Here is a 72,089-nt window from a genome sequence, read left to right as displayed (position 1 = left end):
TGGAGCTACCCCAGAGTTCACCCAAAGGAGAGAAGGCGCTCCTGCCATCCATCCAATGGCGGACTTGGGGACGCCCACCGGAGGCCAGTTAGGAGACGCGCGGGATAAGCGCGGAAGAAGTCATGGACATTCACGGAGTCCAGACGGTCACCGGCGGAGGAGAGACTCACACGCCAGACGTCTGGAAAATAAGTTGAGGGATCAAGACGCTGTCATCCGGCGAATGGCGGCGGAGATGGAGGATCTGAAGCGGCATGTCAAAGGGAAGGGAGTAGCTGGAGTGGGAGACCACAGTGAGCGCACCCCATCCCGTCGTTCAGGCGGCCAGAGTCAGCGACGTACTCAGTCCATATCTATTACTAGAAGTTACCAGGTTGGTGATTCCGACGCGCATGTAGAAAAGTCTAGCGCGCAAGACAACACCTACAAACCTTCACGTCCGGCGACGACGTCAAGGAACTCTTACTCCGCTCAGTCAGAGGATTTACGGGTGGTCTTAAATAAGCGGGCTCGTCGGCGCGAAGCCCAGAGAATACCTGCTTTCCAGCGGCTATCCTACGAGGTTCACACCAACAGGAGGTCGGAATGCCTCCACCCCGCCAAGCAGTGCCACTCTTTGAAGATACGGACTTGGCTAGGCTGAGTGCCACCCTTTTTTCCCTGGAAATAGAAACAACACCGCTTCTGACAGGCTTCCACCAGCCTAAGTTCACACTTTACGACGGAAAAACCGATCCACATATGCATGTGAGCCACTTCCGACAGGTTATGGCCGGACATAGGCGCAATGACGGACTTATGTGCCTAATCTTCCCGTCAAGTTTGGGCGAGCTGGGCTTAAAGTGGTTCGAGAGGTTGCCGGAAGGGAGCATACAAAGGTGGCATCAGCTGGCCGAGGCGTTTGTTACACGCTTCAAAACCAACACAAAGACACCAAAGGAAGTCGATCATTTGTTGAGTGTCAAGATGGAACCGAGCGACACACTGAAGGTATACAACTCAAGGTACTGGGAAACCTTCAACGAGATCTTGGACTGCCCGGTCAACCTTGCAATCACGCAATACAAGCGTGGTCTCCCGGTCGGACATAGACTGCGGGACTCACTTACTATGCACCAGCCGACCTCCATGGGCCAGCTCATGCAGCGCATCAATGAACACATCCAAGTAGAGGATGACGCGTCAGCTTCAACCGTGAAGGCCACTCCGGTAGCAACAAACAAGAAGACAGCAGGCAAAGTGCACGCAGTTGGGCAAGAGTCCAGCCGCTCAAGTGACCAAGTAGAGGAATCGGACCGTGGCTCGAACCGTAAAAACTGGGGTAGAGGACGTCGGAATGACTGGGATGACTCCCCCCGAGATGACGTAGCGGACGCAAACAGAAGGATGAAGGCAAGGACTGGCATAACCACGGTCTTCAAGATTCCAATCTATCGCATACTTAGTGAAATCCGAGACGAGGAGTATGTCCGGTTTCCTGCTAAGTTGGGCGATGGACAAAAGGGATACAATCCGCGGTATCGTTGCACGTTCCACCGGGAGAGAGGCCACCGGACTGAGGATTGTTTGTCTTTGCGGCAACATTTAGAAGAGCTGGTTGCGGCCGGGCATCTAGACCTTTACATTGATGGCGGCGTGAAGCCGAATCAGGCTCCGGTTGATCCCAGGGGACAGGATGACCGAGACGCACCACCACAGGGAGTTGTTAATGTCATCCACGGCATCGTGGAACCGGAGCGTGTTTGCGAACTCCGAGGCATGATAAAAAAGGCAGAGCATATGAGGGAAGTTTTGTCGGTACAACCTGCCATCAAAAGGGGGAAGACTGAAGAAAAAGACGTGATTAGTTTCACCTCAAGGGATCTAGAGCGTATCCAGACGCCGCACAACGATGCCCTAGTAGTAACACTACGGGTCAAGGACTTTGATGTTAAGCGGATCTTGATCGATCAGGGAAGCTCGGTCGAGATCATGTACTATAATGCGTTCAAGCAGCTTAAACTCCGGGAGACAGACTTGGCTCCGGCAACTTCGCCACTGGTCGGGTTCAACTCACAACCAGAGTGGCCTTTGGAAAAGATTATCCTGCCGGTCAAAGCGGGATCCGTGGTCAAACAAGTTGAGTTTTGGGTGCTACAAGTGCCTTCGACGTACAACCTTTTCCTTGGAAGGGGGTGGCTACACGCCATGCAAGCTGTAGCATCGACTTATCACCAGGTGATGAGATTCCCCTCGGCTATGGGGGCAATCGAGGAGATTTGGGGCGATCAGGTCATGTCCAAGCAGTGCTTCGTGGCGGTCAACGGAAGCCGGGCTGCCAAAGGATTCGTTCAAATGATTGAGGGACCGAAGGACCAGGGTGTCTTGGATGATGTGGGCACCAAGGCCGAAGACAAGGCTGTTGAGGAATTGGTTGAGGTGCGAATTGATACAGAACAGCCGGACAAGTTCTTCTTGCTCGGCTCCAGTCTCACGGCCATAGAGAGGACCGAGATGGTTGAGTTTTTAATGGCCAACATCGAAGTCTTCGCGTGGTCGCCCTACGACATGCCTGGCCTCGATCCAAGTTTTATCAGCCACCACCTCAACGTCTTCCCTGGAGCAAAGCCAGTCATCTAGTGAACAAGGAGATCGGCACTGCATCACGCCGAGGTAGTTGCAGAGGAGGTTAAGAACCTGCTTGAGGCACGAGCAATTCAGGAAGTGCACTACCCTCGGTGGATTTCCAACACAGTAGTGGTGCCCAAGAAGAATGGAAAGTGGCGAGTTTATGTCAACTATAAGACAGTCAACCGAGCTTGTCCCAAAGACAGCTTCCCTTTGCCGCGCATTGACCAGCTAGTGGACTTGACGGCTGGACACAATAGGCTCAGTTTCTTGGATGCCTACCGCGGCTACCATCAGATTGCCATGCACGGGCCTGACCGAGAGATCACCTCTTTCACGACTCCAAGGGGACTCTTCTGCTACCGAGTTATGCCTTTTGGTTTAAAGAACGCCGGGGCAACCTTTCAAAGGATGGTGACCAAAATGTTTGCTCCTTTGCTTGGCCAAACAATGGAGGCCTACATCGATGATATGGTGATAAAGAGCCGACATGAAGCAAACCATTTATCCGACTTAGCCGCGATGTTTGCCATCCTAAAGAAGCACAAGCTGCGCTTGAATGTGTCAAAGTGTGCCTTTGGCGTGGGATCCGGAAAATTTTTGGGATTCTTAGTCATAAACCGAGGCATCGAAACAGACCCTACTCAGATCAGAGCCGTGCAAGAATTGAAACAGCCTAGCTCGGCTAAGGACGTGTAGCATCTGGCCGGGATGGCCGCCGCGCTTAATCGGTTTATAAGCCGGTCATCAGATCGCTGCCGCCCTTTCTTTCAAGCATTGAAGTTAAAGTTCTCGTGGGACGCAGAGTGTAACCAAGCTTTGGCCGAGCTCAAGAAATATCTGTCTACTCCGTCACTGTTGGTTACACCAAAGCCGGGAGAGGAACTTTACCTTTACCTTACCGTTTCCCAGCACGCGGTCAGTGCGGTGCTAGTCCGCGCTGAAGGAATCAAGCACTTCCCAATTTTTTATGTCAGCAAGACCTTGCTGCCAGCTGAGACGAGATATTTGCCGCTGGAAAAGCTTGCGTTGGCATTGATGATGGCATCAAGGAAGTTGGCGCATTATTTTCATGCCCATACCGTCATCGTCTTGACCGAGTTCCCCCTCAAAGCCTTATTCGAACGGGCAGACTTCTCCGGTCGGATTCTTAAGTGGGCGGTCGAGTTGGGCCAGCTTGATGTAAAGTTCCAGCCGCGCATTGCTATCAAAGTGTAACAACCCTCATGCTGTTTACTGATTAATGACTGATTGATTACCGATAATCACCGATTACTGCTAAACGGAACTGATAATGACTGATAACTGACTAATAATTGAACTGATTAAAGTACTGAACTGACTGACCGAAATTTAAACTGAATTAAATGAATACATCTGTTTGAATTGCATTCTATCTGTTTTACTGTATGATTATCTGTTCATGCTTATATGTTTAAACTGCTAATTGAAGGCCTTATCGGCGACCGAATCCGGAATTGGTCAGTGTTTTATGATCCTCATAATTAATGTAATTTTATGGTATAATTATCTGAAAACCGATTAGGTATGATTAAATTAGATTAAAATAAGCCAATTAAAGAGTTTGACGTAATTACACATTTGCCATCTAGTGGGGCCTTTGTTTACTCATATTTGAGCCTTGTGTATGCTTTATCAAAACATTTCTTCAGCCATATTTTGAGCACACCACCGAACTAGAGAGAGAGGAAGTGAGAGAGTGGAATTGTTCTAGAGAATTGGCTTGAAAGGCTTGAAGAGATCATAGGAGATTTGCCTAATTGGACTCCTAAACCTTGAATACAAGCTCTAGGTAAGGATTTTATCTTCTCATTCTTGTGTTTGAACTGGTTCTTGCATGGTTCATGTCTAGTTGTAGAGCTAAGTCATGAATTGGTCCATTAATGGTGAATTGAAGCTCATTTCATGCATGCATGTTTGAATTAATGAGTTTTGAGTTGAATTCACGGTATAATGGTGCATGCATGTTCATAATTTTGTCATACTCCATGAGTTCATCTTGTTTTTGAAGGTTTGAGCTCTTTTGAAACAACATTAAAGCTTTGAAAATGATTTGAGATCATGCATGTTGCATGTTCATATTATTCTTGAAATTGGGTTTGAATAAAACACCCTTGGGCTTTGATTTCTCAAATTGAGTTTTGAATCATGTTTAACTATGAGTTTACATGTGTTTTCTGGAAATTTAGCCCAAGAGGTCGAGTTTTGATGCTTTTGAACTTGGTTTTGAGCTTGGAGGTGCAATTTGGGTTTTCCAGATTTCGCACTTCCGCTCGAGCGGAGGAAATGCCGCTCGAGCGTGGAATCCGAGCATCCAGCATCTCTCTGCACTGTTTTACAGTCCGCTCGAGCGGAGGATTGGGCGCTCGAGCGGAGTCTTGTCTCAAGCTCGAGCGGGCGTCGAGCGGAGATTTCACCCATCCAGTACTTTTACAGTACGCTCGAGCGGGTAAGTTTACGCTCGAGCGTGTACCTTTGTTGCATGACCGCTCGAGCGGGACTCTGTTTTTCTGAAAATACTTTTAATGTACATCTTTGCATCCTCATCCCATTCTAGGCATTCTTAGGCCTAGTTTAAGGCATCTTGATGAGGATATCATTGTAGAACACACCAAGGCAAATTAGGGATTAAGTTATGATATTTCCCAACTGTGTAGCTTAGTGTGTTCAACCTGTGAACTGTGTAGGGTTGGCGACTGGGGAGACACGCTCTAGCATACCGTAGCCCAAACTCTGTGAGTAACAATTGTGTAAAGATATGTTCAACTGATATCTTTTGAATACTGAACTGAACTGTTTACTGAACTGGTATTACTGAATGAATGTATGTCCTTTATTTCTGAACTGTACTGTGGCATCCTTAGTACCTACTGTTTACTGTTACTGTTACTGTTACAGAGATCTCTATCGGTTCCCTCGTGGAGCCACTACTGTTTACTGACTGATGGCCATCATTACTGTTCGGTCTTTCAAGACCTACTGTTACTGTTATGCTAATGGATGTACCACATATGACTGTTTACTGTACTGAACAACTGAAATACTAATTGAATTGAACTGTTTTCATTACTGTAAGGACATTCATTCTAAACCCCTTTACGCTTTATGTTATTCACTGGGCTTTAGCTCACTGCTCATATATATATGTAGGTGTACAGGCACCAGATCGGAGCTAGGAGCGTCAGGGTAACTCCAGTTTTGTCAAGCCAGCCTTTGTGCCTCACTGCGAGGTTCCGAGTTGCCATGCTATGGCTTGGGGGTGTTTTGTTTGTTTTCCCCCGCCTGTCTTCATACTGTCTAACTGTTCTGTATAGACTGAATGTTTACCGTACTGTTATCAAGGGATTAGGTCCCTGTACTGTGTGATTGTAAATTCTGTATAGACTGTACTGTTTGTGTATGTATGAATACATGAAAAATCTTTTTGGCATACAGACTGTCACAGCTCATTGGACATTGTTTAATTACTGTATTGGCTTCCGCCAGGCCCTGTACTCTGTTTTACTGTATTACTGTTAAGCAGGCCTTCGGTAATCTCGGATTACTGGCCGGTTACGGTGCTAAACCCATAGGGCCGGGTTTGGGTCGTGACACAAAGCTCATACTTTGGCCGACTTCGTCGCCGAGTTCTCACCTGGCACTCATCCGGTGTGCCCGGTCGATATTACCGTGGCAGATGATGAGGTGCACGCAAGACCATCCAAGATACAACGAGTTGGTAGGAGTAGCGACGCGGAGTTTGCGCACACCAGTGAAGCACCCTCAGTTTGCACGGTTATACCACCCGGTGATGCGATGACAGAGTTGAGTATCACCGACCCATCCACTCTGTCCGGTCCCGCATCACCAAGGGGGGAAGAAATTGAACCACACAGCTCAGGACCTACGGCCGGCGTAACACCGCAACCTGATGATTAGCCTACGGACTTGAGCATTACAGATCGACTTGCTGAGTCCGGTGCCGAATCATCAAGGGGGGAAGGAATGGACCCACACAGTTCAGAACCTGCGGCCGGCTTAACACCGCCACCTGATGATTCGCCCACGGACTTGAGCATTATAGAACAACTTGCTGAGTCCGCTGCCGAATCACCAAGGGGGACTGAATTGGAACCGGTCAACACAGAACTTGAAACCGCACAGCCGAGCAGTGGTGATCCCACTGCCTTTCGCAACTCTCAGGACCCATCAGACTGCTGGAAGCTTTTTGTGGGAGAAATGTGGAAATTTTTTGTTGATGGAGCGTCCAACCGTCATGGTGCCGGCCTAGGTATCGTTCTTATCTCCCCGGATGGCCTAACCATTGAACATTCTATCACGCTTGGCTTCCCATCATCTAACAACGAGGCTGAGTACGAGGCACTTCTCGCCGGGCTCAAGAGCACAATCCAAATGAAGGCTGCCGAGCTCCTGGTGTACAGTGATTCCCAGCTTGTGGTTAACCAAGTCTCTGGGATTTATGAAGCAAAGGACGACAGGATGGCGAAGTACCAAGCTCTGGTCAGGCAACATATCAAGCAGTTTGAGGCAATCAGAGTCCAACAGATTGGCCGGGAAGAAAACAGCCGAGCTGATGAACTGGCCGGTCTCGCTTTCATGGTAGATAGTACGTCTCCAAACCCCCTGTTAATTGACTTTCTTCTGCGGCCAAGCATTGAAGACGCCGGGCAGACGGATGTACTCTGCGCCGCGCTAGGTCCTTCCTGGATGGACCCCTTGATCTTGTTCCTCAGAGACCGGACTCTTCCAACTGACAAGAAAGACGCACACAAAATTCGGGTGAAGTCAGAGCGGCTTTGGCTCTCTCCATCTGGCGCGTTGTATAAGAAGTCCTTCACTGGTCCTTATCTAAAGTGCGTGCACCCGAATAGTGTGAAGGCCTTCTTGTACGAAATTCATGAAGGCATTTGTGGCAGCCACATAGGAAGCAGGTCCTTGGCCTACCGAGCTATCTCGCAGGGATACTGGTGGCCATGCATGCAGGCAGACGCACAAAAGTACGTCCGCAGGTGCGAAAAATGCCAAAAATTTGCCCATCAGATCCATCAGCCTGCTAGGGAACTTCTTCCCCTCACCAGTCCTTAGGCCTTCGCCATGTGGGGGCTAGATATAGTAGGACCACTGCCAACAGCACCGGGAAACCGGAAATTCTTCATCGCAGCCACAGATTACTTCACGAAATGGGTTGAAGCTGAGCCCTTGGCAACCATCAAAGAGAAAGACATGAAGCGGTTTGTCTGGCAGAACGTAGTCACGCGGTTTGGCGTCCCCAAGATCTTGATCTCTGACAACGGCACCCAGTTTGATGGTCGCCTATTCAGAGGATTTTGCGAAGATTTGAAGATAGAATTCTACAACTCCACCCCGGCTTACCCGCAGTCCAATGGTCAAGCCGAGGCATCAAACAAGACTATACTGGATGGGTTGAAGAAACGGCTGGAGAAGGCAAAGGGAAAATGGGCTGAGGAATTACCCAGCGTCCTTTGGGCATACCAAACAACCCCGCGACGTTCTACCGGGGAAACTCCATATGCTTTGGCTTATGGCATGGAGGCGGTCATACCCCTGGAAGTTGGCATGCCCACCCTAAGAAGCGAGAGTTTCGAGCCCGAACTGAATGCCGAGGCTATTGCCTTGGAATTGGACCTAGTGGAAGAGCGTCGGGAGAAGGCCCTCATCCATGTGGCCGCCTACCAACAAGAGCTCTCCAAGAAATACAACAAGACGGTGCACCCCAGACCATTCAAGGTTGGTGATTGGGTTTTGAGGAAGGTTATGGACAACACCCTGGTGCCAGGAGAAGGCAAACTAGGGGCAAATTGGGAAGGACCCTACAAGATCACCGGTCTGGCGGGCAAGGGGGCTTACCACTTGGAGGATTTAGAGGGAAGAGCAATACCCCGGCCATGGAATGCGGCCAACTTGAAACTGTATTATTTTTAAGCTTTTGCTTTCTTTTCTTGTGCAAAGAAATTTTTTGGCTTGCACTGCAGCATGTAATTCTTTTTGTCAATTTATAGAAGTAATTGCTTTAGCACTTGGACTGTTGTTTTAATGTTAAGGACCGGAATGATTTACTCCGGTTGGAAGAGTTGGTGTTTTGTCCATCTTCGGATTCCCAACCGAGATGATTTACTTCGGTTGGAAGAGTTGGTGTTTTGTCCAACTTCGGATTCCCAACCGGGATGATTTACTCCGGTTGGATGAGTTGGTGTTTTGTCCAACTTCGGATTCCCAACCGGGATGATTTACTCCGGTTGGATGAGTTGGTGTTTTGTCCAACTTCGGATTCCCAACCGAGATGATTTACTCCGGTTGGATGAGTTGGTGTTCTGTCCAACTTCGGATTCCCAACCGAGATGATTTACTCCGGTTGGAAGAGTTGGTGTTTTGTCCAACTTCGGATTCCCAACCGAGACGATCTAATCCGGTTGGAAGTGTTGATGATTTGTTCAACTTTGTTATTACCAACCGAGATGGTTATTTCGGTTTATGAATTTGATGTTTGTTCTGCTTAAGTACTTCAACCGAGTTATGAATTCTGGTTGATGAGGTGTTTTGTTCAAACAATGATTTATACCGAGATGTTTTGCTGAAGATGGAATTGATGACAACCGTGCAAACACTTGGCAAAATTTGAATTTTTCTTTGACAAGAAAATCAATACAAAAGGTGGGGACAGAGCCCGGTTACATCAGAAGCGTTGAAAGCAAAAATATAAAAAAAAAAATAAAAGAAAACTAAACTAAGGGGGAGAGATTGGTAAACTCGTCCTCGCCGGCATCAAGGTTGATGGTTGGACTTATGTCTTGGGCACCGGGCTCGTCATTGCCGGGCTGCTCTTGCACCTCGGCCTCTTCTACCTCAGATTCTGTCTCACCGTCTCCCTCTTCATGCCCTTCATCGGCCTCAGCTTGCAAAGCGCTGAAGACGTCGTTTGCATAAGGCACGAGGTAGACCGGTAGCGAAGCTGGAGGAGGGTTGGCAAATACGTCGGTGTCAGAGCCCTGGCCGAGGTGTTCGCAGGCGGACTTCCAGCCAGCCTTGAAGTAGATGTCTTGTGTTGCAAAGACTTGCTTCTTGTAGCTCTGCTCGGCTTCGTTAAAGCCGGCGTTGTTAGCAGCCCGGCAAGCTTTCTTCTTCGACTTTTTGAGCGCGTCTACCTCGGTCTGGAGCTCATCCCATTTTTTCTCAGCCGCATCAAGCTGACCGAGCAGTCTGTTGTTGTCGGCGTTGGCCATCTCAAGTGAAGACTTTGCCCGGCCGAGCTCGGCTTGGAGGCTCTCGACCTGGCTGGCGGTGTCATTGGCCTTTTGCCGAAGTCTATGGATGCGCTCCAAAATCAGATGTTGTTTTTGAATGGCCTGCAAGAAGCAAAGTTGATTAGAAATGGAACCGGGCAAACACTTGTGAAATTTTCAGAGGAACATTGACTTACCCTAGCCCTAGACTTCACTGATGATTTGACCAACCGAGTGTCAGGGACGTGGTCGCTGCCGACCACGTCGCTCGGTAGTAGAAGAGCTTTGGAAAGATCGAAGGCGAGCAGATGCTCTTTGTCGCCCTTCATCGAAGCCGTTGCCGGGATGTCTTGACCCCGGTGCTTCAACTGTGGACGCCAGGCCGGCACTGGGACGGGGGCATCAGATGGATGCTCGGTAGTCAGCTCGGTGACTAACTTGGCGGATGGGTCTGCCCGAGCTCTTTTGCCGGCACGTCGTGCAGCGGGTTCTCGGCTGGATTGCCCGGTTGGTTGAGAGGCAAGGGTGACCACAGCGCCACTGGATTGACCGGCGGCTGGCGAGCGAGTTACAACGCTCAGCATCTCGGCGGATGTGGCGGTGAGCAGGTTCTTAATTCTGCTGCGCTTGGCCATTTCTTGTTCCTCTGTCAGGCGAATGAGGGGAACGTCTGGCAGAGTTGGGTCTGGTGGAGGTGTTGGAGCTCGGAGGAAGTCAGTAACCTTACTCCGGCGGGGAGCGGAGTATCTGTATGTGGGACTGTAGCCGAGCAATTGGTTGCAATCTCGGTCGCGGTAGCGAAGCGCAGTCCTGATTGCCTCTATGTTGGGGAAATTGTAGTTGGCTTGCAAGGCTTGGATGGCTGCAAAAGAAACAAGGAAGAGAATGATTAAGGTACAGAAACATCAAAAAAGTGTATTAACCGAGGTAATTTGCGCGGCTTACATGTGCTGCCAAAGTTTTTGCTAATCATCCAGCCCGGTACATCGGCTGTCTCATAATTGCCAGACACCCAGAAGAAATCATCGTCGTGAAGATCCTTGTCTGGTGTGCCGGTCACGATTTTCTCTCTGCCCGGTCTAATCTTGAGATAGTAGGCGAGACCGTCGCCGGTGTGGCCTAGGGTGTATTGGCGCAGGATCTCGGCTAAACCTAGGTTAATGCCTAACCGGTTGTTTAGCTCATGCACGCCGTTTATTATCCGGTAAGTGTTGGTATACACTTGGGTGGGAGCTAGCCCGGTTCGGCGTAGGAACTCGGTGATGAGTGGGTTAAGAGGGAAGCGAAGTCCTCCTTCGACGATCGACAGCACGGTGAAGGGGCATTGTTCTGTTCTACCCCAAGGCGTGGTCTCTTCTTCTGCGAGCTCTAGGTGGACATCGGCCGGGATGCCGTACTCATCCCTGAACGCAGCCAGCGCGGCCGGAGTATCCACTAGGAAGCGGAATTTCCCCATTTGTGGCCGGCTTAGTATATCCCGGCTGAGGGGTTTGGTACTGTGGTAATTGGTTGCTGCTCGGTCCTGAGAGCCTCAGGAATGACAGTGGTCCCCTTGGACTCTGCAGAAAAAGGATGGCAAGTGTAAGTGTGAGCGCGGTCGCGCAAAAGGAGCTGGACTTTAGCTCGGTCATTAAGAGTGCCAAACCACCTCAGTTGTCTATTCTAACTAAGGAGCCCGGTCGCCCAAGCAGACCAGATGTTAGCCCGGTTGAGCGACCAAGTCTTTTTGTTATCTCGGTTTTTTCTAGGGTTGAGACAAACATGTTATTTGCTCGGTTAGGTTGGATTTTTGGATCAAAAGAAGACCAGGAGCCCGGTTCGCCCCAGTTCTTCAGTGTTCTTCAGGAAGATGAAGAACATCAAGAACAATGAGAGGTTTGGGACGGTTTCTAGGCCTATGCCCTAAGAGCTACGTTTTTGTGCCCTAATGTGTGTAATATGAAAGAAAATAGCAACAAAATAGGGGTAGAAGGACTCACCAGTGAAGGGCAGGGTCTATTCCCTCGAACACGAAGAATGGCAGACGAGGCCAAGGCAAGGATGCTAGAGCTCTGGAGTCGTATAATAGAATGGCCGTAGGAGGAGGTGAAGTTTGGGAGGTCCTGTATGTATAGACAAGAGAGAGGCCGCCCAAATTCAAAATTCTGGCAAAAATGGCGGGTTGGCTGCTCGATGACCAATGGCAGCCCGCCACGTGTCCCCATTTATGGCGACGTCAGGACTGAAGCGACGGGTTAAAGAGTCGAAGAGCCAGCCGAGCTACTTTCGAAGAAAAGGATGTCAGCCGAGGAGTATAACCGGGCAAGTTTGCAGACAGTTATGTTAACTAGCCCGGTTGAGCTTTGGCATCTTAAAGATCGGAGAAATGTTAACTCGGTCGAAGTGAGTAATCCCAGTCACGCTTTCGCGGACGGAATTAAGGGGCAATTGAGAGGGTGGTTTATGACCTGGAATTGGGCCGAGGCAACGGCCGAGCAGGTTGAGAGCCCAACCGTGCATGGGGCCGAGATGATCGACTATCCGCCCGGGGATGGGCTGCCAGAACTTGGCCCGGGTAGGAATTGGGCCAAGTGTGTGTCGCCCCGGACCGTGAACAAGCTCGGCAAGGTAGTGCTCGGTTGGACCGAGCTGCTTGATCAGGGGATGGTTGAAGCCAGACAAGCTGAGCGACCGGCGCCCGGAAAGGCGTGGTCAACCGAGGAAACCGTTTGATCGGCAGGAAGGCCGACCACAGGAGGTGCCCCGGGCTTGGCTTTGCCGAGATGCCGTCTAGCCCGGTCCTCCCTGGGCCTAGCCAGTGAAGCGCTTGGGTATGAAGCACAACACGACCGTGGATAGAGCAGCTCGGCTGCCGAGCTCCAGCTGAGAAGGCAGGCAATTGTGATTAGGTGATGATCGGCAAGGTTTATGTTGACAGATGGGATAGCGGAGCCACGTGTCAGGAGATGACTGGGAGTGGATATGGGGCGCAGAGGGTATATAAGTATGTCTGCGCCCCCCATACGGGACAGATGAACACATTGTAAGGAATTTCTTACACTCAAACACCTCTCTCTCTCTCTCTATCCTAAGGTGTGTGCTAACTTGATCGTCGGAGGGTTTTTCCGGCCACACACCGCCGGGTAGCTCACCATTGTTTGCGCGTAGGTGATCGGACAGAGACGGAGCTCGGAAGAAAGGAGTACGGGCTTGCCGGAATATTTGCTCCCCGTACAAAACTGTTAGTTGAAAATATATTTATGACACCGATATTAAAACTGTTAGTTGAAAATATATTTATGAGATCACTAAACACTGTTAATTAATTTAATAATTTATTAATAAAAATGATAATTTATTATACAATTAGAAATTTGAAGATGCATGATATAATTCTTACGACTGTAGGAGGGATTCTATATTTTAAGCAAATTTTAGGAGTGTAATTATAATTTATCCTTTTTATTATTTTTTTTGGTAAATTATAAATATATTTCTTAAGATTTGCCTAACATGTTGGCTATTTTGGGAAGATGGTTATAATCAGTTTTTTGTGAGAGAGGGAAGTGGATTATAATCTGGGAAGTTGATTATAACCCAATTTCCAAAAGATTTCTTATTATTTTGAAAATTATGTTTCATCCCTTTAAATTTCTAATTGCATAATAAATTATCCCTTTTATTAATAATTCATTTAGTCAATTGACAGATTTTAATAATTTTTAAAATATATTTCAATTAATAATTATGATAATTTTATTATTATATAGGGGAGTTATTAGATGTTTTATTTATTTTTTTATTAATTCTATTAGCTAAAAAATTTTGACAATGGATAATTATCATTTTCATTGCCTCAGTTTGGGAAGTGGGTTGACTTTTTGATTTTTTTGACTATTTTAGCCAGGGCTAAAAAACTTGGTTTGGAAAGGACTTTTTGACTTTTTTGATTTTGTTTGTAAGAGAAGAGTGTAATGATTATGGGTTGGATGTGATATTTTATTTTTTATAGCTAAAATAACTTATTTTGTCTTTTGTGGCTAAAATAACCACTTTAGCCCTTCCCAAACAATATATGAGATAATTCCTATTTTACACCGATCTTAAAGGGTACATTTGTAATTTAATTTTTCTTTAAAATAAATAAATATAAAGCAAATTACAAGATCTCCCCATAATAATTGCCAATATTACAGTGACCCCCTTACCCTTATTATACCCAAGATGCTAACTCCATATAAATGTAGGTAGGGGTGTAAATTTGGCCCAATCCATGTTGGGTCTCGCGAGCTCCTGTCAGAATTCGGACTTGGCCAGGCTGGGCCATGGGCCAGAAAATTAGGCCCAGGCCTAAAGAACAGGTCTTGGACGGATCGATGGGCCTGGGCTCGGGCTTGGACGGGCTTGAACAAATTTTTTTTTATTTTTTTATTTTATTTTTTCTACCAAAATTTTATAAATTTTCACTAAAAAAGACACTGGGCCTTAGGTCGGGCTTCAAAATGATGGCTCAGGTTCAGGCCTAAGGTCTTGGTTGAGCTCGGGCCTCAGCCCAAACAGGCCTAAACGGGCTAGGCCCACCCTGGTCTGCGGGCCATTTTTACACTCTTACATGTAGGCAATACACACTATTATAACGTTATGGGTTCGACCGTCTCATATTGACCATCTCAATTTGAGAGAACGTTTGAATTTGATAGATTTATTTTGGGATTGATTTCAATGATTTGAATTGTTCACTTTTTAGGATTCATTTATGTAGAATATTCATGCAAAAAATAAGATGATCGGATATCGGTAACTATATGTTTGAATCAAATTTCTATTAAAAAAAATGAATAACTATTTTTGAAATTATATTGGTCGTCTAATTTTTTAAAACAAATATGATTCAAATATATATATACATATATATTTGTCAAAGATAAAAGGTTAATATGTTAGTAAAGTTAGGTTACAACTTAAAAGGGCTCCATCAACTCGAAACCCAGACCCTCCACTCAGTGCACCTTAAGGCGTAACTACATGCCACTTGGCTACAAGGGCCTCGGCGATTCAAACATATAGTTACTGGTGTCCAATTATATTATTTTTTGTATGAATATTTTACTCAACAAGTTTTAAAAAGTGAACAGTTCAGATCACCGGAATCGGTTCTAAAATGGGTTTACTAAGCTTAAATGCTCTCTCAAGTTGAGATAACAATTTGAAAAAATGTACACCATTCAAAAAAATATTCATAATTTAAAATATATAGATCAAATTCATCTTAAATGTCACATCGCCAAATTTAAATTAATACCATACATAATTTTTTTTTTTTTTTTTTTCCCTGTTGCAACCATCTTCCCTCAAAAGATGATTGCAGAAAGGCTTCAACTGACAGTGGTAATTACAGTAGAACAAGAAACATGAGATCTAAAGTCCATCTTTCTTTACAATTTGGTGGAAAAAGTAAAGGATGTTACTAGTCTAGGAAACTGCCTCCTTTTGCAGCCCAATCTTGAAGATTGGATAGGAAAATGTAAATAATTGTGGAAGATAAAATAAATGACACCAACCATATGTAATTATTTTGGGAGACTGGATTTTCTCTTGGAGCTGTATTGTTGGGCCTCAACCGGTCAATTTTAGGGTTTATTTCAATGATCCACGTTATTTATTTTGCAAAATTCGTTAAGCAGAATATCAATACAAATAAAAAGATCGGATATCAATAGTCCCATATTAAAATTATGTGGATATTGATATCATCTGCTTAGTGAATTGTGCAAGATAAAATAATCAGATTATCGAAATGAATCCTAAGATAAGGCGGATGAGCGCAACATGGAGTTGGAATGCCCAAGCGAAAAGAATCCATTTCCTTATTTTGGAATTGAAATGGCACAACAACACACTCCGTTTCAATTGTCCAAATAGAAAATTGTCTAGCAAGAGGTGCTCTCCAAGAGTTTCTTGAATTCACCAAAATCAATCCTTCCATCTCCATTATCATCAAAGGCCCTAATCATCTTTTCACACTCCATTTCTGAAACTTCTTGAAAACCCAACACACAAAGCACTTTCTTCAACTCATTTGAATCAATGAACCCATCAGAGTTCTCATCAAAAACATCAAAAGCTTCCTCAACATCCTCCAACCTCATTTCCTCCCCTAACAAAGCTTCTATCTCCTCCAATCCTACCCTTTCTTCAATCTCACCCCCCTTTGGATCGTAAGAAAATCCTAGTTTTCCCATCACCACCTCCACTTCTGATCTGAACAACTTGTCATCATCCACATCAGAGCAAGGTTCCGATGGGGTCGTGACACCGGATACAATGGTGTTCTTCTTTTCCTCAGCCCTGAAAGACTTCACTATGGTGATAAGGGAGTGAATAAGCAATGAATAGAAATGATTAAGTGTTGTAACAAGCCAATGTAGAACTAAACACAATGAAATGACGCCTACAAATGGGAAAGAAGTAGCTGTTGGAGTGTTTTCCAGCAATGGTGATATGGCAACCATTAAAGCACTTTTTGTCTTCTCCATTACAATGATTATATATATATATATATATATGTGTGTGTGTGTGTGATGAGAGAGAGGGAGACACAGAGAGAGAGAGACAGGGAGAGAGAGAGAGAGAGAGAGAGAGAGAGAGAGGGGCTTAAGTGAGGAGAGGGAATATGGATTATGGATATAGATGAATACATCTATATATATATATATATGTGTGTGTGTGTATGCGTATTTTTTAATGTTAAAAGTCTTTGTGGAAATTTGGGACGAAAATGCATGGCAATGGTAATGGAATTTTCTCTCCATTCATTTAAGCAATGATACATGCGCAGAAGGCGTCACCCACAGAAAAATTAGAGTCTCTATAATTTTTTTTCTTATCACATTATTAAAATTCTTTTTAAATTTTCAAAATTAAAAATCTCCATCATTAAAAATTTATTGTGCCAAATACTTCTCTGCACGTAAAAATATATATGTATATTTTTTTTAAAAAAAAATCTCGAAAATAAAATTCGTGGACCATATTTATTTGAAGGGTGACCTTCACACCCTGACAAATTTAAATTTATGGCATAATTAGAAATTTTATTTATTGAGAATTTTTTACAAGTCATCATCAAGTTTAGAATTTAAAAAAAAAAATTATTAAAATCATCACATTTACGATAACATAAATTATATGTACAAACACGTTGACGTTAAATTATTCACACATAAAATAAATAAAAAAAACACATTAGAAAAAAAGATTGGAACAAGACAACATGTAAATTGACCTTTGAAGAGTTCACTTTGTAAAGTTCTCCACAATTACATAATTCTATATAAGTAGTTTTCTTTTTCTTTTTTTAAAGAGTTAATTATCTAAAAGTGATATTTACAAATATTGTGGTAATTCAGAATCTATTTAAAATTTTTTGAACTAATAAGTTCTATTTAATAAAATTAAAAATATTATTAATTTTTTTTAATTGTTAAAATTAAGAATATTATCAATTTTGCATAGTAATATTCTAGATAATTGTTGATAAAAAAAAATGGGATTAAACGTTTTTGCCATTCAATTATTCAATAAAAAAACATAACATTATCAATTTTTTTCAGTTTTAAAACTAAGAATATTATCAGTTTTTTCATTTAAATTTGGATAAATTACAAATACACACTTGAGATTTGATTAAAATACAAATCGCTCCTATAGTTCTGAAAATTATATTCCACCATCTGAAATTTCTAATTTCATAACAAATCACCCTTTTTATTAATAAATTATCAATTCAATTAACAGTTTTTAATGATGTTACAAATATGTTTCTATTAATAATTTAGGTAATTTTATCATTGTATAGAAAAGTAATTATGAATTTTTTTTTCTAGTTAATTCTGTTAAATAATTTTTTTCAACAAAGAGGTATTTGTAATTTTTCAAACTACAAATAATAATCTGTATTTTAAACAAACTTTAGGGTTGTATTTATAATTTACCCTTTAAATTTCAATGATATCATTTGACACAAAACTTGTAAACATATAGTTCTGCCCCTACTTTTCAAAATATGATTTCAAATTTTTTATAAATATTTCATGTTTTAATTACATGTAAAATTTATTAAAAAATAAGAAAAGCAAAAACTTCAAAATAATTTTTAAATTTATTAAAAACCAAACAAGATGTGCCTTTTTCGATGGGCCAAACCTTGCTACAAGGTACTTAAGCCATGTTTGATTAGGAGCTTGGGAGGGTGAATTATCAATTTGTGAGACTCATCAAATCCTTATTTGGATGTAACAAAATGTCATAGGATTAGTAGTGAGAGGGGTTTTTGATAAATTTTAGGTGATATTAGGAAAATAATGAAGAAATTAAGCCTATTTTATATAAAAAAAATTATTTTTTTAATTTTATTTTTTTTACCAAGTGCACCTATTTGTTTTATTTTTTTAATATAGAAATAATTTATTTATTTATTTTATATAAAAATAATTTAACAATCTCATCACTAATCATCTCCTACACTATCATCAAAATAAATATTTTTTTATTTAATCCCTTCACTAACAATCCATACATTAGCAATCTCTTCACTAACAATTCTCTTACTAATATTCTCATCCAACCTAATTCGCCAAACAAACATAACCTTAATAGTATGCGTTGGCATCATGATTTATTTTAGATCCTTTTTAAGTTCCATATGTATATGCATATGCATAGTCATTAAGTTTTAAAAACTAAATTTGGGTAATTGACTCACAATCAACATTATTACTCCGTCTTAAAATATTAATTTTTTATTTTATTTTTCATTATCTCAAAATATTAGTTCATTCTCAAAAATTAAAGAATTAAATAATATGAATTTACTATTTTACCTTCTTTTAAATTTATTAGTAATACAAAAAGTACAATTATGACAATTGATGTTCCTAAAATAATGTACTATTAAAGGTTAATTTTAAAAAATTAATATTTTTAAAATATAATAATTTTATTATCAAAAAAGAATTAAATTTTCCAATAGAAACTATTATTTTAAAACAGATGGAGTATTAGGAGTCACAATGACAGATCACTGAACTCATAATAATATCAACCACGGTGGATCATAATTAAAGATAATTATAGATCAAAACTAGATACTAATTAATTTAAGAAAATTTATAATTTAGTATAATTTTTTAAAAAATAATTATAAATTTATGAAAAATTTTAAATTTTTAATTATTAATATTTATAAAATTTATTATTACTTTATCATTATTTTTTAAAATTACCACTGATTTAATATTTTTCCATACATTTATAAATCATTTTGATTTGACATTGAGATAGTTTCATCACTTTAAACCATAATGGAGCATACTGAGGTCATAATTAAAAACAAAAATGTTTAAGACCCCATTTTCCCTCACTCCCTTTGATCCCTTCTCTTTTTTTATTGGCTACTTTTTTTTTTACTTTTTTTTTCCCTTCTCCTCCAATCACCACCCGCCATGTGGGTGTGGGGTTGTGGGGTGGTGATTGGAGGGGATCTCTCTCAATGCTCAATTAAAAATCACAAGAGATTAACTCACCAAAAATCAATAAATAAAAAAATAAATAATGAGTGAATACCATATAATTATCCTTTATTTTAGTTTTTCTTTAGGGGTTAACTAAAAAGTTTTTTTTTGGCTAAGACAAACCTATAAAATAAAATAAAATAAAATAAATGTTAAAAAAATTAATTTGTTTGACATATTTTTTTTTAAATGGCTAGAACAACAATACTACATCCTTCTAATTTATCATACTTAAATGACCTTATGTGGTATTGAGGAGACCCCATATGATAGAATGTTTCAACACTTTTCAAATACATCATTAGAGGTGATTTTTAAGAGTGATAAATTAGGTATCTCAAGCATTTTCTTTTACAAAATAACTCTTAGTGGTTAGGGTTGTGACTCTACGACTTTTTAATTTTTTTAGAAACTAAAAAAATAATAATGTGTTCGACAAGTTATTAATTTTTTTTTTAGTAAAAAAAAATGATAGGGCATTTGATTTTTTTAACTTATGACAATCAATTTGGTAATTTTTTTAATAAAAATTAATTATTATTATATTATTTGTAAAATTCTCAAACTTGACCTTAGTGTGAAGTAAACTATGGTCTGCAGCTTTCTTTGACATACTAAAACACGTTTAGAGTGCACTTGCCTTCAGGGTTGTTGAAACTTGAAAGTAAACTTCAAAGTAAACTTCAAATTTTCTTTTGCATCGTTTGAAAGTATATATATATATTCTTTGTTATTTACTTGTGATTAATTTGAAGTTTCCTTTCACAAACTTGTAAACTGTTTGGAAATGATTGTGTGGAAGCTGGAAAGTGAAGAAAGCCAAAGCTCCTTAGAAGGAATTTCTCAGAAGTCTCTGCCATGACTTGATCAAAAAAAAAAAAAAAAACTTCACTGTCATGACAAAAGGAAACCAAACAAACAGCACATTCATACCTTGAAAAAGGGATACAAACCAACTGATAATAAAAAATTAATGAATATCTTGGCTCATTAGTAATAGCTTAGAAGTTCACTAAGTGTGTCAGTTAGGTCTGTACAAAATACTATTTAATATACTTAATACATATATATATTTTTAGAGCTATGATAGAGACCCCCTCCAATCACCACCCCCACAACCCCACACACACGTGGCGGGTGGTGATTGGAGGAGCAGGAAAAAAAGAAAAAAGAAAAAGAAAATGTAACCAATGAGAGAAAGAGGGGGTCAAAGGGGGTGGAAGGAAAAGGGGGCATGAAACATTTTTGATATTTTTAATCTATAATGAAATATCAAAGTAAAAATAAGTGTCAGAGAAATTTAAGACGTGAAATTAGTTACAAGTTAATAGTTATATATATGAAAAATATTATGTAAAATTAGTGTGTTATATATATAAAAAAATATTATGCAATGCTTGGTAATTGTTCAAAAATATTTTTCAATCAATGAGCAAATTGAAATCGTCCCAAAACCTTTCAAACCGCGATTTGATTATTTGTCAATCCGTCATTTATTTTTTAATTTATAATTTTACTTTCAAATCGCTCGAATCACTCCCCACGCACCTAATGCCAGCTGGTTTGACAATTATCGATTAGTTATTATCATTTTATATAATTGTCTATATATGAATATATATGATTTGTTTTTTTGTCTGAAGATAATTATTAAAGCATTGATGTAAATAAATAATATCTTCCTATGTAGGCTGGTTATATAAAAAGGTCAAAAATACATGTGATATATAGGGGTCTTTTGGAACATCATAAAAAAGTTAAAAGTCAATTTTTAATTCATTTTGAATCATATTACATCTCATATAAAAATGTCAAAAAATTCAAAAAGCCACTTAGTCCTCTTGATTTTTTGGCATCTTATTTTTTAAAATTTTTAATGAATTTTTAAAAAATATTTTTTACTTTTAGATGCTTCTAGACTAGACGAATTATTATTTTTAATTATTTTATAACATGTTATCTATACAATAATAACATGAAATGACATGTGATATGATAAACACAATATAATAGACAAATATTACAATTATGATATTATTTGATTAAATATTGTTGAAAGCAACCAATCCGACCAAATTATGGCATTCCCACAAGAAAATTTGCTAAGTTATACCGATTTAAGTGTGTAAATAAAATATAAAATTTGATTTGTTAAAAATTGTGAATTTTATAAGTAAATAGTGCATTAATTCCATTTAAAACTGTAAATTTCTTTGTTTTGAGTTAATCAAAAACTTTATTTCGTTCACACTATAATAGTGTGGGAATAAAATCAAACCATATTGTGAACTCTCACCTAGAAGGAAAAGGAAAGGAGATGCATTAGATGTCCTCTCGTGTCCAAAAAAGATCACTTGAGGGAAATATTAGACTACGTTCGGAATTACTCGAATTAATTTATATTGGTATTTGTGATCTTAAATCAATTCAAATTAGAGATAAAAAAAAATATTTTATCACTTTTATAGATGACTATACTAGATATAATAATGTTTATTTAATTTGAACCAATGATGAAACTTTGGAAACTTTCATTCAATATAAGAATGAAATTGAAAATCAACTTGATAAGAAAATTAAAAAACTTAGAAGTGATAGAGGTGGTTAATATGAACCACCTTTTGGTGAGTTTTGTAAAGAACATGAAATAATTCATCAAACTACTGCTCCTTACTCACCTCAGCAAAATGGAATTGCTGAAAGGAAAAATAGGATTTTAAAAGAAATGATGAATGCTATGTTAATAAGTTTTGAATTACCTTAGAATTTGTGGGGGAAGCAATACTTTCTACTAATTATATTTTAAATAAAATACCCTGAAAGAAAGTGAATCAAACACCTTATGAAATGTGGCATGGAAGAGTACCATCCTACAAATACTTAAAAATGTGATGGTGTTTGGCTAAAGTGGCTATTTCTAGTCCTAAAAAGACTAAGATAAGTTCTAAAACTATTGATTGCATATTTATTGGTTATGCCAAGAATAGTAGTGCATATCGGTTTTTGATTCATAAGTCAAAACATTCCGAAATACATGTAAATACTATTATTGAATCTTGGAATGCATCATTCTTTGAAAATATATTTTCATATAAAATTGGACAAGAGACTAGTACTAATAAAAGATCTTGTGATGCTATTATTAGACATGATCAAGAACAAGAGTAAGAGATAGATCAAAATAAGGAAGAAGAACTTAGGCGTAATAAACGTGCTAGAACCTCAAAATTTTTTGATCTAGATTTTCTAACATTTTTGTTAGAAATAAGCCTTTAACTTTCAAAGAAACTATGTCCAGTCCTGAAGCTCCTTTATTGAAAGAGACAATCAATAGTGAAGTTGAATCCATCCTGCAAAATCACACTTAGGAATTGGTAGATTTACTACTAAGTTGTAAATCTTTTGGGTACAAGTGAATTTTCAAAAGAAAAATGAAAGCAGATGGATCAATTAACAAATACAAGGCAAGACTTGTGGTTAAAGGATATAGACAAAAAGAAAGTCTTGATTACTTTGACACATACTCACCAGTTACTAGAATAACATCCATTAGAATACTAATTGCCATTGCATCTTTGTACAATCTAGAAATTCAACAAATAGATGTGAAAACAGCTTTCTTAAATAGTAAATTAAATGAAGAAATTTACATAGAATAACCAGAAGGATTTTCTATTTCAGGAAAAGAAAAGAAAGTATGTAAATTGGTCAAACCATTATATGGTTTAAAACAAGCGCCAAAACAATGGCATGAGAAGTTTGATAAAGTAATGATGTTAAATGGATTTAAAATTAATGAATGTGACAAATGTGTTTATATTAAAAACACAAGTAAGGGTTATGTTATAGTATGTCTTTATGTGGATGATATGCTCATCATAGGTAGTAATAATGATATGATTAAAACTATCAAGAAAATGTTGAATAAACATTTTGACATAAAGAACATGAGAATTATTGATGTAAATACTTGGCATGAAAATTACCAAAATATCAGAAGGTTATGCTTTGTCACAATCTCATTACATTGATAAAATACTTGACAAATTTAGCAAAGATGATAATTATCTTACTAAAACACCTGCGAATGTTAATTTATTTCTTTCTAAAAATGTACAAGAAAGTATTTCTTAATTATAGTATGTCCAAATTATTAGAAACTTAATGTACTTGATGAACTGCACTCGTCCAGATATAGCCTATGCAGTAAGTAAATTAAGTAGATATACGAGTAATCCAAGAAGAGAACACTAGAAAGCAATTATAAGGGTTCTAAGATATCTTCGATTTACTCATAATATTAGGCTCAATTATACTAGATATCCAGCAGTACTTGAAGGATACTATGATGCAAACTGGAAATTGGATACTAGAGACTCAAAATCTACTAGTGGATATGTCTTTACTCTTGGTGGGGCAGTTGTATCTTGGAAATCTTTCAAACAGACTTGCATTACTAGGTCTACTATGGAATTCAAATTTATAGCTTTAGATAAAGTTGGGGAAGAAGCAGAATGGTTTCGTCACTTCCTTGAAGATATTCTAATGTAACCAAAACTGGTGCTTGCTATATGCATATATCATGATAGTCAATCAATAATAGGTAGAGCACAGAGTCATATGTATAATGGTAAGTCACGATACATTTGTCATCGACATAACACTGTGAGACAACTACTCTGTAATGGAATTATTTCCATTGGATATGTGAATTCTAAAGACAACATAGCGGATCCACTAACTAAAGGGTTAACAAGAGAGTTCGTTGAGAATTCATCGAGGGAAATGAGACTTAAGCATACTAAATAAGAGTTACCACAACAGCAACCCAACCTAGTTGACTGGAGATCCCAATATCTAGGTTCAAAGGGACAATCGAGTTGTGTATGACTCATAAGGATCATTGGGGAGTCCAACTCTTACCCATTTCTATAATGAAATAGTGATGTCTGCAACGTTGTAGGTTAAGTAATACTTTTAATTATTCTTATATCTAGGAATACCTAGTGGAGTATGGCAAGATACTCTTCATAAGAATCATCTATATAAGTGTGAACTAGGCCGGTTCCATGAGATTTATGAAGGGCTACAATTTTCTAAAGCACTCATAAAAGACCATGTTGTTTAGGGCCAAAATAAACACAATAGTGAGAACTAAATTGTGTTTGGTAATATACTGTATGAGTTCTATTGTCTTGGTTTACACAAAATGGCTGAACAATTCGAGACATCATGTTCATTAGTTAGCTAGTAAATCCGATAATGTCTCATAAGGGAAGGTTTAAAGCCAAAAGCTACCTATCCTTTGCAGAATATTCTCATTTTCTGTACTCTTTGTAATTAGATTATGTTGTTGCATTTTCTCTCCATCAAATTCCATTCATGTGGAGGATTGTTGGAATTATAGTTTTATAGGTTTGTTTTGGGCCAACTTCGGGTCCAAATTTGAGTAGGGCCCATACGTCTTTTGGGGTGGGTCCAAAGAGGTGATGTGTTCCTTGTTGCATGGCAAGTCACACAGCGAAGACGGTTTGTCAAAACCATTTATGAGTGAATGAGAAGCTGACGTCATTTTCGGATTCGTGGAATGGACAATTAAAGAAGTAAAATGTGAGTTTCCTTGAAATAGTTATCCTACATTGGAAAATTAAAAGAACTTATATGTGTATATAAGTTCTAAGGTGCACCTCAAGTTTGTAGAAATGAGGAGTTATGGACAAAGTGACCTTTGGCTTAAACCACCATACATGTGCGCGCCACCGCTGGCTGAGCCGAGACGTGCTAGGCACGGGTACGGGTTGTGGATCGGGTCGGTTCTAATATTAATTTTTTGGACAAAATTTATTTAAAATTTTTTAAAAATTCTTGCAAGAAAATTATTTTTTCTAAAAAAAATTAATTCAAAATTTTTGCCAAATTTGAATTCAATTTTTCCTGTCCATACAGTGCCTTTTCGGTCCAATTCCAGTAGGTTCAAATTGTTTTTTAATAGTTTTAAAACTGCCTAGCAGTTATGGACAGATTCAAAACTGCCAGCAATCTGTTCAAATTTAAATTGCACCTGTTCCGTTCAAAACTGCACCTGTTTAGTTTGAATTCACACCTGTTTGGCCTTATAAATACCAGCACATTCCAGCAGTTTGTTGCATCCTGAAAAATCTGAAAATTCATTTATTGCTTTCCAAATTTTGCTCTCTTGCATTGTTATTCTTCATATTAGTTTTTTAGGAAAAATTTTGAGAGTATAGAACACAAGTTTTGGTTTGCTGTACAGATTGTTTGGAGTGTTACTACATTCTGTGTAGATCATTGTACCCTGGGAGATAGACGCCTTTTATCCGTAAGCACCGAAGTGGGGCGAATCTGTCTTAAAGACAGAGTATCACACACTCGACTTGATCGTTTTTATTATTTTTTATTTCAGTAAATAAATTTTGTAAGTAATTTATTTTTATTTATTTGATTTGGTTTCAAGTTATTTATTTTACGCAGAAAATTGTTCTAACAATTATTTAATGTGTCTAGCATTTTTGTTAACTTTTGAAAGGTTATCATAAAATCTAGGATTAATTACCTAAAAATCCTATCTACATATTTGGTAGTAGCTTAGGTCCTGTCTAAAAGCTTTTGAACCAATAAGTCTTATTTATAGATAAGAAGACATTTTTGCCCTTCAATCCAAACAATTATATATATATATATATAAAACAACATTAACGTTATTTACTAAAAAAAAAATCAAATCAGTTATGGGAAATGGATGAAGATATAATTTCGAAGGATCTCGAAGGATTTCTCAGTTTAATTCGCTATTATACATACATTGATTTCAGCATTTGACAGATTTGTGTTTGAGGCTTTTTGAGTTGAAATCTGTTTCAAAGTTCAGAACAGAGCATATTAAATCGACTAAAGAGATGGGCCTGGAGATTTGGTTTGTAGGTAAGAGTTGAGACATTCTCAGTTCCAAAACTGAGAATGTTCTCAATTTAAAATTGAGAATGATTTTAGTTTGCAAAAATATCCAGTAAAATTGAGAAAATTTTTAATTTTTTTTATTGTTAAAACTGAGAATATTATAATTTTTTTTCAGTTTTAAACTGATAATATTCTTAATTTTAAAACTATAAAAAATTGAGAAATTTCTCAGTTCTGCACAACCATTGAAAATCGCACCGTGAGAATAAATTACTCATTTCAGGGAAGAAGTGGTCAGCGGCGTCGGTAGAGAAGGCGTCGCTGGCGTTAGTGATAGTGATACCACAGCAGTGGTAGGCAGCGAGGTCGATGTGGTCGAGGCCGACGTTGGAGCCGACGACGTAATAGATGAAGGGGAAGCGATTGAGAGTGTCAGAGGTGAGAGGGGAGAGACCGAGGCAGAGGAGGAGCCGTACAGATGAGGCCAGAGACTGGGTCTGTGGGGAGGAGAATGAGGGGTCCAACGAGTCGAGGTGGCGGAATCGGGTTTGGAGCCATGATTTGTAGGATAGTTCGAAAGTTGGGATTCGATGGATTAGAACCAGAGGAAGATTGTCTGGGGGCTGCTTTGTTCTTCGAAAGCCATTGAAGTGGTCCTTGGGAGAGAATATGAGAGAGAGTAAAAAATTATGATTTGACCACTTCGAGTGTATTTGGATTCCATTTTTTATATATGAGAGAGAGAGAGAGAGTTTGAAACTACAAAAAAAAAAAAAAAAAAAAAAAGAGAAAACAAATGAGAGAAAATGGGATGTTTGGTTATTATTGTTGTTAGGGAGTACGTGTGCAAGTAAGAGAGAGAGAATGAAGACAACAAGGAATGTTTGGCAGAGATGGAGGAGGTCTTGGAAAGGTAAATTGGTATATTAAAAATTAATGAGAATTGAAGGAGCAAATAATTTTATCTATAATTTAATGAATTATAAGTTCAAAAAATAAGACTTGTATATAAATATCCCTAAAATCTATAGTAGTTAATACATCAATTCAATTGACCAAAACATTTTTTGGGGGGTCATATTTTAATCATATCTTCAATTCTTTTGGGCTTTTTTTGGCAAAGAAGTTAAAAATATTTTTTTAAAACTTTTAATCTTTTTGAGTCATATTATCTTTTTATTTTTTTATATATATATATTTTTAAAAAAAATATCATAAAAAATTATAAAATTAATTTTTAACTCACTTCTCAAAACTAGTGCCCAACAACCGAAGGCTGTTTCTATATGTTTGATAGGAATTTCATTTTGGGAAATGTTCTAAATCATTAATTTAAGAGTTCTAATAGCTCTAATATTGATGTAAATCTTACATGATGGAATACTTTAACCTTATATATATATTTTTTATTATTAATTTTCAATTCATTAAAACTGTTAGTGCTTCAAAATTAATGGTACCAATCACTACTTTAACTTGTGGGTTATATAATTATATTATTATTATTATTATATCTTGCAAGACTTTGGAAGACCAAAGAAAAAAAAATTAAAAATAGAGAGGCACGGCATACGCATATTTAAGCACCATCCGTCACCCACATGTGAGTGACCCCACCGCATGTGAGAGCCGGTGACACGAGCGGTGGCCATTGGTTAGGTGGCTCCGTCTAGTCAGAGGAATTATTCAATGATCTTAAGTTTTGGTTTGAAAACAATTTTTTTAGTTTAGTTTTTTAATTATTTTAATTTAATTATTAAAAAAGTTGTTTGAGATAATTTTTTTTTATATAATTTTGTGTGAAAAAATAAAATAATTATGATTCGAATATAATATTTTATTTTATTAATTTTTTAACTTATTTTATCTTTTATTGAACTAAATTGGTCACAATCGTCTTGCAAAGGAGACCTAAAACATTATTGGTTAAGTGGAGAGTTATTAAGTGATCTTAAGACATTATCAAGTATTTTCATAATATTATAATTTATAAAGATAATCGAGTTTATAATTTTGTATTGAGGTATGTGAAAATACTAGGGGCAGATAAATATCAGACTTGACAGACGGAGAATTTTTTTTAAGGTCACTTGTATTAAAATTTTATAGTAGTTGGGATCTCTTAACATTTTTACAGAATTTCGAACTAGAGCAATTTTGATCTAGAGAAATTTTATGTTTTGAAAATTTTTGATTTGCTCGATTTCTCTGATTTTCTCTGTATTTTCAAAATTTCTATATGTTTTGAAATTTCTCTAGTTTGAAATTTCTTTGTATTTTGACTATTTTTCTTTAATATGCTCACAATTTTCTCTATATTTTGAATATATCAAAAAAAATTGAGCTACTCAGAAAGCAAAAACAGAGAATTTAATTACTTGAGCTAGAGCTAAATGAAATGAGAATTAACAAAGAAGAAGAAAACGAAGCAGCATTAGAGTTTGCATCTTCCCTCTTCTTCACAACAAAATTCAAACACACCATCATCAAATATAAGCCTTTCAACAAGTCATCAGACATATTCAATTCTTCGAATGTCATCGTAGATATATACAAAGTATCGCCTGCTGTGACTTGGAATCAATTGAAAACCCTACAAATGTGAAATCATAACCTAGAAATAGGAATTACAGAGAGACAAAGAGAAAGAGAAAGAGAAAGAGAGAGTACACCTTTAATGTTGGAGTCTTCGAGGTCGTCGAGGAAATTGTGGAGTTTTTTGGTGTCGTCGATAACTAGAGAGTCGAGTTTGAGGTCGGAGGTGGTTTTCTTGTCGGAGGTCGATAGGGTGTTTGGTTCTTCTTTGGCTTTGTCGCCCTATGAGCATTTGATTTTTGGAGGTGGCAATGTTGTTGTCCGCCATTGGAGTTGTAGAGAGAAAAAAGTCGATGTTTGTAAGAAGAAATACACTATTTATTACGAGTGAGGAACCTAAGGGACCTTAAGCTACCAAAAAAAAAAAAAATGTTATAGATCTCTTTTATTACTAAAAATTGGAAAGAGATGTTAAATTAAATAACCCTTGGCAGACACTATAATAAGAGGAAGAATTCTATTTACACCCAAAAAATAATTAAGTGAACCCAATTTTTCAGTTCATCCTGTTGAATTATTTAAGGTTACAATTTATTCTCAATATGTCCTATTCCCTCCCCCACCCCCCACCCCAAATTAGCCTTTTGAAGTACACTCAAGTAAAACAAATTAAAAAATCCAAATTACTTTTGAAAAACCTTTATTCACAACCTAGTTGCATCCTTCTCGTAGTGAAGGTTCAAAAACCATTGGTTTCATTTGATTATTTTGAAATGAGATTTGAGTTTTGAGTTGTGTTTTAAAAGATAAATTTTTGAAATGAGATTTGAAAAGAGAAAACTTGTTTATTATTAGTTTTGAAAAGAGTTTTGAATTGTATTTTGAATTGTTTTGGATTTATTTATTTATTTTTATTTTTTTAAGGGTAAATATTTTTTATTGTAAATTTTTATTTTATTTTTTTAATGTGCGTTGTATTTACTATATTTGTACACTGTATTTTTTTTAAATATTTTAAAATTAAAAAAATATTTTTTGTTTTAAATATATAGTTTTTATTTATTTAAAATATTTTAAAATTTTTTTAAGTTTTATTTTTTTTTGAATCGTTCATATGTATCTAAATCATACCAAATTATTTGGCCAATACTTAAAAACATAACAAAATATTTTTTGAAATTTTTTAAAGATCTTTGGTATTAAGATTTTATAGAATAAATGATATGCAATATTTTTTTTTATAGTAGTTAGGGTCACTCAACATTTTTTCAGAGAAATTTCAATCTAGAGAAATTTCAATCCAAAGAAATTTCAAAACACAGATAAAATGTGAAAACACAGAGAAAAATCAGAGAAATTGAGTAAATCAGAGAAATTTCAAAACACAGAGAATTTTGTCTAAATTTATCAGTGCTTTGAAAATTCTCCAGTTTGAAATTTCTCTGATTTGCACACAATTTTCTTTGTGTTTTGATCAAACCAAAGAAAATTACAAACCAAATATACAGAGTAACCCTCATTCACATAATCTTCCCTTAAAAGTTCATTTCCTATCTCTGTTTTCCATTCATTGATTGAAATTGCTCTGTTTAGGTTTGTAGGGATCAAGCTAGAAAAATCGCTCTTGGCTACGCTTACGTCAATTTCGTCTCTTCGTCATATTGCTTCTTCGTCATGAACAGATTCAGATCATCATGAACAGATCGTCTCTCTGCCCGAGTGTTTCTCCGATTACACAATTCCCACGTGACTGCATGGTTAGCGACTTTGATTTGTCAAAGACCGATCACAATCCAATAGGCCCGAACTACAATGGGCTAACGTTTAAACAAGTTGAGTAGGCTCTGGTGACTTATAGATCTTTGACAACAATAATAGTAGAGGAGGAGAGAGAAATGATTGTTGTTGAGAGATCTAAAACCCTAGAGCGAAAAAGAAAAAGAAAGGAAAGATGAGAGAGAATGAGAGAGTTGGTGTGATACATAGGCGTGAGGACCGTAGGTTACAAAGAAAAATATTGTGGACTTCTTCTATTATTAAAAGTTAGAGAGGAATGTTAGACTAAATACCATTTTTTTTTTCAAAAAAATAAAAATAAAAAATATTTTCTTCAAAAATAAAAATAAAAAATAATTTTAAAGAACAAAATAAAAATAAAAAATTTTGAATTTTTTTTAAAAAAAAATAGAGTTTTGAAAAGAGTTTGGTTGTGAGTTTTGAAAATAATTTTTGAATTGAGTTTTGTAAATTTTGTTTAATTATGAGTTTTGAAATTTTTTTTATTCAAATTATAATTTTAAAAGGGAACCAAACGTTACCATTATTTTTGACCTTTCTAAAGTCTTGTTTGGCAACAAATTATTTTACTAATTTTTTGACTTTTTATAAAAAAATGTGCATGAAAAGTTAAAAAAGTAATGTAATAACTTATATTAATTTTTTAACTTTTTAACTAAAATATATAATTAACAAATGAAAGCTGAAACATTATTGAAAATATGAACGATGCTTATTAGATATATTATAATTAGGTCATATGAGGTGGCTATAATCATTTGTGTCATTCCATAAATCTTAAAGATGGGCTTGCTCCATTTTCATATGACCTCCATTTTTAGGCCATGTATGTTTGGTGAATTAAATTGAATGAGATTGCTAGTAAGGAGATAATTAGTAAAAATATTGTTAATATGAATATTGTTGGTGAGGGAATTAAGTGCTCGTTTGGGGTGCCCCGTTGGGAGCTAAAATAGCCATGCAAGACAAAATAAATTATTTTAGTCAAATAAAATAAAATATCACATCAAACCTATAATCATTTCATTTTTTCTTTCACAAAAGTCAAAAAAGCCAAAAGACTTATCCCAAACGAAACTTTTTAACCCCAGACTAAAATAATAAAAAAACGAACTCACATCGCAAACAAGTAAAAGTATGTTTGTTTTAATGATAGTGAGAGAAATGATTAATGATGAGATTGTTAAATTATTTTTATATAAAATAAAAATAAAATATTTATATATCAAAAATAATTCTAAAACAAATATAATTTTTTTTTGAAAAATTTACCCATAAGTCCTAGTTTCTGAAAAGTTAAACCATTCAGTCCTAAAAGTTTTCTTATGCTCCATTTAGTCCCATTTACACATCAATCTAATGTTTGAAACATTAATCTGATGTTCGAAATCTAATATTCGAAACATTAATCTGATGTTCGAAATCTAATGTTCGAAACATTAATCTGATGTTTGAAACATTGTAATGGGACCTTTCAGTCTATAAAAAAACTTTTAGGACTAAACAGTGTATAAGTTATTAATTTAGGATTTATTAGTGCATCCCTTTTTTTTTTTTTGTTTTTTTTGTTTTTTTTGCAAATAACAGGCTACACTTAGGTTTTTTTTATTAAAAAAAGTGCATCCTAATCCCCTCATTTTTTCAATCCTCGTCCATATGAAAGGGCAACTTAATCCGATTAGAGTACGAGAGTAATACTCCATCTGCAAAAATAATCCCCCTTAACAAGGAAGTCACCAAATAAGCCTATAGTGAGACCCACCTCTTTACTACTTCAATCCTACCTTCACCTGCAAAACAACCCACCACTTTACTCTTTCAATCCTATCCTGACTTGTAAAACAAACATGTCCTTAGTCATTGTCATTTTAATTCTGATCTTTTTGTATAGGTCCGGAGCAACTCAGCATTACTGATGAGCAAGGAAGCACGAGTGCGGGTACGAGTACGGTACGAGTACGAGTGTAGATATGCTGATTCGGCAAAACTCAAAAAAAGTACGATACGAGTACGGCTACGGTACGCCGATATTTTTTTATTTTTTTTAAAATATAATTTTGATTAAAGGATCCAACCTACAAATTAAAATTAAATATCAAAACTAAAAAAAGAACTACTCATTTTCCTATAATTTAAAACCATTAAGCGTTAAAAATAATATTTGTGAAATCTCTCACTTTGATATGTTATGCACTGTGAATTTGTGATCATAATTTATTTTTAAAATCTTTCTTTTTGCTCATCAATTTGCTATTTTTATAGGGTGAGACCAAAGAAATAACAGGAGACCAAAGAAAGATTTAAAGTTAATTACCAACAATAAAGGAAAAAAATTCTCAATTGGTGCATGTTGTCAATTGCAATTTGCATAATACATAAAATTGCATCATTCCCAACAACTACTAATCAACTAATACAATATCAATTTTTAATGTTTTGTGCATAAACTTTAAAAGTTTGTTATGATTAAAGATTTTATAAAGAAATTCTAGGAGGATCTAAAGCAAAAGTATAATGCATAGTCATACACAGAACTACCCTTTATAGGCCTTGTTATTTTTTTTTGTTCAAATTGCTTTTTAAAAACATTAAAATCATTTGTTGATATGCTTCTACAATTTATACAGACAAACAGGACAACAGAGAAACATCAAAATTACTGATCTGCAAGGGCACCAAAAAAAATTAAAAAAAAAAATAATAATTGCTAATTTGCAAGGGCAAAAAAAAAAAAAAAAAAAAATGGCCTTGGCGTACCCATGGCGTACCCACGTCGTACCCATGGCGTACCCGTGGCGTACCCGTGGCGTACCCGAATAAGCCAAACGTACCGGACCCTCTTTTGCCGTACCCGGTACGCGTACCGCCGTACCGGTATGCGTACCTGCACCCGATAAGTATCCGATACTCGTACAGCACTATTTTTAGAGTACCCGTACTTCATAACTGATGAGAGGCAAAGTTTCGCTCTTGATGAGCTTTTAGGAAATTCACCTACTTGGCTTCAAGTCAGTAGTCCTGACCAAACTTACGAGGAGGATGATAAATAAATAGTCGAGGTGAGTAATGCCTATTTTGAGAAATAGATTAAAAATTAAATTTTAATTTTTTTTTAAAATATATAAAAAAGTAAAAAATTGGTATTATTTAAAAAAAAATTAAAAAGTTAAGAAATTAATTTTTAATTAACTTGTCAAAATAAGTCTGGTAGACAAGGTTATGGTGAACAAGCGAGATGCTAGACATGAGCTGTTTTGACAATATGCATAAAAAGTTAAAAGTCAGTTTTTAATCTATTTTAAGATAACACCTCTCACATAAAATAGTGAAAAAAGTAAAAAAATAAAAATAAAAATAAAATTAAAAATTAATTTTTAAGTATCTTTTCAAAATAATTCGGAGTACATAGACCTTTTGGGACATTGGGAAACAGAAAGGGGACAAATGTCTAATGTCTTTTATCAGAACAACAATGATTCATCCCCTTTTCCCCCCACCCCCTTTGACCCCCTCTCTCTCTCATTGGTTACATTTTCTTTTTCTTTTTCTTTTTTTTCCTGCTCCTCCAATCACCACTCGCCACGTGACAAAAGGGGGTGAGGGGTGACCCCCAAAAGAGGGTCTCAAGCATTATTCTTATCAGAAATATCTCTCGGATTCTTCCAAAATATACACAGAGCCATCGTTTAATGTATTCAGAAGAAGCAAATAGTTTGACATTGCTGCGACTGATGATTTGGATGAGCTTGATGCTGGAACTAGTGACCCCCTCTCTTTTTTTTTTTTTTTGGAGAAAGGGAACTAGTGACAATTTTTTTTTTTAAAATTTATTTATGCTATGATGAAATTTTTTAATCCCGTTTACTATGGCAATTTATAAAATTTTAATTTAAAGTTTTATATTATTTAATGGTTGTTTAAAAATTAATTTTTTTATGTTGTATTTGATTGAGGGATTTAGAAAAAGAAATGAAAAATGTGTGGAAAACTAGGTGAAATATAGATAGCATATTTTATTCATATTTCACTCACATTTTTCATTTCTTTTTCCAAATTTCTCATCAAATATGTGTTTAAAAAATATGTAAAATTTGTGTTAAAAAAATATGTAATAACATTTGGCTAAAAATCAAGGTCATGTTTGGTTTATTTTCAAAAATTTGTTTCAAATTTTTTTTTTCTAAAAAACTAAAAATTAGTTTCATAAAAAAACTAAAAATTTTAAAAACAATTATCATTTTTATTTAATTTAAAATTTTCAAAAATATGTATTTTTTATTTTTAATTTTTGTCAAACTAAAAAAAATTAAGAAAAAAATTCAGAGAGGATGAAACCAAACATGACCCAAAATTCCCAAACAATAATGTGTTCTCTTGCAAGGGGTAAAAATGGAACAGAGGGGAAAAAAGGAGAACCCATTAGGAATGGCAACGGGGCGGGGCGGGGCCGGGGATCACCCTCCCCGTCCCTGATCCCCGATGGTGGAAACTTCTCCCGTCCCCGGTCTCGACCCCGACGGGGAGCTCATCACTGCCCCCGCCCCCGCCCCTTAACAGGGATCGGGTTTCCCCGACCCCGAAAAGTCCCCGACCAAAAAAAAAAAAAAAAATCAGTTCCAGGATTTCTTCAAACTACAACAACAACAATTAAACAGATCTGCCATCAACAACAACAACAATTATTAACAATGTTGTTCATCACCATTAACAGTCTCATGAGCTCAAAAATTTCAGATGTAACAAATGTAAATAAAAAAAAAATTCAAATCTAACAGATCTGTTGTTCATCACCATTAACAATCTAATGAGCTCAAAAAAAGAAAAAAAGAAAAAGAAAAAAGATCTAACATATATATATATTTTCAGATCAGATCATATATATATTGTTCATCACCAGATCAGATCACACACACACACACACAGATCTAACACTGATCACCGTGGTGGGAGGAGGGAGAAGACGTCGGAGATGGGAGGAGGAAGAAGACGTCGAAGATGGGAGGAGGAAATCGCTGTGATGGGAGGAGGGAGAATCCGCTGCCACCACCATCGATGAGATAGGAGATCGGCGAGATGGGAGGAGGAAGAGGACAGTGGAGAAGCCGCCGTCGCCACTGCCGACGCCGTGACCGTGAGTAGCACCTGCACAGAGAGAGAGAGAGAGAGGAGAAACAGTTTGTGTATGTGTGTGAATGAGTGTGTTTAGCCAAGCCCTAACACATACACATATATTATATATATAAACGGGGGTAAATTAGTAATTTCATGTCGGGGAACCAGGGCGAGGATCGGGGCCGGGGTCGGGCCGGGTCTGGGACTGAAACATACATCCCCGTCCCCGACCCGAATGTCATCGAGGATTAAATTTTTAATACCATCCCCCAGCCTGTCGAGGGTATTTTTCAGTGAATAACCATTCAATTCGGGGTCGGGGGATCGGGTCCCTGTCGGGCCGGGTTCCGATTGCCATCTCTAGAACCCATTGGTCTCCAACAATCAGGGGAGCTTCTATTTGCACACACAACATTCTCTCTATACATATCCTTCTTAATTCACATACTCAGAAAATATATATATATATATATATTTACTCATTACACACATTATTATTCCAATTATACGCATATACACAACTTTCCAACACACTCAATCCACCCACCTTCCCTTACCTTTTTCATTCTCCAAACCCTAACCCTAAACCAGCCACCGTCGGCGACACCATGGTTGCTCTGGCAGTTGCTGCTTCCTCCACCCACCATCGCAGCCTATACACCCGTCCAACCTCTCTGCCGACCATCCCTCGTCCCTACTACTACCACCATCGTAGCGACGACCCACCATCGCGACACACCCGCTGTTCGATAAACCAGGGTCGAAAATCACACGTCAATTCGACCATCAACATCCGAACAAAACACATCAGTTCGACTTTCAACATTCGAACAAAACACATCGGTTCGACACTGTACTTCCGAATCAATGTGTTTGGTTCGAAGGCAGCCGTAGAGAGAAAGAGAGTTGCAGATGACAGGGAGGGGGCTTCGACGGGAGAAAAGAGGGACTAGGAGTGTGAGCGACGAGCGATGGGGTAAGGAGAGGCTTCGATTTGAGAAGAGGGGACTGGTGAGAGAGGCGACGGAGGGGGTGATTAGGGTTAGGGTTTTGGTTGAAGAAGAAATGGATATTTTAGTAATTTTATTTTAGGACAAAAATGTAATAAAAAAAATATTATTAAGTGTGTGAGAAGAGGGGAAATGGTGTGTGCCAATAGAAGCTCCCAACAACCAAAGACCGAACCATCGGCTCATATGGGTTCGAACCAGGTCCATATGAGTATCTCCCATTTCTCCTCTCTCTCTCCAGACCTCACTTTGTTGGAGAACCTTCAAATCTCGAGCCTTTTCCCATATTAAGCCAAATTTCTATCTTAATTTTCAAACTAGGCCTAGTTTGGACGGATTTTCCAAATTAGGCTAAAGCGCTATTACAAATCGCGCTTTTACTGTTTGAAGTAGAAAATTTGATGAATAGTGAAAGCGCTATTACAAAAAGCGCTTTTAATTAAGAAAACGCTATTACAAAAAGCGTTTTCACTGTACATATGAAAAAATGCTATTACAAAAAGTGCTTTCACTATGCATATCCTTCAGAAAACGTTTAAAATATATTAAAATGTAATCAAACTTAATCTTGAGTTCTTTGCAGCTCAAATGGTAGTGCATTTTTTTTGCCACACCTCTGCACAGGATCAAACCACATGCACACCAACTCCAAACAATTGCTATCTAAAATGAAATTCAACTTTTTTTTTTCTTCCTTCCACTCACTCTATATTTTATATATTTATTATGTAATTTTTTTATCAAAAAAAAAAAATGTTTGTTTGGTTAAATATTTTAAAAAATTAAAAATTAAAAATAAACAATTTATTTATTTAAAAAATTAAATACACAATTTATTTATTTTTAAAGAATTATATAAAGTAGTATACTATTTATACTATCATCACATTACACGTATAAATAGTATACTCACTTAGACGTATTATACTATCATCACATCGCACGTATACTACTTTTTATATTTTTAATAAATTGTTTATTTTTATTATTACCCATTACTTTTAAAATATGTTTATTTTTAAAATATTTTAAAAAATTGAAAAATGTACGCTTTTAAAATATTTTAGTACATTTTAAAAGCGCACATTTTGCTGAAAAAATATTTTCTGAGTACGCTTTCTCTGTGCATATTTTTTTGAGTACTTTTTTCTGAAAAAATTAATATTTTGCTGAAAAAATGCTAAAAATACAAAAATATTTTTTCAGTACATTTTTTATATTTTTATGTATTTATTAATTTTTTAAAATATTTTTTCACAAATTTTTTATTTTTTAGATACATCTAACTAAGGTGCATCTAAAAAAGTAAAAAAAAAAAATGTTTAAAATTTTAAAAATATTCACTAAAAACAAAAAAATACGAAAATAAAAAAACTCAGTTTTCAAATAACTAAATCCAAAAAACTCAAACCAAATACACTGAATACTTTTTAAACAATTATGTTGACATTTTGAAAAAAATTGTATTTTATAGAAAAATTGTTTAGTTATTGTATTTTATTTATTTATAGAAAAAATTGTATTTTATTTATTTAAATTGTTTATTTTAAATAAATTGTTTATTTAATTTTTGAAATAAATAAATTGTACATTTAAAAAAAATATGCACAGTGAAAACGTACTCAAAAAATATTTTTTCAACAAAATGTACGCTTTTAAAATGTACTAAAATATTTTAAAAGCGTACATTTTTCAATTTTTTAAAATATTTTAAAAATAAACATATTTTAAAAGTAATGGGTAATAATAAAAATAAACAATTTATTAAAAATAAAAAAAAGTAGTATACGTGCGATGTGATGATAGTATAATATGTCTAAGTGAGTATGCTATTTATACGTGTGATGTGATGATAGTATAAATAGTATACTACTTTATATAATTCTTTAAAAATAAATAAATTGTTTATTTAATTTTTTAAATAAATAAATTGTTTATTTTTAATTTTTTAAAATATTTAACCAAACAAACATTTTTTTTTGACAAAAAAATTACATAATAAATATATAAAATATAGAGTGAGTGGAAGGAAAAAAAAAAAAAAAAGGTTGAATTTCATTTTAGATAGCAATTGTTTGGAGTTGATGTGCATGTGATTTGAAATTGTGCAGAGGTGTGGCAAAACCAATGCACTACCACTTAAGCTGCAAAGAACTCAAAATTAAGTTTGATTACATTTTAATATATTTAAAACGTTTTCTGAAAGATATGCATAGTAAAAGTACTTTTTGTAATAGTGTTTTTTTATATGCACAGTAAAAACACTTTTTATAATAACGTTTTCTTAATTAAAAGCACTTTTTATAATAACGCTTTTACTATTCATCAAATTTTCTGTTTTAAACAGTAAAAGCACAATTTATAATAACACTTTAACCTAATTGTAAAAATCCGTCTAAACTAGATCTAATTTTCCAATTAAGATAGAAATTTGACTTAATACGGGAAAAGCCCTCGAATCTCATCTCTCCCCCCCCCCCCCGCGACTCTAACCAAGAAGCTTCCCTTACAGTGTGAAGCAACAATGCTGGCAAAAAGCCCCCCCCCCCGACTCTAACCCAAGAAGCTTCCCTTACAGTGTGAAGCAACAATGCTGGCAAAAAGCCGAAAAGGTCAAAGGCCGAGACCCAGATCGATGGAGCCGAGACGCTCTCGGCAACACTGTGTTCCGGAAGCTCGTGGGCTGTCCCGGTTGTCTCTGTCATGACTATGACCACATTGTTCCCGACTCTAACCCAAGAAGCTTCCCTTACAGTGTGAAGCAACAATGCTGGCAAAAAGCCGAAAAGGTCTGTAGGAGAGGGTTCAAGAAAGGAGTTGAAAAATTCGAAGATCTTCGAAGATCCTTGAAGAATAACTTCGAATTCTCTAGAATATAATGAGAGGCTTAGATTCTTTAATAATCTCAACTTAGGAACACAACAACAAAGGAGATGATGGAGATAAGAGATTGGGTGAAGAAGAAGGCAAAATGGCTAAAGAATAGAATAATGGCAAGGCTCTCCCATTGATCTCCCACTTTCACTCTCAAGGTTGATAATGGAGAAGGGAAATTAGTTCTTTCCCAAGAGTTAAAAATCTCCAAAATCCCTCCCTTGTAAAGCTATGGGTGGGTGCTATTTATAGGCACCTCATGATGTAGGATGGAGCCCATGTGCAAGGCACATGGGGGATATTCTCTTTAGCCACCTTGTCCGAGGGGGTGACCTCTCCGAGGAGGTGACTTCTCCGAGGAGGTGACTTCTCCGAGGATGAGAAAACCCCGAAGAGGAGATCAATCCCTCGGCGAACCCTTCTTCTTAGCCACACCTAACCAATGATCCCCAATCATCCCAAAGGGTCAGGGGTAGTCCCAGAGGACGTCCTGCCGCAAAATATTGCCGAGTCTCATGGACCCCCTGGGGTCGTGCCACCTCGACCCGGGTATAGGCTAGTTTAACCGAAGAGTGAATTTGTCTCCACTCACCGTCCTCGGGATCGGGTCCTTTGTTCGAACTCCATTACGCCCATGGTTCTGGTGCGTAGATCCCGGAAAGCTCCGAGCCCGCAAGTGTTCTGGGACTCATTAACGGAGCGACTTCTAGATTGCGTCTGAATCCGTTCGAAGCCGAGTATTTCGGACTTCTAGGTTCGTGGATCCGAACCCTTTCGAGTCTGAGTGCCTCGGATCTCTAGGCTTGCCTAATACCCTTTCGAGTTCCGGGCCTGAGTAAGTCTCTAGGTTCGTGGACCCGAACCCTTTCGAGGCTTACAGCGATTTAATCCGTTTGATGGCGATAAATCTGGGCCCACCGATTCTTGGACTTGCGATAAATTCTGGCCCACTAATCTTGGGCTATTGGGCCTAAATAATTTAGTGGGCTCAAATTAGCCCCTCTTACATTTGCCCCTTGCGTGTATGAGAAATTTTAAATTTCTCAGACATGCATACTGTCATTTCTTCGACCCTGTTTCGCATCACGTTTCCCAAAAAAAAAAAAGTTTTGTCACGACAGAGCCTATGGATAAATTTGATGACGCACTTCAATTTACAGAAAAAATTGACAAGCAAAAATTTTATTTTTTTGTACTTTTTTTTTTTTTTTTTTTTTTTTTTTTTTTTTTTTTTTTTTTTTTTTTTTAATCCAAGCAAATAATAACAAAGCATCCATTTTTTTTTAAAAACAAATAGCACACAAGGCTCGCGTTTTGCTATTTGGCACACAGCAGACCAATTACATATACATACATTATTAGAATATACTAATAGAATATTCAAAGATAATGCTCCCTTTTTTTTTTTTAATTAAAGAAAGGCTCACACGTTTTTTTTTTTTTTTTTTGCAACCCTAATCAATACCCCCTCCTTTCTTTTTGCCTACAACCACCGACAGCACAACTTTCCTCTTCCTTTCTCTTTTCTTTTTTTTTTTTCTTTTTTTGCAACCCGTTGAATACTGCTGCAGCCGGCCTCCTTCTTTAACATTCTTTAATCAGAGCAACAACTCAGTGCTCTTCTTTAACTTTTGTAATCACCAAAGATCGCGCAAACCATCGTGATCCGCCGCAGCTCCGTCGCAACACCAGCCTGCCTATCGTCGTGCTGCACCCCGTCGACCTACTGGAGAGCTAACCATGGCTCAGCCCTGCGCTTTGTTCCGGCACCTGTGACCTCACTGCTGCCTCTATCCGTGACTGACCAGCGTTGGCCACGCCGCCCACTCAGCGCGGTGTTGGCCTGCCCAGCATCCTTCTAGCCCACTGTTCACACACGCTGCTCGCGCCGTCATCGATCTACTATGAAACCCGTTTTTTGTGGGCCTTGGTCTTCCTCTCAACTATTTTTATTCCTTTCACTGTATTAGATTTGTTGGTCTTTGGTCCTTGCTCAAAGCCTTCTTCCTTTTTTTGTTGCACAGCCACTTCGGCCCCCCCCTTTACACAGAGATCAACCCAGCTGTTCTTCTTCTTCAAGAAGGCTCTGCCATTTGCACACTAATCTTCATCCAAATATCAGAGGTAAAGTTTACTATAGCACCTGAAAGTACAACGTAAGTGTGCATGGAACATGGTGCCAGTCAAAATTTCAATTTTTAAAAGGTGAATTGATGTCCATCCAGTGTGTTCCTAATGCTCTAGTCACCATGAAACCAGTTTGCTTCAGCTTATTCAGTGTTCTTTCGTGTTTCAGGTGTGATATTTGTTTCCTCTGCGGCTAGATACATCTGGTTATCATTTAGATTCCTTTTAAGAGCGGTAGACCATGATGAGACAGGCCACTGGAAGGGTGTGACAGACACAAATTGGTGCTTAGCTCTTGCGACTACTATTTTATGAGGGTTGTGGAAATACCATTGTGCTAGACGCTTTTGAGGGAAAGAGAATCAATACTAGTCAGGTGTGGGGTGCCATGGTGGAGTCATGCAGAAATAGATGAGGGTTAAATCTTCAAGTTCCAATTTGCAGTCATCGGAGACATTCTAGTGTCAAAGGTCAGAAGGGGTGGTCTAAACCACCATGAGGTGCATTTCGAATATATATATATAGATGGCTTATGATGTATATATATATATAATATTTTATTTTATTATATATATATATGTTATTTTATTTATTTTTATTTTTTTTTTATTTTTTGCTTCGAATCTGTTGGTGCTTCGTTTTTTTTTTTTTTTTTACTTTGCTGCTTGACAAACTTTGGGCAAATATATATATATATATATATTGATTATCATATATATATATTTTTTTTAGAGCTCGGATTACCCACATCAGCCTTGGCTTGTGCACAATCAATCGCTGCTTCCGGTTTCAGCTTATCCGACGTCGACCACGCACGTTCGCCCTCTCAACGCAACGTGTGTGGTCTTGCCCAACCTAGCTCCACATCGCTGCTTCCGACTTCAGCTTATCCGACGTTGACCACGCACGTTCGCCCTCTCAACGCAACGTGTGTGGTTTTGCCCAAGCCTAGCCCAGTCTTGTTGATTACAGTCTGTAAAGCCTCTCTGATTTCAGCTTAAATTTCCAGTATCGGCTTCGGACTTCACCTCTCTAACTGCCCAAATTTGTAAGTATGACATTCAACCCCCTCTTCCGAATATAAATATATTTAAATATATATAAATATATTTTTGTGGCAATGTAGAGGGCTCAAGCAATCTGATGAAAACAAAAATAAAATAAATAAATAAATAAATAACTGAATCTGAATATGGACTCAATTTTTGTGGCAATCCCAATGATATATATATATATATATATATTTTTTTTTTTAGCTCAAACACCGTGATTTTGGCCATATGGAAACATGCACTAGCACTTGAAACCTCATTGAGGTGCTTGGCTTGAACATAATTTGTTGAACTTTATCACCGAGGAAAGGCCGAATATAACTTGTTGACTAGTATTTGAGCTCCATTTTTGACATGGAGAGAGAAAACCCTGGACTTATGAATATGGACTTTGGAAAGGACATTCTTGTAATTTGCATAATGATCCATTGAATCTTGCTACTGATAAGCAATGTAATATACTTCGGATCTCGGGCCTGAAATTTACTATTGAACTTCACTCTGTCCAAATTTTGAGCCCGTATAAATTGGACCTTTAATATAGAACATAGTGACTTTAAGAAATTGACCCGATTGAACTTCATCATGAAGCGACCTATGACATTGCACCTCTTATTGATGATAGAAGACGAAAATCTATATGTTGATGATGCACCCATTGGTATTAAAATTTGTTGAGCTTGAGGAACACCCGAGAAAAAGAATTGTTGATGACTTCTGGGGTTGAACCTGGACTCTTGGTGTAAAAAAATTCCTCGTAGAATTTGTTGAATTCATGGACTCTCAGATAAACGAATAGTTGATGCCGAAATTTCATTCGAATGTGTTGCTTTAATTCTAATATTCTGAATTTTAATACGGTCAACTCCTTACTATTTATACCTGTTATTTCAGCCATATGTCTTCTCGAAAGAAACCCGCTGTCCCGGGGTCATCGGAACCGGCTCTCATGAAAGAGAGGGATGTACCTCCGGCATCTGAGTGGAGGAAATCTCCTTATTTTGGTCGGAAGGACCCCTTCTGGCGGGCGGCTACCTCCACCACTTCTCTTCTATCTCCGAAAGCGGCTCCATTATGTCTCACTGAGGACACTGACTCTGGACATGAGGCCCTCATTTCTCCTTCCTCGGTGCTACGCTTTCGAATTGAGCAGGGGGACTTTCCATACTGTTATCCTCAGTTCAAGGCCTTCTCAAACCCTCCTTTCGGTTGGCAAGAGTGGGTCGATGATGTCCTCTCGGACAGGAGCCTCTGTCAACGACTTCAGGAGGCCCGGCTATTGATTCCGGTGAAAATATCTAGATCTCTATCCATCCGTCGCAACAATGCTAGCCTGGAAGCCATGGCTCTTCGATGGAGCACCGAGACACACACCTTTATACTTGGCCAGCACGAGATGGGGCCCACCCTTGAGGATGTGTTCATGTTGCTGCGTTTGGAAGTGACCGGCCCTGATGCCTTCGACCCTGAGCAGACACCCCCCGAAGATGATTCTTTGATCCAATCTCTGAAGCTAAATCTTCAAACTTGTGGTCGGTGGAGTTCTGTTTTTGATGGTTCAGCGAGGAGGACTAGTCGAGTAAGGACGGACCGTGCCTCCTATACTGCATGGATCCGTCACTTCTTCAAGGATCTTCAGCCCTTGGCCAGAGATACTGATCCTGACTCTCGGGAGTATGAAGCCGGTCCGATGTATGGCTCCAGGCTCTATTTCTTGGGATTTCTGGCTTGCTTCCTTTCATTCTTCATTCTTCCGAGCACACCTCCGGATTCCCTCAATCCTTTCGTCTTCCCCTTGGCAGTCAGGCTCTTCAGAGGAGATCGGATCCCTTTGGCTCCCCTATTTCTTGGGAATCTCTATTATCGGCTGGATCTGCTACATCGAGATATGGTTCGCTCCGTGGGTCGATATGAGCCTGTCTCCTTTATTCACAGCCAGTTCCTGCTATGTTTCTTCTTCGAGAGGTTCCCAAAATTTGCCCCTGCTCCGACTGTATTTGAGGCGGAAGTTCTTCGGGAGATAGTGGATAAAGATGGCATCCCCGTGCTCGATACTGATGGGTCTCGGACATTTGAGAAAGCGAAGTCTTGCCAGCCGTTGATTACACGTTGGTCACGTACTATTTCCACCTTATCCTTGAATACTCTGGTGGATGATCCCCGACGCTTTGTGGCACGGCCGTATGTATGCCCACCTGTAGGTGTGGCCACACCGCTTATCTATCATGGTTCCTCCCGCTTGGTGTCTTTTCCTTTGCCGAAGAACATCCCTGCACCCTTTGTTGATATGCTAATTATGATCCGTCCGAGTTCATTACCGGTGTGGCATGAGGAAGGCGTTGATAGTGCCGTTTATAGGCCTGACCGTGTAGCATGTCAATTCGGGTTTGATCAATGTGCCCCGGGGCCAGCACCTCATTTATTATCATTTTCAGAGAGCTACGGGCGCTTCAGTCGCCGGCTTATACACACCGTGCTTCCCATATCCGGCTCTTTGACGATGCCAGGCTTGAGCCGAGTAGGGGGTTTCACCCCCTCTTTCAGGCGGTATTGGCAGAAGAATATCGATGCGTTTATTGCATTTGTCCAGAGCAGACCGACCGTATGTTTGCCTCCGCCGATTTATAAGAAGGATTCTTCTCTTCGGCTACCCGAGAGCCGAAAATCTGACCACATGTACGAGGGTTTCTTCACTTCATCTGCTCCAACTGACCCTTCTGCTCGGGCATCTGCTTCTAGCTTGGCAATTACTTCTCCAGAGCCAGTCCCTTTGAATAAGGCCTCTGGTCCTCGGACGACCCGCCTTAAGAAGATGGCTCACAAGAGGACTTCTGATGCCAGTCCTTCCGCTCCTCGCCTTTCCAAAAGGCTTCGTGAGGTACCCGAAATTCTTGATTTGAAGCTACTTTCCTTCTTGCGACTATACCTTCTAAAATGAAAACTTTTATTTGCCCATGTTATGTAGGATCCTGCGGTTGTTGACGTTCTCGGTACCGTGGCTCCTGGCCACGCTGCCTCCCCCAGGCCGGACTCAGACTTGGACGACACCCTCCCTTTGTCTGCAAGACTTGTGAAGATGTGCACCCCTCGTATAGCAGTTATAGATGATGATGATGATGAGGCTAAGTCCTCCGATCATTTTTGTGACCTTATTCCACGCACGCGTCGTCATCGCCCTACCGTAGCTGAGGAGGAGCACTACCTTGGTGACGAGTTTGTTGGGGCTCACCGTTCTGATGTTGAGATTGCTGGAGGGACTGATGCCACAGAAATTGATGTTGCGGGCCATGCTTCTAGAGGCGATGTAGAGATGAGGTGCGCCTCTGGGAATGGTGTGGAGGTGGATGTGCTAGAGATCTCTGAGACTCGCTCTGGCACTTATGGTGATTCTCATCCTCCGGCCCTCCTTCATTCTTCAGGGATGACTACTACTGTTCAGGCTTCATCAGACATTGAGATCGATCAGGTGGTCTCTACACGACCAAGTGACTTTGTTGATGCTAGGAGTCCTTCAGTTGCCCCTGCTTTGCATATTGATTCTCCCTCTGGTAATCTTTCTTTCTGAAGTGTGTCATTTACTTATATCTGTGAGAAATCTTTACTTAAATGACTTTCCTGTTCCCTACCTCTAATAAGGCCTTCTTATCTTTTCTTCAGTGTTAGCTGCTAACGGGGTCTTGCCTTCACCTACCTCAGACTCTGCTCCAGTGTTAGCTGCTACCGGGGTCCTGCCTTCACCTGCCTCGGACTCTGCTCCAGTGTTAGCTGCTACCGGGGTCCTGCCTTCACCTGCCTCGGACTCTGCTCCAGTGTTAGCTGTTACCGGGGTCCTGCCTTCACCTGCCTCGGACTCTGCTCCAGTGTTAGCTGCTACCGGGGTCCTGCCTTCACCTGCCTCGGACTCTGCTCCAGTGTTAGCTGCTACCGGGGTCCCGTCTTCACCTGCCCCGGACTCTACTCCGACTCTCTTTGTAACTCCTCACGGTTCTCCTTCTCAAGGGGGAACACCTGCCTTTGAGACGACTGCCAGAGGTTCTTCATCGCCAGTGCCTTCAAATATTTTGGATTTGAATCTCAGTGATTTCCACATTGATAGTGATGCTTTTGGTCTGTCCCCTTATCGTTCGGCATTCTCAGGCTCGGGACCTCTGCCGGGAGTTACCCCTCCGGGTGGTTCATCTAACCCGATAAACATTGGGGAGATTCCTGAGACTAGCAACTTTCCGGCCCCAATTCCTCCTTCGACTTCTGGCAAAGTATCATTTCTCCATTATTGGGTAGCTCCTGAGTTTGCTTCAGTTCTACAGCTTGTGCATTCAAGTTACCCGGAGACCTTTGCTTCATTTGCTTGCCAGTGTCCACTCATTCAGACTGCTCTTCTCGAGTCTTTTGCCACTATCTTATATAGCTTGGACACGCAACGGTTGTGTGACCTTAATGGAAAAGTAGTCGAGACGGCGTATCAGGGGATCTCTGACATGGAGCGTCACCAAGTGGACTTATCATGGCTTCGGAAGCGCCTGGATATAGCTTCGAACGCCAGTCATCGGCTGGAACTTATGTCTGTGCTTGCCTCTTATCGCACCTCTATAGATGAGACAAAGGCAACTCTTCGTGAACTTGAGTCGGGTTATGCTCGGGCCTTGGAGACTTTAGAGGCACACTCTATTGTTTGTCCTCCAGATGTAGATGTGACGGGCAGCTTCTTCGAAGGTGTCTTTAGGAAAGATTGAGTTTTTTTTTTTATCATTACTTTCTTGCCCCTTTCGATAAAAATGTTTTATCTAGGACAATGCAATGAAATGACAAAATTTTTGTTGTTTGGATATTTTCGCATTGTTTTCTCATTCTACTTGATAAAATATTTATTTCGAATGATAGAACAATCATATGCACATGTTTATAAAAGCTGAAATATTCTCATTAGTTCTTCAAATTTCTTGACAAAAGCATAATAGATTCACTGTAAGTGATGGGATAAAACATACACCATAGAGAAAACCAGCTTCTTCATAACGCAAGGGAAATACAACCTTTAGACAAAGTAAGAAAGTGAAAATGAATTTCAACATAGATGAGTCCAACTATGGGTAGTAATGCTTGATAAACTTTGCATTGAGCGGGCCAGTTCGGAAGCCGTCTTCAACCCTTACAAGTTTGTAGTACCCGCTTGAGCTTGCCTGAACCACCTTGTAGGGCCCTTCCCATTTTGGAGAAAACTTGGGTAAAGGCTGTCCTCGCATGATTGGGTCTACAATCTTCCATACTAGATCACCTTCTTCAAACTTCCTTGGTACCACAGTCTGGTTATAGGCTCGGGCGATGGACTCATGATACCTTTCCATGACTTTTGCAGCTCTGTCATGCTTTTCCTCTAATGCTTCCAATCTGGTGGTTCGAGGCTCCAATACCATCCCCGAGGCGAGAGCCATTCGAGCAGATGGCGTTTCCAACTCTATAGGTAACACTGCCTCGGACCCATACACAAGGGAGTAAGGAGTTGCTTGAGTTGGCTTTCTCTTCGAAGTGCGATACGCCCATAGGGCTACTATCAACTGTTCGGACCAAGTCCCCCCAAACTCATCCATCATCTTGCTCAGAATCCTTATTAGTGTCTTGTTTGTGGCTTCCGCCTGCCCGTTCCCTTTTGGATAGTAGGGTGTGGATTTGTGATGCTTCACTTGGTAAGTCTCTAAGAGGCTCTTCACATATTTGTTTATGAAGGGAGTGCCGTTATCCGAGAGGATGGTGTTTGGTACTCCAAATCGGCAGATGATATTCTCCTTGATGAAGTTCGCAACTGCAGGCCCCGTAGCATTCTTCAGAGGAATTGCTTCGACCCACTTTGTACTCAATTCTGTGGCTGCGAGAATCCACTTGTACCCCTTAGAAGATGTGGAGATGGGCCCTATCAGATCAAAAGCCCAGGTATGGAACGGCCATGGCGTTCGGATACTATGCAGGTCTACAGCTGGAGCATGGATCAAATTTCCGTGTTTCTGACAAGTCTGGCACCTCTTCACGTGATGGGATGCATCTGACTCCATGGTCGGCCAGTAATACCCAAGGTGTATAAGTTGCTCGAACAGCCGAGCCCCTCCTTGATGTTCAATCTCGTGGGCTCTTCCGAGGACTAGATCTGACTCTTCCTTGGAGAGACATCTCAGGGGAGTGCCCTCAATACTTCTTCTATACAGCTTGTCCTGATCAAGAAAGTACCGCCTCGCTCTCCTCTTGAGGTGTGCAATGTCCCTCGGGCTCTCAGGTAGTGTTCCCTCTTTGAGATAGTCAATGTAGACTTGCCTCCAGTCAGGGGTATCAATTTCAAAGCAACTCTCATCCTCCCGGATGTATGACTGACACTTGGGGCATTCCTTCTGTAATTGATTCGAGTCCTTCTCCATCTCGGGCCAATAATAACCTTGTCTTTGGATTCTTCTATACAGACTGATATCCCCATCCTCGCAAGACTTTTCATGGATCTGTTGTAGTCGGAAGCTTGCTTCTTGTTGGCCAATACACCGGGCTAGGAATCCGGTACCTCCTCGGAAGTAAAGTTCACCTTGAATAATTGTGAATTGGGCAAGCTTGGCCATAGTCAGTTTTCCAACTTTGCTTCTGAGTTGTTCGAGGACTTCTCCTCTCCAGTCCTCTGGAAGGCCTTTGTCTTCGGGTATTATTGAAGGTTCTGTTCTCTTCTTGATAACAATTGTTGCCTCTTCCTCTGGAATGTCAACTCTTGCCCCTAATGTTGCGAGGGCATCTGAAAACTTGTTGCCGGAGCGAGGCACATGCTCTATTTCGACCTTCTGAAATTTGTCAAGAAGCCTTTGGACTGTTGTTCGATATGTGGCCAAGGCAGGCTCCTTTAAGACGAACTGTCCTGAAACTTGCTTCACTATCAGCTTTGAGTCCCCCCGGATCCGAATCTTCTTGATACTGTGCTTCTCAGCTGCTATCAAGCCTAAAATAAGAGCCTCATACTCGGCTTCGTTATTCGAACAATGGAAATCCAGTTTATAAGACAAATATAACTTTTCCCCACTTTTGCTTGTAAGGACTATCCCGGTTCCTCCCTTCCCTCCGGCTGCTGCTCCGTCAAAGCTCAACGTCCAGAAGCTTTCCTCGGAAGCCATAGCTGCGTGCACCTCTCCTCTTAATTCTTCATTCACTGGTTCATAGTCACCACTTGGAAATTGGGCAAGGAGATCAGCTAAGGCTTGGCTTTTGATCGCCTTGGGGGCTACACATGTGATCTCGAATTCACCCAGTGCTAACAACCATCTTGCCACCTTCCCGGTTAGAGCAGGCTTGCTGAGGAGGTATCGGATTGGATCACTTCTAGTAACAATCTGAATCTGATGTGCTAGGAAGTAATGTCTGAGCTTTTGGGCAGTGAATACCAAAGCTAAACAATGTCTCTCTACTGGAGTATATCGGACTTCTGCTCCTCGAATCTTCCGACTGATGTAATACACCGGGCGTTCTACTCCATCTACATCTTGGACCAATAATGCCCCTATGGACTTGGGGGTTGAAGTTAGGTACAACATTAGAGGCACCCCGGGCTGCGGGGCTATCATGGTCTGAGGCGAGGTCAAGGCCGCCTTGATTCTCTCAAAGGCCTTTTCGTGCTCTTGGTTCCACTCGAACTTGGCATCTCCTTTTAACAAAGAGCCGAAAGGCGCAGAGATCTCTGCCAGTGCTGGGATAAACCTCCGAATATAAGACACCTTCCCGAGGAACTTCTTTAACTCCTTCTGAGAATGCGGGGGAGGCATTGCTCTGATAGATTTGACCTTGTCTTCATCTGCCTCGATACCATGCCTATGTACAAGAAACCCGAGGAACTTCCCAGCCGTCACCCCGAAAGCACATTTGAGAGGATTCATCCTCATTTTGAATTTCTGGCACCTCTTGAATACCTTCTCAAGGTCTCGGAGATGGTCTTCTTCTTTCTTGAATTTCACCACTAGATCATCAACATAATCTTCCATCTCATGATGGATCATGTCATGAAAGATTGCAGTCATAGCCCTTTGGTAAGTTGCACCGGCATTCTTGAGTCCGAAAGGCATGACTGTATAGAAGAAGTTTCCGAGAGGTGTTCTAAAAGCGGTCTTTTCTGCGTCCTCTTCAGCCATCTTAATCTGATTGTATCCACTGAATCCATCCATGAATGAGAACATCTGGTGTCCCGAGGTAGTATCCACGAGGGTGTCGATGTGAGGAAGAGGGAATTCATCCTTCGGGCAAGATTTGTTCAAATCTCGAAAGTCTACACATACTCTGATTTGGCCATTCTTCTTCTTTACTGGCACGATGTTTGCTAACCACGTGGGGTACTGTATTGGCCGGATGAAACCAGCCTGTTGAAGTTTTTCAATCTCCTCCTTAATCTTCTCTTCGAGATCTGGATGATATTTTCGAGCAGCTTGCTTAATTGGCTTGGAGTTTGGGAACACGTCAAGATAGTGGGAGACTAGGTCAGGATCTAGTCCGGGCATTTCCTTATATGACCAAGCAAACACATCTGAGTATCGGCTTATCAACTTTAACAACTGTTCCCGCTTTTCTGGGCTAAGGCTCGAACTTACGAATACCGGCCTTGGTGCATCTTGTCCATCACTCAGATCTATTTCGATAAGTTGTTCGGGCTGAGGCTTCGGCCCATCTTGCATACATTCTGGAGCCACTTCAGGCTTTATTACTATATCATTGTCAGGAGGCTCTTCTTTTGACTCGGAGTCGGTGACTGAAGAAACCGACTCCCCGCACCTTCATAAATAATACACCATCTTGCCTCCTTCTCGAACTTTCATCACCTTCCGAGGAATAGGCGGACTTTCTGGTCTAGACATCGCCCGCTTACTTGATTCTGTCATCGGCTCCTTGTCATCTTTGATATCCTCCCAACGAGGAATTTTGACCCCTCGAGGCTTAGAGGTGGTGGGAACTTCTTCGACAGCCAGTTCGGTGAAATAGATGGCATCAGAATAATGAGCTTCATGGATCTCGAACGGCCTTTCTGTAGCCTGAATTGTCACCGTCTTCTTTCCCCATTTAGCCTTAACACACTGATGATAACTTGATGGTACAGCCCCATATCTATGCATCCAGGTCCTCCCTAGAATGATGTGATAATTTGCCTCAGAATCGATAATATGGAACTTGGTGGCCGAGCGAATCTCTCCAACGGCTAAATCAACTGTTACGCATCCGATAGTAACTCTCCTTTCTCCACCGAAGCCAGTGATGACTATCGGCTGCTTCACAATGCGTTCTTCAGAGATTCCGGCTTTTTCTAGAGTAGCGCGAGTCATAATGTTGATAGAGGCTCCACTATCTAGAAAGGCCCTTTTGAACTCAACCCCGTTAATAAAAACAGTCACATAAAGCGGGCGATTGTGAGAAAAAGGATACTTCCGATCAGCCTCGGAGAAAGTAATGGCACTAGATTGCTCTTTTGCCTTCCTCGGGATAGACCCCTCAGTCGACATGCATTCCTCATGGTGTGCCTCGGCTATATTAATGATAGACTTGGTGATTTCCGTTCTTGCCTCCCTGGAAAGTCCAAGCTGGTCAAAGAACTGCTTGAACTTTACACAGTCTTGCAGGGTTTTGGCATAGTGATCCGGATCTTTTTCCACTCTTGGAGGCTCGTAGTTAACCATCTCCTCGGTCTCCTCAAAATAAGATGCCACATAAACATGGTGTCCTCCTCTTCCATAGTATTTTTCTCCTCCTTTTGGATCAAAGGGATCTTCGCCATGAGTCATAAATGTTCTGCCCTCTGGATCGAGAGCACTTCCATAGTAAACTTGCTCACCCTCTGGCTCGAGGATGTCGTCCAGATAACAGTCATCGTCATCGAGATTAGCGATAGCCTCGATCATTGGGCCTTCATAAGCTATCATAGCAACATTCTTGCCCTTGTCTCGGTGTTGAGGATACGGTTGTTCTCGGATGTCTTGAGTCCCTCGCTTTTTGAACCTCAATTCGTCTGCCTCGACTTTATCTCTGAAGATTTTCCTGAGAGTCCAACACTTCTCTGTCGGATGTTTCAATGTACGATGGTAGACACAAAATTCAGGGCTCTCACGGTCCTTTTTTGATGGCATTTCTTCAACATAAGGCAATTTTAGCTCTCCGTCAGCCACCCATTCCTTAACTAGAGCTTTCACTTCCTCGATTCCACATGGATAAGAAACATTCCCCTTTTCACCATTATATTGCTTTCTTTTCTGGCCCCTATGACCTCCCCCTTGTGAATTTCGGGTATCCGGGGCAGAGGCAGCAGCAACGATAGGTCCACGAGATGACTTGAAACTAGTCTTGTAACTGGCTTTAAATCCGGACTCCTGAGCCTGAGGAATGCTAATGTTCCGAGCTGCTTCTATTAATGCCGAGAAGGTGGGTAGTTTGTGGTTAACTAGAAACATTTTGTACCTGCTCAATGCCCCTTCTAGACAAATTTGGACCAGATAACTTTCCTCAACTGCTTCATGACAATCCACGGCCTTGTCCTGAAACCTTTTGACGTAGTCAAGGATGTCTTCACTTTCTTGTTGCTTCTCTTTACACAATGTAAGTGTGGTCACCTTCTCCGCCACTTGAAAGAACTTGGAGTGGAATTTGTTAACCATTTCCTCCCAACTTCGAACAGAGTTTGGGGCCAAATTAACATACCAACTATATGCTCGGTCGGTGAGGGACTTCGAGAATTCTCTCAGTCGGAGGACGTGGTTTGAACCATGAATACCTAGAGTCTCGATGAATCGCACAACATGTTCTCGGGCATTTCCTTGTTTGCCGTCGAACTTGATGAACTTCGGCACTGTATACCCCTCAGGGTATGGATAGCTCAGCATCTCAATGGGGTAAGGCGGCTTGACGTCTGGATCAGGCAAAGAGGGTAAGGTCCTCTTGCCCCGTTCGAGATCGAACATGGCCTGCACATCGGCGAGAGTGAGAAACTGTTGAGGGAGAGAGTTTGATGGCTGTATTCCCGGGACTTGGCTTATGTACCCGAAGACTGAGCTAGGGGCGTCTTGGCCATTCTGATGCTGCGAATTCATCATTGGTGAGGACATTTGACGATACTGGCCATCAGCGCCTATAGACAAGCCAGTTGGTGATGGGGTATTGAATTGAGGCCCGTAAAGTCCACCGTACGGCGCCGCTATACCGGGTTGTGCTTGCAAATTTATTGTCGGCACCAAAGGAGGCCCGCTTGGTGCTTGGGCAACATTTACTGGTGGCGTGACAATATTAGGTACGGGCAGAGCTCCCTTTTGCGCCATCATGCTCCTTATGTTTTCTTGGACACCAACAGTCGCCGGAGCACCATTCATTACACTAGAAACTCCCCTAGTCACCATTGGATCTTGGCTTGGCACGCCATGGAGCCCGGGTATGGGCAAACTGCCGCCGCCTACTGTGGTTTGAGCATGTGTTACTGTGGCCGTGTTGCCATGAGCCATAGGCTGATTGGGGCCTACTTCTCCTTGGATTTGATTTTGCGCTCCGGCGAGAATAACTCCACCACCAGTTTGATTCCCGTTTGGCGCCGGTGCAAAGTTAGAACTCATCACCAACATGGTGTGAGTGAGATTCTGAAGAGTGGTAAGAATCTCTTGCTGAGTATTCTGAAGTCCTTGAATGGCTTCAAGCAAAAGTGGTTGATCTGGAGTCATGGTTCTGTCATCACCACCATTAGAGGATCCTTGTTGGTGAACTTCATCTTCTCCCGCCATCCTTGTTGGAGTTGTGTGAATTCCAGATCTCGTTGAGACCATTAACCAATCCGCCTCCCCAGCAGAGTCGCCAAAATGTAGGAGAGGGTTCAAGAAAGGAGTTGAAAAATTCGAAGATCTTCGAAGATCCTTGAAGAATAACTTCGAATTCTCTAGAATATAATGAGAGGCTTAGATTCTTTAATAATCTCAACTTAGGAACACAACAACAAAGGAGATGATGGAGATAAGAGATTGGGTGAAGAAGAAGGCAAAATGGCTAGAGAATAGAATAATGGCAAGGCTCTCCCATTGATCTCCCACTTTCACTCTCAAGGTTGATAATGGAGAAGGGAAATTAGTTCTTTCCCAAGAGTTAAAAATCTCCAAAATCCCTCCCTTGTAAAGCTATGGGTGGGTGCTATTTATAGGCACCTCATGATGTAGGATGGAGCCCATGTGCAAGGCACATGGGGGATATTCTCTCTAGCCACCTTGTCCGAGGGGGTGACCTCTCCGAGGAGGTGACTTCTCCGAGGAGGTGACTTCTCCGAGGATGAGAAAACCCCGAAGAGGAGATCAATCCCTCGGCGAACCCTTCTTCTTAGCCACACCTAACCAATGATCCCCAATCATCCCAAAGGGTCAGGGGTAGTCCCAGAGGACGTCCTGCCGCAAAATATTGCCGAGTCTCATGGACCCCCTGGGATCGTGCCACCTCGACCCGGGTATAGGCTAGTTTAACCGAAGAGTGAATTTGTCTCCACTCACCGTCCTCGGGATCGGGTCCTTTGTTCGAACTCCATTACGCCCATGGTTCTGGTGCGTAGATCCCGGAAAGCTCCGAGCCCGCAAGTGTTCTGGGACTCATTAACGGAGCGACTTCTAGATTGCGTCTGAATCCGTTCGAAGCCGAGTATTTCGGACTTCTAGGTTCGTGGATCCGAACCCTTTCGAGTCTGAGTGCCTCGGATCTCTAGGCTTGCCTAATACCCTTTCGAGTTCCGGGCCTGAGTAAGTCTCTAGGTTCGTGGACCCGAACCCTTTCGAGGCTTACAGCGATTTAATCCGTTTGATGGCGATAAATCTGGGCCCACCGATTCTTGGACTTGCGATAAATTCTGGCCCACTAATCTTGGGCTATTGGGCCTAAATAATTTAGTGGGCTCAAATTAGCCCCTCTTACAAGGTCAAAGGCCGAGACCCAGATCGATGGAGCCCAGACGCTCTCGGCAACACTGTGTTCCGGAAGCTCGTGGGCTGTCCCGGTTGTCTCTGTCATGACTATGACCACATTGTTCCTTACTGTAAGGTACTTCAATGTCGATCTTTGATTTTTTTGCTGGTTTGTGGGTATGGCTTGTTTGTTGCTGAATGCAATATTATCAATTGGGTTAGTGTCATTCTGGCTAATTGAATTTGGGGTTTGTTGGGTTTTAAACGTGAGCAAGGATCCTCTAGAATGATTTTTTCCTAAAGTTTTCTAGAGTGTTAAATCTCAACCACACAATGTAGTACTTTAGGAAATTTAGGAAAATTTCACTCTAGAGGATCGTTGGTGTTTAAACGTAGTTCTAAGTTATTGTTTTGCTTATTTTTGACAGTTTTGTTGTGTTTCCTTATTGTGAATATTTTTTTCTCGCTTGTTCAGCTGGGGTTTTGGGATTCGGGTTTGTTTTAATTTAAACTACTATTCTATTTGATAGAGAATGCTCCCCGCTTTTTCCCCGTGGTTATTGTTAGTTTATAACTTAAGCTAATGTGATCCGAATGGAAACCGGTTGTCCAAACTCGTAACCTTAAAGTCTGATTTGATGGGCAAAATGATCAGTCTAAAATTTGAACAATTTTAACTATACATCTAAAAACTATTTGTTTTTGTTCACTATTTTGAAATGAGGGAGTGGAAAAGAAGAAGAATGTTTGGTTGTATGAACCTTTTATTATCGTGCAGTAACTCAGATATCATTGATTCAAATTTTATGGCTTATCTAGCTTTGTTTGTTTTCCAAGTTTGTGCATTCAGGACAATACTCTTGAACTATCCCAAATGCTGGGGAATTTCTATTTCCACACACCAAATTTTCTTTGTGCACACACTTAAATGAACTTTTTCAAAATCACAATTTCATCCCCTTACCATTTAGGAGTAGGGCTGCAAATGAATAGAGCCGTTTGTGAACAGGCTCGAGCTCGGCTCGGTAAGAGCTCGTTCGAACTCAATTCGTTAATTTTCTTTTGCGTTCGTTAAATTTTTAATAAACAAGCCAAAACATTTTAAAACTCGGCTCGTTAACTGGCTCGTTTAATATTTATTATTTATATATTAAATAATATACAAATATGTATAAAAAATAAGAGAAATATGTTGTTTATATATTTAAAAAATGTAAATGTAAATAATAGTTAACTATAGATAGTACATTTATATAATAGTGGTAGTAGATATTATTATTTTAGTAAAATATGGACTTTTTTTTAGTATGTTTATATATATTGTATATATAATTATATAATCAAAGTTTTAATTGTAACTTTAGTCTCACATGCAAGTATGAATTTATAAATTTTTTGGCTCATTAAGGCTCGTGAAGAGGCTCGAGCTCAAGTCGAGCCTAAGCCAACTCGGCTCGAGCTCGAGCTCGATTCGTTAAATTTTTATTCAGAACTCGTTAAAATCTTAATAAACAAGCCCAAACATACTAAAACTCGGCTCGGCTCGGCTCGTTTGCAGCTCTATTTAGGAGGACAAACCCTCATCTTCTCCAATCTCTCAAGACACATCCACCAGCATTCCACTGGCCACTTCATCACCTCCGGTGACCGCCTAACCCCTTTTCCCCTTCGGTGAGCCTCCCCCAACCCTCCTCCCCCTTCGGTGAGCTTCCCTAGCCCTTTTCCCCCACCCCCGTTGTGCCCTACCATCGCGATACTCACCCTAGCTGCCCCCACCCCCGCAATCACATCCGCTCCCCCCTCCCTCCCCCATGCGCACTTTAGAGAGAGAGAGAGAGAGAGAGAGAGAGAAAAGGGGGGTGGGGGTCTTGGTGGTGGCGCTAGTGGGGTGGATGGAGGGGTTGGAGAAGGGCTGGGGGGAGGGGTGTGGGTGGTGGCTAGTTAAGGTTAGGGTTTGAAGGATGAAGAAGATGAGACTATTTTCAAATTCATGAAGTGTGCGCCTTGAAAGATATGCACAGAGAGGATTTGGTGTGTAGAAATAGAAGCTCCCCAAAGCAATCATGGCAGTTACCAGTACGACATGGCTTATGGGCTAATGTTGAATGAATTACCTATCATCCTGAGGAAGTTTTTTTAATTTTTATTATTTTTTAACATGACTACTTGGAATTTTCTGACCATAATTAAATAATGAAATAAAAGTAATGATGTGTTTTATTTGCTTAGTTTGATGCCCAATGGTTGGGCATGGTTGTTGTGAGGTACTATGCTCATGCATATTTTCAGTTATGGGGACTGAGAAGTATTTGCTTAATTTGATTTGATGCCTTATAACAGGAATCAGTTATACCTTAATCACATACTTGTTGATTTGTGTTTATACTTTATTCTTTTGTGATGTGGCTGTAATTAATGAGCACTATTTTTGCTATTGAAGTTTAGACTTTTCATCTGTTAGCAAGTCCCTACTTATATAGAAGTTTATCTTAATTAGTTGTCTAAAACATCTAAGGTTATGATCTGAATATTATCAGGAGGGGAAAAGCACATTGGAAAACTGTCAAGTTTTACAGGTATGTCTTTTATTGCCTTGTACGATTATTGCATTTCTGTGAGATCTGATTGTGCTTATCAGAAAAATAAAAAAAATTAAGTTTTCTACCTGGTTTTATTGTGCGTTGCCATAGCATGTTTTCTCTTTTGTTTTTTCTATTATGGCATTCATTTACTGTAGTTACTGAATGTGGGCATTTTCTCCTGGCATACAAGGCTGCCACCTTTTTTTTTTCACCCTATGTTATTCCAGTTCGCTTCATTGAACTAATAATAAATAACCAAATTCACTATCAATAATACTTCTATACATTATGCGTTTAAAAATTGGGAATTTGGGATGATTGAGTACAACATAAATAAATAAAGAAAAAAGAAAGTTTATTACAACTGAAATGAAGCTGCCTTAAATTTCCTGTAGGCGATAGTAGGGGATTTGTTGGATGACAACAACAATCTTATACATTTAGCATGGGTGTTCTTATTGGCATTTCAGTTCTAGAATTTTCTGCAGCCAACACTTAACTTCAAAAGTCCTATGTGGATTACAGAAAACTAAAAATTTAGTGCCAATAGGGCTGCCTATTAAACTTTGCTTACACTGTGTTTGGTTGAGGGATTTGGAAAGGAATTTGAAAAAGGAAAGGGAGAGTGTGTGTGAAACTAGGTGAAATATAGGTATATTTTATTCACATTTCACCTACCTTTTCCTTTATCTTTTCCTTTTCCAAATCCCTTCTCAAATCTCTAGCCAAACACAGCACTGTATTCTTTCCTTTACAAGAACAAATTTGGTAAGACTTATTGCATGGGGGTTGCCCTGAAAACACATAATGCTGTCTGGTTTGGAGTAACCTGCAAGTTGGACAGAAACTGTTATGCTTTATTTGGTTGGGGGATTTGGGGAGGGATTTGGAAAGGGAAAGGGAAAAGGTGTGTGAGACTATGTGAAATATAGGCATGTTTTATTCATATTTCACATACTTTTTCCATTTTTCTTTCCAAATCCTCTCTAAATTCCCCAACCAAACACAGCATTAGGATTATTAAAGGGGGCATGTATTCCCATTACAATAGAGGCTGGATAAAGACAAATTTTCCCTTCGCCTGTCAAAATAAAGGGCTTACCCTCCTTCAAACACACACTCCCGCACACACACCTGTGATTCTTTTGAGATTTTTGGATGACATGTGTTTGGAGCAGGTCTCAATGTGTCTGAGTAAAACCCAAACACTCCCACCCACCTAAAGAAAAAGGGGGGAAGGGAGAGAGTTTTATCTATCCACAAAAATAATGTGAGAGTGAATTTTCTAAGTCTGCAAAAATAATTTTCATGACATTTCCCAGAGAATGTAACGGGTTGTTGAAAGCCAGGAAGCTTATTATTTTCAGAGCAGGTTTCAAGACTTCTGTTTTATAATTTCACCTAAAATATGAAAGTTTATTGTTGAAGGCCAGGAAGCCTGCATTAACATGGATTTTGATCCTCTCAATTCCATCAAAACTTTCTGATTTCTAAACTACTTTCAGAGTTCAGTTCGATGTCTTTGTGATTGACATTAGAAGATTTATTTAGAACTGTTGATAAGAAAATTTCTTCTTGGCTTCCTAAAAAATTTCAGTATTTGGTAATATTCATTACGTGTGTTGGTGTATGTGACCATGAATATTTCGAAAGAAATGTTAGGCATCTTTCATGAGCAATATAATTCATAGTAGATAATCTTGTAGCTTCTCTGAAAAAAGATAAAAAAAAATACCATAATAACTATTGATGTTAGTCATTACCTAACCTAATTCAATTCCTGCAAAACATTCATAATTTGTAGAAAATAAGCATTATGACTCAAATACCCTTAACCGGGCTATTGCATTGCGTTCTTTTGGTTGCTGTTTATAAATTGGGATATCTTTTTGCACTTATTTGTCTTTAGTGAACTTTTTTGAACTTTGAGTTAAAATATTTTACTTTTTATTTCCGTCAAGACTAGATGATAAGCCAATTTTGATAGGATTTTTTTGACAAACTTTGGCTTACTTTGGTCTTAGTGAACTTTTTAAAGATGAAAACAAGCAGAATTTTTTTTTTTCTTTGACATACGATTAGTTTTTCTTATATGATTTTCATTTCTCCCTAAGAGAGATGGTTTTTGTTTAATTGGTCTACTCTTACTGCAGGCAACAGTTAATCGATCAAAGGGAAATCGAATTGAGATATCAAAAGCCGATGTTATTCAGAAAAGTTCATACTGCAGGGTTTCAGGCATTTGCAGGCCTTGTAATTCCCAGCATGGTGGACGAAAATGATTTAGGAGCTCTATTAATTGGAGAAAGTATCATAATGGCTAGTGGATTATTTTTAAATTCTAGTGCAGGTCGCGACATGGATCTTCTTGAATTATCAGCATATGGCAATGTCAGACGCGGACAAGACTCCAAGGGATGTAAGATTCAGTGACATCTTAAGGGTGACAATTTAAGAGCTTAAAATCAATTTTGTGGAGAATTTAACAATCATCTACCAGTGATGCCTTGTGAGATTGCTGACTGATAAATAATCTCTCTCTCTCTCTCTCTCTCTCTCTCTCTCACTATCTCTCAATAATATCAGTGCTCAGTGTGTGTAGTGGTGGCCTCCGGGCCCAACCTGTCTAGCCTAGCTTGATATTTTTAGGGCTTGGAATCAGTATTTTGGCCCAAAGGGCCAGTGGGTTGCAAGAACATGGTCCTGTTGCTTAGTTTGGTTTTGCTTAGTTTTTGAAAACCGTTTTTGAGTTTTTTTTGTATTTTTTTCATCTTTAGTGAAACTTTTTAATATTTTAATGAACTTTTTTAGATACATCCAATCTAAATAGACTTTGAAGTAAAATATTTGTAAAAAAAATCTAATATTTTTTTTAATGAAATACAAACAAACATGGAAAGTATCTCTTTTTTTTTTTAAATATATATTTTTTCACAAATATGTTACTTTTTAAGTGCATGCAAATTAAATGAATTTAAAAATTTTTAAAAAATAATTAAAATATAAAAAGAAAAAGTGTACTTAAAAAAAAAAAATACAAAAATCTCAACAACAAGAGTTTGAGTCTAAAAAGCCAAACAGACTAATGTCAACTGAACTCCCAACCCTCATCACACTGATCAGGGATAGTTTACTTTATTTTACAATTATATATATATTCTCAACTTTTGCATGGGTTTATTTTGCAATTATATATTTTACACTTAAGATTTATTTAACTTCATCATTAAAGTTGAAACTCATAGCATATACTGATTCCAAAATAATATACCGATTTCAAAATAATAATATCGTGAAAAAAGTAAGAGGGATGTGATGCACATCACTTAAAAAATAAATAAATATTATGCACAACATGTGTGTTGCATCTAATTCATTTTTAAAGTACGATTAATTTCTTATAATGTTTTTAGCATGTCTAAATTTCAAATTAATAATATGGCGGAGAAATTAAAAGGATATAATGCACATCGATTCAAATAAATAATAATGAATTAATTAAATATAATACAGATAGTGTGTGGCATAACAAATTCATATTTAACAATAATGCATTAAGTAAATATAATACAGATAGTGTGTGACATAACAAATTCATATTTAACGTACAATTAATTTTTTATAAATTCTTTCAAAATTCTAAAATATAATTCCTTTTGCTTTCTTAACAACCCTTTATTTTAGGAATAATTATTCAGTAATCTCGGAACATGAATACGTAGTATTCTATAGTATTATGATTGGTGGAGAAGGCAAATACGTGGGGTATTGTGTTGGGTGATTGGAAAATATGAGGGGGGCATATTGAATGATGATTGGTTAGGGAATACAGACCTGCGGTACTCCGAGAATATTTAATAATTTTCCTTATTTTAGGGCTTCAGCTTGAAAAAAATTAAAAAGTTAAAAAATTATTAAATTATTATTTGTCATCAGCTAAAAAAGTTAAATATCACATTAATTTTTTCACTAAAAAAAAAAAACTTTTAAACATTTTAAAACATAGTCACTTTTTTAATTCCTAAAAGAGTCAAATATATATATAAAACTATAAATATAAAAAAAAGAAAAAACTCCAAACCCTCTATCTTTTGATTGAGTGTAATGTTTTTTGAACAAATCTTTTGATTGAGTTTGTTAAAGGAAATTGACTTTTGGTGCTCAAGTTGATAACCTTATTGTCTTCTTTTTACACTCTTTTTATTAGTTCCATTATGTTATTTTCCTTAATCTTAGGTCTTCTCAGTCCCCAAACAAAAAAAAAGTTGGTAGGTTCGTTGCATCTTTTCTCTACCTTTTTTTGTTTTTGCCCCTCAGGAAAGTGATGGTTTTGCATCCACACTTTCTCATCTCATATGCTTTTCCATCCAAAACAAATTTTCTTTCCTTTTGTTTTTTTGAGTCACTTACACATGAGGAAAATATCTATGGTGTCTCATTTTGATCATGCTTAACTGTCATATAATGATCATTTGGTTAGGGAATTGAATTCAAGTTTTTCACAAAGCTAATGATTATGAGATTGGAAGCTTCAGTAATGTTATTTTATTTTATTTTATTTTTATTATTAAGAAAAATTATTTATAAGTCCTATTAGGGAGACTTATACTACATATGATCCTACTAAAAAATTTATGTTCCCATAAGTCTTATGTGAAATTTGTTGACACATTTACCCTCAATATTAGTTGTTAATATCATAAATAATGGTAAAATCATATATAGGAAATTGAATGTTACTATAAATTAAGTTTGCGAAACGTAACGTGACACCTACATAAACGTAACGTAACGTGACCACATCAGATGGAATATTACATAAACATAACGTGACATGACATCTACATAAATGTAACGTAACGTGACACCTACATAAACGTAATGTAACGTGATATTTATATAAACGTAGCGTGATGTGACACCTACATAAACGTAACGTAACATGACACCTATATAAACGTAACGTAACGTGTCACGCTACGTTTCGCAAACTTACTAGGTTTTTGATTTTTTTAATAGAATGTGAACATGTTACTTTCTATGGTAACATTCAATTTCCTACATATGGTTTTGCCATTATAGTGTATAATAGTATATTAATACCATTTATTAACAACTCATAGGATCTTGTGGAATACATTCCTATCTAAATAGGACTTGAGACTCTATAAGAAATTACACAGGACTTAACATAGCTTAAGTGTCCGAAATAGGACTTATAAATAAGTCTTCCTTATTATTATAGATTGAAGAGGCTTAAAAACCAAAGATACAAAACACAGCAAACACTAGCTAAAAAAAACAAGGGCTTCATACAACATAAATTGAGCCAAAGAAGGTGGCACCTCCTCTATTCAAATAGCTTGGTTTTCAAGATTCACTGCCATTTGAGTGAGGCAGTGCACTACTGAATTGCCTTGATGTTTCAAATGTAGTATCGTCGATTGATCAAAATGCCAAAGACCATCTCGAATAGAGTTCACAGTATGGCCATAACATGCGAAGCATTTAGAAGATGAATGAGAGGCAGTGACAATACTCAACGAATCCCCTTCAAAATGCACTCGACAGAGCACCAGATCACGAGCAAAGACAACTGCACCATACGTGGCAAGAGCTTCCAAGCTATCAACGTTAATTAGGCTCGCAATCTTCCTAAACAAAACATCAGTAACGTCCCTACAAGAGTCACGAACCACAACCCCTATACCTATAGCCTTATACGTCTTAAACACAGCTCCATCCAGATTGACTTTGTAGAAATCCATAAAGGGAGGACACCATTGTAACAAATAAGAAGGGACATGAGGCATCACAACAAGGGATTGAGCAGAGCGAAATTGATAGAGGTACTCCACAGCAGCACTAGCAATGTCCCCACAGGAACGACATGTACCATTGAATAGAATGGAATTTTAATTATTCCAAATAGTCCACCACGTAACCAAAAAGAGAGCAAACCCATCATCATTCTAAACTATACTTCGATCAATAACCCAGTTCAAGAAATCCGAAATACATTGAGAAGCCATCGGTACATCTAAATTGATCGAATCCCAAACTTCGCAAGCCACATAGCATTCAAGAAAATAATGGGAGGTAGATTGCACCGTTGACCCAATAATTTTAATCTTGCTCGGAACTTTGGTGTAACAACCCTCACTTTGCCTTAGTCATGCTCACATGCATTTATATGATTTTGCCTTGTCAAATTGCATTCATAAGATCCTGTTTTGTTTTATCTAAGTGTTGTTGCATGCTTTGTTCCTTGTTTAGTGTGTGTTTAGCCGAGGTCATCTTAAAGCCTAGGTCACACCCTTGAATCTCTTATACCTAGGACCATCTTGGAACCACTTTGGCTGACATCCACCTTCACCCTAGCATATTGGCCGAGATGTCATCATCTAGGCCGAGGTGTACATCACCGAGGCCGAGATATGTATCATCTAAGCCGAGATGTTATCCTTTAGGTATTTTAGATCTTTGATCCTTACACCTGGTGACCTTGTTCTTGGATTGGTATGACCTAGACCGAGGTGTGGCACAGCTAGGCCAAGTGTTATCTTTCTTAGCCGAGATCATTGAGACCTTACTTGCCGAAGCTTTGTCCTAGCCGAGATCATTACCCGCCGAAGTGCCCATGTCACCTTACTTGTTGCTTACACTTTGTCATGCTCTTGTTTTATCAATCTACCACCTTTTTGAGGAGATCCAATCAGCCGTTGCCACGTGTCCTAGCAGAGGGTTAAGTCAGCCGGCTGAGTTAGAAATATATCATTTTGTGTCATATCTCTTGCATGGTAGAGAGAGAAGCTCTAGGAAGAGAGGGATAAGAGTTCTTGAGAGAAGTAGATTTCCAAGCTTGATCCTTAGAGTCTAAACTGTTTGATCTAAGGGTTGAGGTTAGATTCTTGATCTATTCTTGTTATTCTTTATTTTGATCCGATCACATTGCATGATCTAGCACGATTCATGAGCCATGCATTGATTTAAAGTTTGTTTTAGAAAGAGAAAATGATGTTCATGTGTTCTTGAAGAAAAATCATGTTTTGATCCGAAAGTTTGTATCAAGATCCACGTTTTTGTATTTGTTTTCTTAAGATCTTCAAGTATGGGTACCAAGGTCCATGTTTTTGAACTCATAGCATGAAATCTCAGATTTTGTAATAACAAGTTATGATTTTAGCATTCATGTTCTTGATGTTCTTGATGTTCTTCAAGGATGGAAACCCAGATTTCCAGACTTCACCTTTCCCTAGGTGTCGTCACTGAGACCACTCTTGCCTAGATCTCACACTTAGGCCAAGTATCGTATCTCACCTTGGCCTACCTTGCATGATCACTTGCACCATTAGTCTATCTTGTATGAACACCTCGGCAGACAGCCGTTCGCCGAAGCCTTGGTAACCACACCTCGGCCAAGAGATGTGGGACCTCGGCAAAGACCTGGTTGGTACCCAGCAAGTTTTTTCCGAGATGAAAAACAGTGTTTTAACTTCCAGCGTGTTTTGCTTTGACTTGACCTAGTCTTGAAGGAAATGCCGGGATCATTTGCATTCATGTGAGGCTTGTCTTGAGAGTGCATTTCATATCCATCTTTGAGCATTCCTTCTTGTCTCCTTGAAGTGCATTCAGTAGACTTTGCCATGTGTTTGTAGGAGTTGGACCCTTGGTTTAACCCTGACGTCTGAAGAGCTATGTGAGTGGTATTTTTAATAAAGCTATGTTATAAAATTTTGATAAAGTTTTGCTTCGTTTTAGAAAAGTATTTGATCAAGCATGAATGATTATCCCTAGTTTTTGTATCAAGTATTATATTTGTTTTGATGACATTCTGGGAAAGTCCTTAGTGCTAGGGGACTATAATGCAACTGCACCCTTGTTTTGACAGTCCTTAGTGCTAGGGGACTATAATGTAACTGCACCCTTGTTTTGCCACTGACGGTTTTCCGCGTGGGTTTGTTTGTTCGAAATGTCATCCTTTGGTATTATGTAGATGTTATTAACATCCAAGAAGATTTGAAAGATTTGATTGATGAACTTGATTCATCCCATGTTTTGTTACAAGCTATGATATGTATTGTTTTGGAAAAGATCTCGGATATCATTCATTCAAACATTTATTACTTATACCATTCACTGAGTATCCAAGCTCACCCTCTCCTTATATATATGTAGGTATTGAGCAGGAAGGCGGTGACGTCTAGGTGTATTTTGCAAGCTTGTTTTGGATTTATACTTTTGAAAGCATCTTGAAGATTATGCTTCTTGGCTTGTAGTTTATTTCTTTTGTTTATGTCGGCTTGAGAAGCCTTTTGATTAAGATGTATTATGTACTTTATTTTATTTGTATCCAAGTTGTAAAACCATGTTAAGATGTATGTCATTTTATTTGATCTATGCATAACTCTTATGGACTACTTAGATTTAAATTTATTGCTTCCGCACATGTACGCCCCATATGTATACTCTGATTGTGTGTGAATCTTTGTAAATTGGCCTTTGGTAATCTCGGATTACTGGTCATCACGGCACCATTCTACTAGGGGCGGAATGGGGTCGTGACAGATTGATATTAGAGCACGAGTTTCTTATAGTACGTTATTCACACACTTTTAGTCCTAAAGAGCTTAGGATTTCCCTTAGAATGATATTAGGATTGCATCATATTGCTTGGTACTTGATAAGGTGTGCATCATCTCGGCATGATCATTTGTTACTTGCATACATGTCTATTTGTTCATTTTATTTTAAAGTCACATTCTGCATACTCCTAGCATCATGAGAAGGAGTAGACCTCCAGTTAGCCGAGATCAATCCGAAGACAGGTTGGATATATTAGAAATGATGGTAGAGGGTTTGGCCCATGAGTTGAGGCAAGCAAGACAACAGAACACCAGTACTACATTTACTCAGGCTGAGCAGACAGATGGCCAACATGCGGTTCCACCTCCACCTTCACCTCCTCCGGTACCACAAGTGCCTCCGCAGCCAGCTTTGTATGGGGATGGCACGTTAACCTTGATCAAAGAATTCAAGAAGATGAATCCACCGAAATTCTAAGGAGGTATAGAGCCGATGAAGGCAGAAGCATGGGTTCTTGAGATGGAGAAGTTGTTCGAGGTTTTCCCCAGCACTGACACTCAGAAGGTGTCATTGGCAGCATTCACAATGGATGACGACGCCTGTAGATGGTGGATGATGATCCGAGAAGGCAACCCAGGTTTGACTTGGGCCAGATTTTTGGAGTTGTTCTACGACAAGCACTTTCTCTTCAGTGTCCAAGATCGCAAGACCACAAAATTCCAGATGTTGACGCAGGGTAACAAAATAGTGGCTGAATATCATCGTGCTTTCACCGAGTTGGCAAGGTATGCACCCCACATGGTCAACAACGAATACAGGAAAGCTAAGAAGTTTAAGAGTGGACTTTGGGGCCCAATACAAGATCGAGTTAATATGCTCAACATGCCGACGTATGCCGGAGTGTTAGATAAAGCCATTCTGGCAGAAGCTAACTTGAACAGAAACCAGAGTTCAAGGGAAAATCAGAGAAAGAGGCAAGATTATGACAATCGCCAAGCACCGTTCGATGTCAACAAGAAGGTAAATATGGGCAGTGCCAACAACGCGAATCAGGAAGGTGACACCAAGCCGACATGTACAAGTTGCGGGAAGCAACATTTTGGGGTTTGTTATCGGGTAACTGGTGCATATTTTGAATGCGGTGAGATGGGTCATCGTATTAAGGATTGTCCCAAGGTGAAGGCTAGAGACGATAAGAAGAAATGAGAATCCGACATCCGGAGTTTGGGGACCAAAGTTCTTTAAGGGGGGAAGGATGTAACAACCCTCACTTTGCCTTAGTCACGCTCACATGCATTTATATGATTTTGCCTTGTCAAATTGCATGCATAAGATCCTGTTTTATTTTATCTAAGTAATGTTGCATGCTTTGTTCCTTGTTTAGTATGTGTTTAGCCGAGGTCATCTTAAAGCCTAGGTCACACCCTTGAATTTCTTATACCTAGGACCATCTTGGAACCACTTTGGCTGACCTCCACCTTCACCCTAGCATATTGGCTGAGATGTCATCATCTAGGCCGAGGTGTGCATCACCGAGGCCGAGATATGTATCATCTAAGCCGAGATGTCATCATCTAGGCCGAGGTGTGCATCACCGAGGCTGAGATATATATTATCTAAGCCGAGATGTTATCCTTTAGGTATTTTAGATCTTTGATCCCTACACCTGGTGATTTTGTTCCTGGACTGGTATGACCTAGACCGAGGTGTGGCACATCTAGGCCGATGTGTGGCACAGCTAGGCCAAGTGTTATCCTTCATGAGCCATGCATTGATTTAAAGTTTGTTTTAGAAAGAGAAAATGATGTTCATGTGTTCTTGAAGAAAAACCATGTTTTGATCCGAAAGTTTGTATTAACATTTTTGTGTTTGTTTTCTTAAGATCTTCAAGTATGGGTACCTAGGTCCATGTTTTTGAACTCATAGCATGAAATCTCAGATTTTGTAATAACAAGTTATGATTTTATCATTCATGTTCTTGATGTTCTTCATGTTCTTCAAGGAGGGAAACCCAGATTTCCAGACTTCACCTTTCCCTAGGTGTGGTCACCGAGACCACTCTTGCCTAGATCTCATACTTAGGCCAAGTATCGTATCTCACCTTGGCCTACCTTGCATGATCACTTGCACCATTAGTCTATCTTGTATGAACACCTCGGCAGACAGCCGTTCGCCGAAGCCTTGGTAACCACACCTCGGCCAAGAGGTGTAGGACCTCGGCAAAGACCTGGTTGGTACCCAGCAAAGACCTGGTTGGTACCCAACAAGTTTTTCCCGAGATGAAAAACAGTGTTTTAACTTCCAGCGTGTTTTGTTTTGACTTGACCTAGTCTTGAAGGAAATGCCGGGATCATTTGCATTCATGTGAGGCTTGTCTTGAGAGTGCATTTCATATCTATCTTTGAGCATTCCTTCTTGTCTCCTTGAAGTGCATTTAGTAGACTTTGCCATGTATTTGTAGGACTTGGACCCTTGCTTTAACCCTGACGTCTGAAGAGCTATGTGAGTGGTATTTTTAATAAAGCTATGTTATAAAATTTTGATAAAGTTTTGCTTCGTTTTAGAAAAGTATTTGATCAAGCATGAATGATTATCCCTAGTTTTTGTATCAAGTATTATATTTGTTTTGATGACATTCTGGGAAAGTCCTTAGTGCTAGGGGACTATAATGCAACTGCACCTTTGTTTTGACAGTCCTTAGTGCCAGGGGACTATAATGCAACTACACCCTTGTTTTGACAGTCCTTAGTGTTAGGGGACTATAATGCAACTGCACCTTTGTTTTGTCACTGATGGTTTTCCGCGTGGGTTTGTTTGTTCGAAATGTCATCCTTTGGTATTATGTAGATGTTATTAACATCCAAGAAGATTTGAAAGATTTGATTGATGAACTTGATTCATCCCATGTTTTGTCACAAGCTATGATATGTATTGTTTTGGAAAAGGTCTCGGATATCATTCATTCAAACCTTTATTACTTATACCATTCACTGAGTATCCAAGCTCACCCTCTCTTTATATATATGTAGGTATTGAGCAGGAAGGCGGTGACGCCTAGGTGTATTTTGCAAGCTTGTTTTGGATTCATATTTTTGCTAGCATCTTGAAGATTATGCTTCTTGGCTTGTAGTTTATTTCTTTTGTTTATGTCGGCTTGAGAAGCATTTTGATCAAGATGTATTATGTACTTTATTTTATTTGTATCCAAGTTGTAAAACCATGTTAAGATGTATGTCATTTCATTTGATCTATGCACAGCTCTTATGGACTACTTAGATTTAAATTTATTGCTTCCGCACATGTAAGCCCCATATATATACTCTGATTGTGTGTGAATCTTTGTAAGTTGGCCTTTGGTAATCTCGGATTACTGGCCATCACGGCACCATTCTACTAGGGGCGGAATGGGGTTGTAACACTTTGGCGTGCCACAACCTTAGCCAAAAAGCTTTAGCTTAAGCATTACGATCAGATGATGATTCTGCATTCAACCCCTCTCTGAGAGTCATTTCAAGATGATATGCCGACTGAACCAAAAACACTTCATTATTGGTGAAATGCCAGACCAACACATCAACATCAGGCTGCAGGGGCAACGTAATAGATGCAATAAGTTGACTCTCAGATTTTGAAAAACAATTGTTAAGCACAAATATGTTCCATTGACTAACATGCCCATTAATAAGATCAGTCACCAAAGCATCATCTGGTAAAAATTGAGGGGGTAGAAAGTTTTAAACGAAAATGGTTGTGAAATCCATTTATCCTTCCAAATACGGGCTCAGCGACCATTACCAATCCATTAACGCAAACCCGATTCAAGGAGAGGTCGAGCCTTCCAAATACTGCACCAAGTGTAACATGGATTGTGACCCAATTCAGCATCAAGAACCGTTCCATTGGGATAATATTTCACCCTCAAAACTTGACCGACCAACGTGTTAGATGAACGCAATAACCGCAAGCTCTATTTAGCAAGCATAGCTCGATTAAAAGCAAACAAATTGCGAAACCTATCCCACATTCCCATTTAGATTTGCACAAGTGATTTCGATTCTCCCAATGGATTTTACGTCGATTTTCAGATTGACCCCACCAAAATCGCCCAATGAGAGAGTCAATATCACGACACAAACCATTAGGAAAGCTCAAAGCACGACATAACATAGGTTGGGATTGTAACAACCCTGACCTATGATTAATCGATAAACCATGATAAGTAATCAAGATGAAATTCTGCATTAAATGCATGTGTATGACATTATTTATGTTTATATATGTTTGCTGTGAAAATATCTGTTCATGTTTTTGTTTGGTTCTGTGAATTGAAGGCGTTATCGACATCTGAACACGAATTGATTTGATTTATGTGTTATATGGGATTTCTAAAATTTTATGGTAGGTTTAATTAAAATTCAATTCGGAACGAATTAATTAGAATAAAATAAGGATACTTGATTAATCTTAAGCCAATTAATTAATATTACCTATGTGGCCTATATAAGGTCAATATAACTCTTGAATTCTTTTACTCATCACTTCATTTTGCACTCTTGAGATCAAAACATGAGGGAGAGTGAGAGGCTAAGAAACTTGAGATCAAACTTGAAGCAGAGAAGGAAATTGCTAGAGAACTTGGAGGTTAGCTTGGAACTTCAAACAATTAACTCTTTAGAGTATAATTGATCATCTAAGGTAAGAATTCGACCTTGTAACTTTGGAGTTGAATCACTTAGCACATGAATCCAAAGAATTAAGTTGTGTAACGCTAAGATTGAGCTAAAATGAAAGAACATAGATCATACTATGCACGCATGTCCATCTCATCACAATTTGAGTTTGATTTCAAAGAATTCTCTCATGCATGTGTCCAACTTACTTTTATTTTGAGAATTCATCTTGTTTGATACCATTTTATACCAAATGATCATGTTTTGGAAGCTTTGAAGGCAAGACAATACATGCATGTTATGTTTACAAAGATTTGAGTTTCGTTTTGCGCAATTGGCATGCTTTTGGGCTTCGATTTTGCGAAATAGTTTTGAATTCTTGATGTTTGACAAGTTTATACAAGTTTTCCTAAGTTTTTGGCCCAAAAGAACTTGATTTGCAACTTTGAGTTTGAGTTTGAAGCTTGGAAGAGCAATTTGGAAATTCTAGATTTT

At 38.9% G+C, this 72,089-nt stretch overlaps 3 protein-coding genes across 3 annotated transcripts; 2 read left to right on the top strand and 1 right to left on the bottom strand.

Moving 5' to 3' along the window:
* Positions 1–15,111: 15,111 nt before the first annotated feature.
* LOC114315093 (putative calcium-binding protein CML46) lies at positions 15,112–16,538 on the bottom strand. The gene has a single exon (XM_028261660.2). The coding sequence runs from the start codon at positions 16,382–16,384 to the stop codon at positions 15,779–15,781; it is 606 nt and encodes a 201-aa protein (XP_028117461.1). The 5' UTR covers positions 16,385–16,538; the 3' UTR covers positions 15,112–15,778.
* A 9,799-nt stretch (positions 16,539–26,337) lies between these two features.
* LOC145824143 (uncharacterized) lies at positions 26,338–47,717 on the top strand. The gene is made up of 5 exons (XM_082923750.1): positions 26,338–26,354; positions 26,622–26,776; positions 32,562–32,620; positions 45,811–46,393; positions 46,503–47,717. Exons 1-5 carry the CDS (start codon positions 26,338–26,340, stop codon positions 47,576–47,578), a joined length of 1,890 nt encoding a protein of 629 aa, XP_082779876.1. The 3' UTR covers positions 47,579–47,717.
* LOC114315092 (uncharacterized) lies at positions 39,422–61,159 on the top strand. Its single transcript, XM_082866606.1, has 4 exons — positions 39,422–39,581; positions 55,770–55,892; positions 58,294–58,332; positions 60,492–61,159. The coding sequence occupies exons 2-4, from the start codon at positions 55,861–55,863 to the stop codon at positions 60,769–60,771; spliced, it is 351 nt and encodes a 116-aa protein (XP_082722732.1). The 5' UTR covers positions 39,422–39,581; positions 55,770–55,860; the 3' UTR covers positions 60,772–61,159.
* The last annotated feature ends 10,930 nt before the right edge of the window (positions 61,160–72,089 follow it).

This window comes from Camellia sinensis, chromosome 4 (assembly GCF_055761805.1).
Source record: "Camellia sinensis isolate YWXY chromosome 4, ASM5576180v1, whole genome shotgun sequence".
In the NCBI taxonomy this organism is placed as follows: domain Eukaryota; kingdom Viridiplantae; phylum Streptophyta; class Magnoliopsida; order Ericales; family Theaceae; genus Camellia; species Camellia sinensis.
This window is presented reverse-complemented; position numbering and strand designations above follow the sequence as displayed.

Excerpts from the sequence above, each read along its gene's own strand:
- LOC114315093 (XM_028261660.2), bottom strand. The coding sequence starts at position 16,384 with ATGGAGAAGACAAAAAGTGCTTTAATGGTTGCCATATCACCATTGCTG.
- LOC145824143 (XM_082923750.1), top strand. Across the intron at positions 32,621-45,810 it reads CGAGTGCGGGTACGAGTACG|GATCCTGCGGTTGTTGACGT; the intron begins GTACGAGTACGA and ends CATGTTATGTAG. Across the intron at positions 46,394-46,502 it reads GCATATTGATTCTCCCTCTG|TGTTAGCTGCTAACGGGGTC; the intron begins GTAATCTTTCTT and ends TCTTTTCTTCAG.
- LOC114315092 (XM_082866606.1), top strand. The coding sequence starts at position 55,861 with ATGACTATGACCACATTGTTCCTTACTGTAAG. Across the intron at positions 55,893-58,293 it reads ACATTGTTCCTTACTGTAAG|GAGGGGAAAAGCACATTGGA; the intron begins GTACTTCAATGT and ends GAATATTATCAG. Across the intron at positions 58,333-60,491 it reads AAAACTGTCAAGTTTTACAG|GCAACAGTTAATCGATCAAA; the intron begins GTATGTCTTTTA and ends CTCTTACTGCAG.